General features: G+C 45.5%; 1 protein-coding gene across 3 annotated transcripts; it reads right to left on the bottom strand.

Moving 5' to 3' along the window:
* Window positions 1-4,187: 4,187 nt before the first annotated feature.
* Mrap2 (melanocortin 2 receptor accessory protein 2) lies at window positions 4,188-42,432 on the bottom strand. 3 transcript variants are annotated; one of them, XM_048435805.3, is made up of 5 exons: window positions 42,298-42,432; window positions 41,431-41,673; window positions 20,084-20,217; window positions 12,281-12,380; window positions 4,188-5,737 (listed from the first exon to the last, which is right to left on the bottom strand). In XM_048435805.3, the coding sequence occupies exons 3-5, from the start codon at window positions 20,208-20,210 to the stop codon at window positions 5,344-5,346; spliced, it is 621 nt and encodes a 206-aa protein (XP_048291762.1). In that variant the 5' UTR covers window positions 20,211-20,217; window positions 41,431-41,673; window positions 42,298-42,432; the 3' UTR covers window positions 4,188-5,343. The 3 variants fall into 3 exon arrangements, with proteins under 3 accessions (XP_048291762.1, XP_048291763.1, XP_085545622.2); XM_048435806.3 differs by lacking the exon at window positions 42,298-42,432 and adding an exon at window positions 41,990-42,226; XM_085689496.2 differs by lacking the exons at window positions 41,431-41,673; window positions 42,298-42,432 and adding an exon at window positions 41,290-41,409.
* Window positions 42,433-60,751: the final 18,319 nt, after the last annotated feature.

The following is a 60,751-nucleotide window of genomic DNA, read 5'->3' as shown; positions in this document are numbered from 1 at the left end:
GTTGACTGAGCTGCACGCCCCCACCCTGGTGAACTCCATTCAAAGTGGCCATAGCAGCTTTTCACCACCAGAGGGCATTAGCCCTGCATTGACTGAAATATTAATGTCCTATCCTAAGTCAGGTGCTAAGAAAGCCATCTAAAGCTGGTTTACCTGGAGGCAAAGAGTCACCAACCCTGGTTGCTTCTACACCTGTAAGTGGACCTGAGTCCCAACAAGCTCCCAACGGTGAGATATGAACTGTAACCCACAAGGACTTGTGGGGTTTCTTATTCAAGTAGAATTTAAGGGATTGATATAAAAATTCATATGAAGGAACATTAAAGTCAGATCAGACCAAACATACAAATACATACCCACAAAGCAGAGATTCTGAATAAAGAGCTCATCAGATTGGGGATGTGATTAGGGATGTAGCTCCGTCAACAGAGTACTTATCTGGTATGCACAAAACCTGGATTCGAATCCCAGCGCTGGACTAGATGAGATCCTGTCTCAAAACTGAACTTTGCATTTCAAGGAGTTACAGAGGGCTCCTAACAGCTTGGATGAAACAGGATCGAAAATGACTGATAGAAAATTAGAGAAGTTTAGGGATAGAATGTTACCATGTAATTGTCACGTAAATATTAGAACACTCAAGGGTCCCGGAGGACACTGTGCCAGCCTATATATTTAGGCGGACTTTCTATTTACTATTTACTTAAGTTTTTGTAACAAACAGCTTCTTGCCGGACATTTTTTTCCATCTTGATTTGAATTAATCCCAAAGGAAGGGACAGTGACATCTTTGCCCTTTACCAGAAAACTTCCTGGTCAACAGTGTTATGATAATCTCCCTAGCAGTTCAGAAAGCCGTATCTCCATTCAGGGTCTGAGGAACAATTCAAATCCCTTTCTTCTAACCAAAAGCAACGCTAGCAGGGTGTGTTAGAAAGAAAAAAAGAATATGTATGAAGGTATGAGAACAGCGATGCTTTGCCAGGAGGAAAGGGGCTTCCGATGGGCCTCGGCAAAGCCCTTGTTGCCTCTACCTTCCTTCTGCGTGTGTTTAAGAAGTGACTTTGACAGATCTCTGTCTGTCCTTTGGTATTGCAAATTATAAGAAGATGCAAGTATAATAGGTGGCCCATCACTTGCAAAGTTGGCATTACCAGGACATGAGACAGGACTCTGGCTCTGATCAGACACTTGCCTAGGTTATGTGGAATGACTTTCAAGCCTCCTAATCCCTGATAGTGCCGTGACTCTTAGGAGAAACCCCGCTAGCAAAGTGCCACAGCAATAGCGGTTCAAAGGCAATAGCTATGCTGCTGTGCTGCTGTAGTGGTTTATAAAATAAAGTTTACTAAGTTTTCTGAGAATTTTTTTTAACAGCGCTTGCTGTGTGATTCAGGATGGCTTTGAACTCCTGGCATTCCTCTTGTCTCAGCCTCCTAAGTGCTGGGGATTATAGGCATGCCGTTCTGGACTTAAAATCAAAATGCTCTGGATTTCCCAAATCATTATCTGAAAGTCTACTTAGGACAAAATTCTGGGAGCACTTTTCTATTTATAAAGCAGCCTTTAAAATCATGATACTTTTCTAAGGATTAATGGGTGCTGCAAATAAATAGGATTTCCATAATATCACCAGAAGTAGTGAGAGTAAAAGGACGGAAACCAAATGAGAAGCCTTCGTAAGTGACCTCAGCTTCACATTGCTCACGGGAGAAATCATCCCCCCTCCCCCGGTGAGAGTCACCTGGCACACTGAGTATGGTGGGAAGGCCAATTGTCTCATGCAGCGACACTGAGTTCCTGCAGTTGGTTCCATTCAGACATAGTTGAAGCTACACAAAGGGCAGCTGACGCACATCACTGAGAAAGGTAGGACAAAAATTCCAGACAGCAGCAGGCATCTACGAGCAGGGGTACATGTGCCTCCCAAGGAGGGCCCGAACAGGGCTGAGAATACAGGAGCTCAGAGGCCAGATGCTGTTGATACTGTTAAGGATCTGATTCCTCCAAGAGTACAGGGATGAGAGGAGATGTCCCTGAGATACAGCCACACATTGTCATCACAAGCCATTTAGAGTTTGGGTACTTTGGCAAATAATTATCCCATTATTCCTGAAAGTGAAGCAGCAGCAACAAAGACAGAAAAGCTGGAGAAGTTGAATAATGAATTAAATAATTCCAAATATGTTTTAAGTGCCCCTTGCATTATGTAGGAAATTGACTGTCTAATACGCTAAAGTGGAAAAGAGAGAGCAAGGTAAAATTATTCATGAAGAAGCAGGCTGGTAAATACTCAGTTAATGCCACATTCTCCCATTGAAGGACAAAGGACCATTCCGTAACAGTCTTGTTGCTGTACCACCGTGATTGTGCCCCATCTCATCTTATCTGGGAAGCTCAGCATCAGGCTAGGTCGGTTCTTAGGTGAGAGGATGTAGTCACAAGCTACGTTGAAAGCTAGTGGGGTTGTCTCCCTTGAGTTTTGAAATTTAACGGGACCTATGACCCATGAACAGGAATTTTATAATCTCCATCTTAGACTTTTCACAACAGGGGACCAAAAATATTTTCTAGTTCTGCAGGTCTGTAGATGGGGATGACTTTCTGCCCAGGACTGACACTGGCTGAAGTGGTTCAAATAATAACAATATGTAGCTTGAAGCTGATATGGATTGAAAGTAGCATTTTGAGATGTTTTACATGGAAGACAAACTGGGCAAAGAAGACAGGAAAGGCTACTGGCTACCAACACATCCACATCCTCATCTCTGGAAACTGGTCCATTGTTACTTCCCATGACAAAAAAGAGACTTGGAGTGGGTTATCTTCAGTATCCAATGGAAGTAAACCAGAGTCCTTGTCAGGGGAAAGCAGGACAGTCAGAGACATGGTGAAAGATGTCACAGTAACATGAGATCATGATCCAAAGATTGAGCCACTTGTAGAAACTGATAAAGGCAAGATGGTAAATTCTTCCCAGAGCCTCCTATGTTAGTCTCTTTCCCTTCCTGTGCAAAATACCTAAAAGAAATGTGGAGAATGTATTTTGGCTCATGGTTTCAGAGGCCTCAATCCATGGTCTTTTGGTTTCACCCTTCTGGATACATCAAGACAGCAAGAACATATGGTGGTCAGGGAACAAGGACCAGCAGCTTCCCAAAGTATACTAACAACAAGGTTCTCTACCTCCTAAGTTTCTGACGCCTCCATTAGTTCATTAAACTAGGAACTCACTATCTATTAATGAGCTGATAGCCCCCATGATCCAATCACCTCCCAGAATCCCATCCTGGCCATTGCTGTGCTGTGGACCAAGTACTCAACTCATGAGCCCTTGGAGGACATTCCAAGTCCAAACCACAACTTTTCTAGATGAAACACAGCACTGTTAATACTTTATTTTTAGCTGTCTGGGGCTGATTTTAGACTTGTATACTATGATGGTAAGAAAATACACAAGCCACTGTCTGCCCTAATTTACTATAACAGCCATGGAAAATTAACTCAGAAACCCAACATCTACATGATTTACCTGCAGCCTGCTGGGCTGGAATGAAGTTCTTAGTCTTGCTCAGAAATCTTGTATCTTCAGGAAGCATCCATAAGGCTGAGAGAGCCTAGCCTGCTAACTTTTTAGGGGTTGTAAAGTTTTAGGATTTTCATGATCCTTAACATTTATTACTTAAAATTAAGATGCACTCGGGAACATTCCTCCTCCTTGTTAGTACTCCAAGTTCTCTTCTGGCTAATCAACTTCACAATATGATCTCAAATACCTTTCAACCACTGTTATAAAGCAGCCCATGATTTGTATTAAATTGAATAAATTGTCACTACTCATGCAAGTTAGTAAGATGAATCTTCTTGTGTTGTATAGAAACATACATGAAGGTACCCTGTATCTGTAAGGATTAAAGTGTTTTTAGTTGTATTATACTAAATAGTCCATGCTTTGTTCTGCTATTCTTTGTTAGTCTCTTAAAGAATCGAACTTCCCTTCAAAGTCATTTTGAGAGAGAATTTACTTGGGTGACGTCATTCCCAACCACAGTCCTGTATGACTTAGTCTAGGATCCCTGAGATGACATTGCCAGCACACACTCTCAGAAATCAAGAGACATTGCAGACATGGGCTAGCTTTTCAGAGAAATGAAAACTTGCCTGTGTAAAAATCAAACCAGAGAAAGTTCCTGCGCAATAAATGCATTTATTTTGCAACTGAAGCGAGACAAATGGTGGGCAGAATCATAAAGACGATGCCACCCAAAGATTAGCAGCTGGCCATGCATACAACTCACTGTGCAGAACTGAGTTGTTTTCAAAACCAGCAAAGTAGGGTGGATTCCTTTGTGAAATGAACATCATGTTGCTCCCCAACCCTGAACAGCTGTGAATGTACACACAACCCACTGGCCAGGCAGTCAACACCTACACACCTGCCAAGCAGACAGACAACATGGCATACAGTATCTTGTTTTGAAGCCAAATGGTTCAGCAGCATGGCCAGAGGGACACCCAGAAGGGACTCACATCAGTCAGATGACAATCTGCTCTACCATTTTTTGGGAACTGAAATGCTTGTGAACTACTTTAGGCTGGCATCCATGGGGCCAGAGCTGTCCCAGGTTTAAAGCACAGACAGATGGAGTTCCTCGGGTAAGCTGCCTCAGCATAACTCAGCAGAGACACAGTCACAGTGTGTGTGAGTCTCCTGGCATCCTGGTAAATGTTCCCCAACTAAAATATGACTTAGTGAAGGACCAAATGGAGGGAGGGTACCAAGACCTGGAGAGCCTTCCATCAGAGCCAGGATGCCATGTTCTATTTTCTACTGCTTATATATACATTAGCTCGTGTTGGATGCTAAGTCTGAAAGTCTCGGAATACTAGAGCTGGGATGGGTCATCGACCGCAGACATGCCACCTGACCTTTAAAGCCACGGCAGTCCAGAGAGGTAAAGCAGCTTGTCACAGGCAAAGGGCTAGATGAGAATGCAGTGACCTAACATTCACCTAGGGGAGCTCGGCTGCATGTGTGGCCAATATTTTCAATAAGGAAACTTTAATACTGTGTGTCTTTAATCCAAAAAGAAAAACACAAAAGTCACTGCCATCCCCCAAAAACCAAAACGGTGTCTTCCATCTCCAAATTCTACATCACTATCACTAAGTCCCAGCCCTAGCCTAAGCCTTAAACTTTAAACATCATCCTCTCTCCCCTCTACACACACACACACACACACACACACACACACACATGGGTAGGTGGGTGGGCAGGGTGTAGGGGCGCGGAGGGTTTTTGCTATACAGAGACAGAACACATTCTTAGGAAAGCGTCATTTCTCAGCCCAGGTCTATACGTGAGGTCTGGGAAACCGGCTTATTTTCTAGAAGAACAGATGGTTCCGAAATCAGAAGATCATCCTCCCCAAACGAGGAGTTCTGGTCCGTGTTTACGAAGTTGGGGATGTCAAACTTCATAAACCTGCTCAGCTGCTCCTCAGGGCCCCCACTGCTTCGGATGGCTTCCTGGAGATGGACATCACTGTCGATGGCTGTTGTCTGGTGGCAGACTTTGACCCTGTCCAAGTGCTCCACTTCGTTGATATAACAGTGGAAGAGAGACCGGGACTCCTCGTTGCCCTGACGAGAGAACACCTTATCTGACTCCGGTGGCTTTCCAAAGTCTGACACAAAGCTGTTCATTCTGAACCTCTTCTCTGATGACTCTGCATTGCTGTAAAGACAAGAAGGGGGGCGGGGGCGCAGATCCTCAGCTCACTGGCCTGCTGGCTCATGGAAGAGATTCCCATGAAGCACCTCCTGGGTGTCCCCTAAGGGCATGTGGACCACCACCAGCAGTGAGATACATCGCTCCTAAGCATAGGACTCCAAGGTAAAAGCCTCCAGAGGACAGCTGCTGGATTTTCCTGAGGGCAGATACAGTGCAGGACCCCACCCCATAGCACCCTGTAAGCACTCCAAGGATTCTTAGATCTCCTGAGTTGAAATCAATTCCTAATCTTGATTTTGTGCCTATGTATACATGGTGTTTATGTGTATATAGGTGTTTGTGTGTGTGCACCTGTGGAGACCAAAAGTCGATATCCTGTTTCTGCACTTTCTGCTTCTTGTTTTTTTGTTTTGTTTTGTTTTGTTTTTCTTTTATGAGGCAGGGTCTCTCACTGAACCTGTGGCTCACTGATTCAGCTTTGGCTGGCTGGCCAACAAGAACCAGGGAATCTTCCTGCCTCCACCTTCCCAGTGCTGGGAATACAGTCACACACCACACACTGGTTTTCATGTGGGTTCTGGGGATCCAAAATCAGGGCCTGAAACTTGCATGGCTATCACTTAAGCAACTAGGTTGTCTCCCAGCCTTGCATCAAAGGCAATTCAGGTGCTTCTGAAGAAACAAAGTCCTGCCTTGCAAACCTTCAGGACTTCTGGAGATATCAGTGATCAGCACTGTCATAGAACCCCAATGATCATTGCTAGAGTGATGATCAAATTCATAGGCCTACAGCATACAGCATGGGCCTCTAGCAGATAGCACAAGCCTACAGCACTTCCTGGTTGGAGCCCTGACAGTATCTGTCAAGTTGCCTCCTTCCTCTAAGCCCCTTCTTAGGCATATAGTAGCCATCTCTGCAAGAAACCTTTTCCGGTCCTTATGACCTGGGGTAGCTGCCCTGCAGGGACACCGGGTGCTTCTCCTCATTCATCTTCCTCTGTGTTGTGCCTATTTCTTCACTTCTCTGTCACCTCCTTTACGTTGTAAGTGATCCAGGGTGGCATTGTGTGCTTCTTGCCTACCACATCCCCACTTCCAAGAACAGCAGTAGGTAAATAGATACTAATTGTGTAGCATATTTTTGTTGGATGAGTGAATGAATGAACACATCGGTTATGAAGATATCTGAAATTAAAGCAAATCTTGGCTTGGCAAGATACCTCTTCTACAGATTCTACAGGCTGGAAAAAAGTCAAAGGCATGCTCAGCTAAGGCCTAAAACCAGAAGCGGATGAACCTGAATGGAGAGATGATTGGTACTGAGTGTAGATTCCAGAGACAGTGATATGGAAAGTCCATCAATCAGTCCCATGCGGATCTCTCCTCTATCTGTATCTGGCTACAGGAAATCACCTCGTCTTTGCTCCCTGCATCTCCAAGAGCTGCTCAAGAATCTGCCATGAGGCACTTCCCCAGGGTACTTGGCAAGCACAGACCATCTGGTACTTCCACAACTGACTGGCCTGGGTGGTTTCACAGGCTGAGATACCATGGGAGCAGGCTATCTTCCAGCTGTTTACTGCAAATGCCCCTCAAGGATGCTCAGTGTTATAACACAGCATTGCTGTTTACAAAGTTCACATTCAAGGACCTTGGGTTACAGGTCAGAGAGATGGTACAGCAGCCAAGAGTACGCGCTGACTGTTCTTCCAGAGAACCTAAGTGTTTAGGACCACTTATTGCTCCAGATCCCAGGGTCTGATACCCCCTCCTGGCCTCAGTGGGCACCTGCACACATAAGGCATACAGACGCGCGCACACACACACACACACACACACACACACACACACACACACACACAAATTCTTCACTAAAAAACCTCAAGTTACAAAAACTATGTTTTAAGTTTATGATCATGTGAGCCATATACATAGCTATCCTTGGCAATATATAGCTACAGGCCTCAGTTCACACAGGCCTCAGTTCACACAGGCATGCTAGAGGGGAGTCATCTTAAAGCAGCTTGCTCCTTGTTGAGTCATACCTGTGAATACTCTTAGGCAAGTGATGCAGTGACTATCGAAAGATGCTCTCTAGTAGGCAGTGGGGAGCCTGCAGCTGTACCCTGCCTTCCGTAGTCAAGAATGAAACGCACACATTATTGCTAGATTCATAAAATGTGTGCCTATGGTGGCCTGGGTGCCACTCCTCTCATGACCGAGGAGGGCTAGCTGCAACTTCAACCTGTCACACTTGGGAGGTCCTGGGAGAAAAACTAAAGCTTACAACATCAATAATAACAGCTTAAAAGAAGTTTAAGACCAGCCAACCCTTCCACCGTTCTGGCTATACCCGTGAAAATAGAAAATTACAAGATCCAAACATCTTGAATTCCCCCTTAGCTAAAATGATATCTGAAATCAGAAACCTCAAGATTCAAGAACCATAACTTTGAAAGAGTGGGCTAATGTCTGGTACCATCATGATAAGAGAGTGCCCAAAGAATCTTGCAGGAAATATTATGCCCTGAAATCCCAGGTCAGTTGTGACAGTTCACACCCAATCTACACTGCTGTTCTGAAGCCAGAATCTGGCTAGACATCTTCCTACACCATCCTAAGGGCTGAGAAATAAACACTCTTTTATTTTGCTAGAAACCTGAACCCATTTTCTCATTGTTTTGAGAATGTGTATTCTTTATTTGTAATTTGAATTTCACTAATCATCTCCAACATCCTGCTTCCCTGGCTAGACCTCACTGTCCTGAACCTTGGCTTTTCCTCCTATAGTCTCCAGGCCTGTGGTGTTATCTGAATAGGCGGCACCTCCCAGAAGGGCCCAGCTAGTTCTCTAACCCATGCAGCAACTTCCTCACTTGACATGCCTCCCCAGTTCTACTCACCTCAACTCCCACACCCTCTGCCTGATATTCTTAACCTGCCCCTCACCTTTGTCCCTTCCCATGTCCCCTCACTCCACAGTAGAGCCACAATGGACCTGATTGCCCCTCTTCATGCATGCATCTGTGATGTCCGGCAGGCCTCCTCTGGCCTGATGTGGTCATTGCCTCCATGGCAAGACTCAACAGGAAGCCATCTGTCCACCCACCCCTGTCCTGATGTCTTTTTTCTGGTTTCTCACAGGCTGTGGTTTTCTGCCTTCCATAGGAGGCATTGGCTCAGAAGCCAATGTTCTTTTGTTCCTATACACAGATGAGCACATTGGCAAATATCTGTGTCATTCAAAGGGCTTTGCAAGACATGGCCTCGGCGGCTGCTATATGAAACACTGAATCAAAACTGTCTCTATAGGCTTCTCCCACACCCTAACTGCTATAAGACATACAACCATCCCCAGATGTATCTTCTTGTGATAGAAACCCAAAGAAAGTCAAACACACCTCTAACTGCAGAAGACGACACAGGTTATGCCCTGAGTTAGCCCCGAAGAATTTCCCCGATTCCCTACAAATGAAATGCTTGTTGCTGGGCTGAGTCACCACAAACCAGGGGGCACCTGCCATTTCCAGCAGCCACTTCCACGGGGCTCTTACAAGGCGAGAAACATCCTCCCAAGAATGAAACTCTGTGAGAAAATAGCCATCGCCACTCAGGGAGACACAGCCTATGCCAGGAGTTTATACACGCTATAAATCAGCCTGACAGGGGTGTCGAGCACGCACTCCCGTGAAAGCCCTTCTGTGTACACCTTCTGCTGATTAGCAGGGCGATGTCGGGCTGTGTGGGCAGAGAAAGGTCTACCCTTAGAATTCTTCTCAGCAGGACCCTGGACAAGCAGTTGCACACACGTAGTAAAACCTCCTAATTGATGGGAAAACAAAGGCAACTCAGCAAAGGTTTCTGGGGTTGGACCCAACGCGGCTTTTCTTCCTATTGACAGTGGTCACTGGCATCTCGAGATCCAGGGTTCCTTAGCAACCGCTCTCCATGTCTGCTCCCTACCAGCTGCTCCAAGGCTGCGGTCAGCACCAATGACTCCCTGCGCTGACATTTTCATGCTGTCTGCTCTTGTTACACACTCCCATCCTGGAGTGAGTGCCATGTTCTGCTAAATTACAACCTGAGACAAGATGTCATTCCTAGTCTTATAAGATCACGAGCAAGCCCGTATCCCCCTTAAATAAAAGCTACCTCAGGAGGCCATTTACAATAGATGTCTGAGGCTTGGAATTTTTTTTAAGAAGTCTAAAATATCTAACGTAAAAATGGATCTAAGACCTCTCTAACCCACCCATCTCTCTGTCAGATGTGTGCTAATAGGATATAATGCTCCAAGAAACCACTCGGGCTACCCGCTGACAAACAGGACAAAATGGCTTTTCCCTGTCTCCACAACGTCCAGATAAGAGCTTCCCCGCTACACGCAAAAAAAAAAAAAATACTCCATGGGAAAATTATCACCATCAAAGCTGCTTCTGCGGCCTAAAAGGTTTTAATAAAGAGGAGACCATCTGGATCCCTCCCTCCAAACCTTTCTTCTTTCTTTCCTCATGACCATAGGCACCTGGCTCTCCTCTCCTAGACAGGAAGCCCACAGTTCGCGGCCCCGAGTCGGCACGTGGGCACACAGCTGGTTCTGATCAATGATTAGCTGGAGAGAAGGATGTGTACCTACTCCTAGCTAAAGGACAGGAAGGTCAGAATCCCCGTGTATGCTGTCCCAACCGAGGATGCTGAGGGGTGGAGACTGTGATGCTCTAGAGCAGTGGTCCTCAGCCTTCCTAAGGCTGTGCCCTGTTAGTACAGTTCCTGTAGTGGCCTTCTCAACCATAAAATTTCATTGCTACTTCGTAACTGTAATTTTATTACTGTTGTGCATCCTAATGTAAACCTCTGATACACAACCTCTATGAAGGGGGGTCGTGACCCACAGGTTGAGAACCACTGCTCTAATAGACGCCACCTCTGCCAGTCACTTGAAAGCTCAGCCTCTGGCTTCCTTCTTACATCCCATAACCCAGATTAGCCCAATGAGTCCCTACCAGTGCCACATCATAACGTGGCCTCAGACCTTGTGAACAAGTATTTAAACTGTAGCTCTGGGTTGATCCAGTTTCCTAAGAGTGAAGGGTATTCCCATTCAATTTGTTAGGAGCTTGTAGGGTCCCAGTGAGTTCTGGTCTATGGCTGGGCACACTTCAGGATGACTCCTTAAGGAAGTAGACTAGACAGAGTTCTCCAGAGAAACAACAGAAAGCAAACCTACCCTTCTCCCTCTCTCCTTTCCTCCTCCTTCTTCCCCTCCCCCTCTCCCCCTTCCCTCCACTGTGTGTGTGCGCGTGTGCGTAGAGAAATTTCACTCCAGAATTGACTCATTCGTACTCTGTAAGCCCCAATGGCTGTAGACTCAAGGAAGAATTCTTGTCTTGGGTGTCAGTATCATTCCTGAAAGGCGCTCGGCTGAGTGAATGAAGCCCACCCACCTTCCAGAAAGCAATCAGCCTAGCCCTCGCTTAAAGTACGCAGATTTAAGTATTAACTTCATCTTTAAAAAAAAAAAGTACATGTACAGAAATACCTAGCGTAGTGTTTGGTCAAATAGCTAGAGACCATGGCCTAGTTAGGTATATGTGCAATGTTCTGCCTGCTTCTATGTATGCCACCTGCATGCCTGGTACCAGATGAAGTCAGAAGAGGGCATCAGATCCCCTGGAACTGGAGTTACAGATGGTTGTGAGCTGCCATGTGAGTGCTGGGAATCAAACCAGGGTCTTCTGAAAGAGCAGTCAATGCTCTTAACCACTGATCCATCTCTCTGATCTATTTTGTGTTTGTGTGTTGTTTGTTTGTTTTGTTTGTTTGCTTCATCCTTCCCTTTTCTTCATATTACAAATGTCACCGTAAGTTTGGATTTCCTAGAAAAAGTCTATGAAAAGCAAAGGTGTGTGGGATTTTTTTTTTTTTGAGAGGAAAGAGGATGAAGAAAAGGGAGAGGGGGAAAAAGGAGAGAGGGAAAAGGAGAGTATTTCTGGTGACATTTAAAGGGGTCTCCAGCATATGTCAGCTTATACTTTAACATAACAGCATTTCCCACCCTTTGGAATGTTTGTATTTAGAGGATTTCTCTAGCTCCTGACGTCTCCAGCAAACCGAGGAATGGGCTGAACAGTTCCCCTTCACTGGGATCTCCATTACAGTTGAAGTCTAGATATAAGAACTCACAACAGGCAGGAGAGACCGCCAGGCTCAACTCTGTAAATACATCAGCATGAGCAGCCAATGTCTTCCATAGAGACCCTTTCCAGGAAAGGGAGAAAATGCATCCTAACGTCAACATAAAAAATCAGATCTGGGATCAGCATGAAGAAGGCAAGGAAAGATCAAGAAGCCTGAATTGATAAGGGCGGCAAGAGGCAAGAAGTCAGGGAGAAAGGGTGATCTCTCCTAGATAGCACTCAGATCTGGGTAGGTAGCAATCCATGCCCGGCTCACCTCCCCATCCCTGTATCGGCCCAGCTCTGGTCCTCCCTCCGCCCCCAACACCCCATCTAGTCCTATGTGAAGCAGAGAGCTGCCCAGACTTACTCTTGGTGTGGGGCACCTGTCTTCGTCAGCAAAGTCAGCACAAAAAACATGAAAATCACAAAAACGGCGAGACCAACCCAGAATCCGATCACAATGGAATCTGCAAGACAGGGAAGGTGAAATTAGTGTTTGGCGGGATTTGAATCAGCTTAGATGCTGAGCTTCCTGGAGATTCCAGGGTGCACAGAATATAACAAGAAGTCAGTCAACCATCACAATTGGGCTATGAAGACAGGTCACAGGTTGTCCCAATCTTCTACTTTGTGCCTTGGATTAGATTGTTTTCTTTCAGAGATATTTAAAATGAGTTGACTCCACTTCAGCTCACTCATGTTCATATTGATGCAATTCAGGTCTTGACCACTTTCTGGAAAGGACATATAGCCTAGCCTCCTGACCAGTACAAAGGAGTGAATCCCTCCTACTTTCCCTCCCTTGGTCCTTTTCTGCACAAGCTGCTTTATCCTGGCTCTGACACTGAGACTGGCCCACACTGGCAGGTTGAAAGTGACTCTCACCATAGAGCCTTCATCCTGCAACTGATGGAAACCGAGGCAAAGACGCACAGTGGAGCACTGGGCTGAGCTCCCAAAGTCCAGTTGAGGAGTGGGAGGAGTGAGAATATGAGCAAAGAGATCAAGACCATGATGGGTTCACCCACTGAAACAGTTTACCTGAGCTCACCAACTCCAGCAGGACAGGGAAGAAGCCAGCACAGGACCAAACTAGTCCCTCTGAATGTGGGTGACAGCGGCATGGCTGGGGCAGACTGAGGGGCCACTGGCAGTGGCACCAGGATTTAGCCCTACTGTTCGTACTGGCTTTTGGGGAACCTGTTCTCTTTGGATGGATACCTTGTTCAGCCTAGATATAGTAGGGACGGCCTTGGGCCTTCCCCAAAGCTATGTGTTTTACCCTCTCTGAGGAGTGGATGGGGGTGGGGTGAGGGGGTAAGTGGAGGGAATGGGAACTGGGATTGGTATGTAAAATGAAAAAAAGGTAGTTTGTTTTCTTTTAAAAAAATATAACAGAATTTTTTTAAAGAAGTGTTTCTTAGAACACTTTCACCTTGCAGTCAGGAAGATACCCCACAGGGCTGGCTTTTATTGTCTCCTAATTTACTCCTACTTGAAATCCCATTTGGACGAGGGGCCACTGTATCCCTGTGTTTGTGTTAGCTCCTGGCTACCACTCCCTCACACCTACACTTGAGCAGAAGTTTTCACCCGTCTGGAGCTGATCTAAGTCTGCCCTGCAGGGTCCACCCTGTATAGTTAGCAATCTGGATAAAAATTAACGTCTTATTCCTAGTTCATTCCAGGTGCTAAAAAAAACAGCGATTTCTTTAGCCATTGCCTTTTAATCTAATGGAAGTAAGGCATGAAGGTAAAGAGGGTGCGGGAGGTATCTTCAGGATGGTTCAGCAGGGCAAAGCACTTGTGGAGGAATCCTGGCACACTGAGCTTGCGTTCCGAACCCGCGAAAGCTGCCATGAGAGAACCAACCCCACCAAGCTTCTTCTACAGGACCCCCAGGGCAGGTGTGCGCCCAGCCACACATCATACACACACAATAATAAATGAAAACACATAAAGCAAATCACCAAAACCATTTGTACTCGAGTACAGTTGACTTGAAATTATAAATCTCAATACACCAGGGATGTGCTATGATAAAATGGTGTATGGTTATCTTCAATTCCACATATTGTATTTTAGCAACTGCTTCACCGAAAGAGCCAACCCTGAAACTGTAACAGGCTTTCTTCTGGGCCACCAACCAGCTCCCAAATCACGACATGGAGACTTGTTATTAGTAATGAATGTTCAGTCTTAGCTTAGCTCTTGTTTTAATCTGTTTCTCTTATCTACGTTTTAGCCTCAGGACTTTTTATCTCTCATTCTACGTATCTTCCTTTCCTCTGTGTCTGGCCCTGGCTTCTGGTCCCGGTGTCTCCCCCTCATTCTCCTTCATTCTGTCTTCTCTCTCATGCCTCTAACCTAGATTTCTCCACCTACTTATTCTCTCGGCCCACCAGGCTTGCCTATCCCTCTCCCGCCTACCTATTGGCTGTTCAGCTTTGTAACAGACCAACCAGGTGCCTTAGGCAGACACGGTGAAAGAGCAGCACATCTTTACATAACCAAACAGATGCAGCACAAGCGCATGTAGCACATCTTTACATGGTTAAAGTAATATTCCTTAACATTCCACAGCATAAACAAATGTAACACATCTTTGCTGACTTAAAGTAATATTCCACAACAAACCCTCAAACTACATGCCAGTGTCATGTGTAAGTCCTAGAGTTAGCATGCAGTCCCACTGTGATGAGTGGAATTTCCAAATCTGTTTACTGAGAGGGTCTCTCCTGAGGAGAGTGAAGTAGGGGTCCCTGAGAGCCAAGGAAAGAGAGAAAATAGTCTCGTGGGCTGAGCAATGTCCTGAACTACACAAAACTTGACCATGTCCTTCCTGTAACCCCCTTGTTGTCTAATAAGCCTTCCCAAAGACCTCAAAGGAAGAGCAGAGTGGCTGCCCGGGGGTTTCTTCTCTATTAAAATGTGTATGTGAGATACTAGTCCCTCTTGGAGCATTCCTCTCTTCTACACTCAGACCATTTTTAGACTCCCACCTTAAGGATTTAAAATGTTCAATAAAATTATATGTTTGCAAATATGACAGACAGAAAACAAAAGTTATATAAAAGGCCCCACTTTACTGTATTGCTTGCTCTGGGTTTTTGTTTGTGTTTGTTGTTTGTTTGTCTGACCCAGGATTGCCATGGTGATTAAAAGCTGCTTTCCCAGGGAAGCCTCAGTATCCAGTCTCTTTGTTCAGAGCCCACAGCTGCAGCTTCCATAGGGATCAGTGGACTGGTTCACAGCACACTTCCACTTTCCTAAGCAGGGACCGGGTGGAGGAGAAGGGAAGGGATGCTGAGAATGACGCTACAAGCCAGGAGCTGAAACTGCCATCGCCATCCATAGCCACTCCACGGTACCCGGCATCCCAAAAAACCCTGGAGTGGCCACTGCTTCTGAGGCCACACCTTCACCAGTGGCCTCTCCTCGGCTCTCTTCAGGACTCAAACTCTGCCTCATGCTGTCAAGTGTGAGTTTCTCTCCATGACCCCTTCGCCCCTGGGGTTTCCACAGCACCTGCATCCATGGCCTCTCCTGGGCTCCTCAGCCCTTTTCCTTGATTCCTTCATGCCTTTAAAACCAGTACCATGTGGGAGACTTACACAAGTTCAGCTGCCAACTTGGAACTCAGCCTGGGGCCCTCCGGACCAGATTTTACCTCGACGAAGCCAGTCTCAATCACAACTGATTTCTCAGCTGCAGCTCACCTTCACCCATTTCCCCAGGAAAACAAAAGGTTCCGCTTCTCTAGTCCTAATTGAGATATATCTCACAAAGAGCCCAACAGAGTTTGTACGTCCCTCTGAAACCTCGCAGTCCAGACTTGTGTCATCTGCGCTGTGCGCAGCAGCTTTACCTTCCGGGTTCTCACAAGAGCTCACTGAGCTCTGAGCACTCAGCCCAAAGCTCCAGATTCCTCCTCCACAGCCAGGTACAAAGCAGTAGTGTTCCATCCCTGGTACCAGCTGCCTTGCTGGCTTCCTCCCCACCCCCAACCCCATGATAAACACTGACCGAAACCACCTTGGGGAAGGAAGGGCTTATCTCACCTAACTGTCCACCTTCCTGTCCACCTGACTAGAGTCAAGGCAGGAATTCAAGGTCTAAACCTGGATAGAAACTGAGGCAGAAGCCACAGAGGAGAAACATTCCTGACTGACTTGGACTTGCTCAACCAGCTTTCTTATACAACTCAAGACCACCTGCAGGGGGCGGAACCACCCACAGTGACCTGGCCCCTCCCACATCAATCCCTAGTCAAGAAAATGCCTTCAGACTTGTACAAGGGCTAAATCTGATGACTGAGAGTCTCGTCTTCTCAGGTGACTCCAGTGCGTGACAACTTAACAGACACTAAGTTACACGATGTCCACCTTCTGATGTTAGCTGTATCTTGGGGTTCAGTCCCAGGACACCCCCCCATTTCCTAATCACACCCCGTCACCAGCCTCTTTGCCTTGAAAGGCATTTAAATGCCGACAACTCTCAGATTTATGCCTTCATCATCCCCCCCCCACCACCACCACCTTGTCTTCCTGGATGTATGGTAAATTCTACAGGTGCAAAACTGAGCTCCAATGCTCCTCTCTGACACCGCTCTCTCCCTTACTTCCTCATCCCAGTTAATGGCGATTCCATTCTGCCCATTACTCTCTCTGGTCACAAAACTTCAAAGCAACCTTACCTGATCTCTTAAGCCATGTCAAGCATGACAAATCTGGAGAGACCCCGCATTTCTAAACATCTGAAATGCATGTACTTCTTGCTGGCTTACTTTAGCCTGCACCTCGGCACAACAATGGCTATGGTCCTTGCTTCTAAGCTCTCTCACTTCACCCTGAGGCACAGTAACCCCAGTAGAACCTAAAGCAGAGGCTTTTCCTCTGTTTCAAAGCCTTATCTGACTCCTTAGAGAAAAGCCAATGGTTTTAGCAGGGTCTCTATGCTCCACCCCCACCCTGTCCTCTTCTCCTTGACACTTGGCTTCTGCCACTCTGTATGGCATCTACTCCCCTGGCACTGGGATGACCTCCTTTTTCCTTGCATGTTCCAGTTCATTCCGGCCATGGAGCATTTTCTGGCCCGTTCTTCCCTGAGACATGGCTCAATCTCACAGTTCCTTCGATCTCTCTTTCAGATCTCTCCCCTTCACCAAAGCCTTCACGGCATGACAGAAGCCAAGCTGTGAGAGGAGGGGCTTTGGATTTTCAGCTCACTGCTGTCTCTCCAGTGCATAACGTGATTCCATTCATAATAGGTGCTCAGAAAATATGCTGAAATCACAAATGAATAATTTCCACACTGAACAGCAACCATGATTTTTGTAGACTGAAGAAGGTCATTTTAGGATGCACCTGCTCTTGCCAAACGTGGTCCACGTAAAGGGAGTTGACCATGATGGCCACTCTTGCCCACAATATACACTCCTTCTGGAAATGTTCTGTCGTCATTCTATTTGCCAGACTACCTTTCTGTGTCACCCAGTAAAACAGCATGTCATTAAGGGTTACTGCTTCTTTTGAATGGAAGTTCAGGAGTCGGATAGATGGCCATATGATGGCTCACGATTGACGATTGTCTGGAACCCCAGTTCCTCTTCTGGGCTCTGCAGGCACTAGGCACACATAGTGTACAGACATACATGCAGACAAAACACTAATACATGTAAAATAAATAAAACTAATAAAATGGAAGAATGTACAGATGGTCACAGTCCCATGGTGGTCATTCCTGTGGAGTTCCTGTGTATCAAGGGGACAGGCCCAGCTGTTGATGTTCCATTCCCTCTTGGCCTCATATTGTCAGGTTCCTGTACCAAGAACCCTTTTCTTCGGTCAGCAAATGCCTGAACATTTTTGTATTTTCATGGCATTAGTGTTTAAACAAAAGAATTGCTATTAATAATATGCAATGTGCCACATCTTGTCTTGGTTTTTAAAGGAATTTTTTTCAAACAATAATCATTTCTATAACAAAAAAAGAAATGCTCAAAGCAGAGCTGCATTGGTTGTCTCTGGAAATGTGCCAATAGAAATTAGAGCAGCAGGGCTACCTGTGGAGTCCCTTAGACCAAGGAAAAGAGACAGGACCAGACGGGTATAACGCTGATGGAAAGGCTCACATGACAGGGAACATGGCACTCTGCCAGTCTTTCCGATTTCCACCAAAATTCATAATAGACAAGTGTCCTTCCCTAGAAGTTATTCCATTAAAAACAACAGATTAAAGGACTAGCGATTTTAGGAGGGTGATTTCATACTCAGACCACAAGACCCTTATTCATATGATTAACGACTGCATGTCCTAAGAGGTTCATGCGCTTCCTCTTCATCCCCATAAATACTGAGCAGATGTCAACAAAGGAACAAGAAAAGCACTTCATTATTACCGCAAGTATGAAAGACATGTGGTTTAGCGAGTGGCTTTGCTTAAGGAAGCAAAGTAGAGATCCGTTCTTGCAGTGAAAGAGGGAATGGGTGCTACTAGTGGGTACAAGGATCACTGCTGCCCACAGGGAAGGGAGGGAGAGAGAGGGAGGGAGGGAGGGAGGGAAAGAACATGCCTATGATTCTGATCTTTCACATTTCCCAATGTGCCACTTTGTCTGGATCAATTTAGAGCTTAAAATGGAGATCTGGAGAAATGGCTCAGCAGTTAAGAGCACGTTTTTGTCCTTGCATCAGATCCAAGTTCATTTCCAGAACCCAGATCGGGTGACTCACAACTACCTGTATCTCTAGCTACAGGAGAACTGACATCCTCTTGTGACTCTGAAGAAAACACACACACACACACACACACACACACACACATACACACACATATACACACATACGATAGATAGAGTAGACAGACAGACAGATAGATGATAGACAGATAAAATAAATCTTAACAATGAGTCTAAAATGTTTACAATATTTACGTATACATTTCAAAACAACTGGCCATCACAGGGACAGTTACAGCATGACCCTGAATGGCTGGCAGTGCCTATCTATAGTATCAGTTTTGTCTTCCAAAATAAGGATGCTTCGTGTAAGTCAGAAGCATTGAGACTGAGAGGAGTGCAACGGTGACCTCTTACAGAACTGCACTGCTCTGTGGCAGATCACTAACCACGCCAATTCCCTGAAGTGTAATTCCCTGATGCCTACACCTCCTCAGTATATGTGGGGAGGCTGCTCTCATCTGTCTCTGTGAACACCGCTCTTCAGGAATTCAGCAGTCCAATGGGATTTTTGAAATTTTTTTAAATATTGATTTATTTTTATTTTATGTGTTTTAGTGCTTAGCCTGTAAGTATATGTGTGCCATTTTTGTACAATGCTCATGAAGTCCAGATGTGACCACTGTACCCCTTCAAACTGGAGTTACAGGTGGCTGTGGGCAGCCCTGTGTGGGTGTTGGGAATAAAACCTGAGTTTGTCTGAAGAGCAGCCAGTGCTCTAAACTGCTGAGCCATCTCTTCATCATTCTAATAGGTTTGTAAATGATACTACTGGCTATTACCAAAAAAAAAGAGTCTTCATGCAATCATTCTAGATTCTAATTCTATACATATTTTTGTTGTTGCTCTTCAAACACTGAGGCTTTGAGGGAGTAGTTTTTTGAAGTAGTTAATGTATTCTTTTTTTTTTTTTTTTAAAAAAAGCTTTTTCTAAGGCTAAAACATGAATCCACACTCTTCCACCAAGGGGATGTTGTTTCAGGTTCCTTGAAAATTAGAATTATCAATTCCCCCATATCATACCATTCCAGAACAATCAGCCTATGTGAAAGGGGTACTTGGTATTTAGAGATAGAAGACCTGATGCCACAGGGCGATTGATTGGTAATGAAAAATCCCCAGACTATCTTAATACAAAATATACAGCTTTAATAAACAGAAGTAAGACTTACAACAGCTTACACCAGAATTCAAACGAAGCGTCCTGGCGCAGGAGCCAGGCGAAAAAGAGAGCTAGCAGAGCGCACTTGCTAGGTTTATAGGCAGGCTTTAGCCTGAGGGCGGCACGCCCCAAAAACAAAATGTGATTGGCTGAACTCCCCTATCAAAGACCATTCTGTAAGATAGGATATTAGGGAAAGGCAGCCACAGGGATTTCACAGGTTAACAGAGATGTACGACGGTGACCCCAGGGAGCAGAACAAGACTTACATTTATGGGCCTTCAGTCCTTCAAAGGAAACTGGTCCAATCTCATAGTACTCATACTCCCAGGTGTAGTCAGAATTAGAAGCCGACTGCAGGGATGTTCTGTTAGAAGTCAACCTCTGGGCAGACATCTCCACCCTGCACACGTGGAGAAAATCAAATGCAGAACTCATCAGTCTATTCACAGTTACCCCAATTGCTCTCGGATGCATGCAAGAGGGTGGGGCCAAAAGTCACTGGGTCAGCAGCTGTCTAGACCTCACACCATGTAGCCACTATTTCCTTTCATTTCCATGAGCCGAGAATAAATATGAAGTCAGACATGCTGTCTTTGTGAGTGTGTGAACTGTACAGAATGCCTGGCATGCAGTCAGTGGGAACTTCTGGGAGACGGAAGCAGGGAGGGAAAGAAGAGACCGTGTCAGCCCCTCTGAGATTTTGCATCGGCCTCATCACCTAGACCTGTGTGCAGTAACATCAGTGTCAGGACCGAACTGCCAGCACATTTGTCTTCAGCATCTGTGGTCTGCAGACGTACATCCAGTGCAGACACACAGCAGGGACATGGACTACAGCAACTGCACAGGGTGGGAAGATCTTCAGTTGACGCCCACACCTCACCTTCGCTTATTCCTAAAGTAGGCCGTACTTCCAGGATTCCACAAATACCTTTGTTGTCGTTGTTTGGGATTATTTTAAATATTTTCTTTGGAGGATGTTAGAATATGTATCTGGGAAGAACACGGTCATTGCAGCTCATGTGTAAGTACTGTGAAGTGTCTCATGCAAGTAAGACTGCCTGCTGGGGACAGAGTCACAGGACCCCACAGACAAATGGACACACAGTAGTCATTTAGGGGAACTGGATAAAACACCAATCCAAATTGGGATTCCCTGAGCAATCCCCACCATTGCATGTCGGTCTATAAAAGAATTTTCTCAAACTTGCCTTCTTCTGCCTGCCAGGGGCTCAGAGTCACCCACAACTAACGTTAGGGTACAGCCACAGGGCTAGCCAAGCCAAATCATCACCACCACTCTGTCCCAAGGCACACAGCTCTCCTTTCATACTCCTTCCGCCCTGTGAGCTGGGACCCGGAGTATCCTATGCCACAATGTCCAAAGTGTAAGGCCCTGGGGCCCACAAATGCCGGCTAGAGCTAGGAATTAAGTCACGCCCCTAAAGGCAGACAGGCAGAAACAATGATGTCAACCATTACGTGGGGAAGAAAGCTCGGTAAACTAAAAGAAAAGCTGGACTTTACCTAAGTTAAGCATTCAATTACCCATCCCAGGTCAGTTCAAAACCATTACATGTGCTGGTGAATCTTATCCACTTGCCTGGATTTAGAATCACCATGGAAACACTGCTCTGAGTATATCAGTGAAGATTTTTCAGACAGGCTTAACTGAGGAGGGAAAACCAATCCATGATGTAGGTGATGCCAGGCCATCGGTGGGGTCCCGGACTGAAAAAGAAGGAGACAGAACCGAGCCCCAGCCTGGATCTGCCTCTGCTCGCTGACTCACGCTCCCGCCGCTGTGTCTGTCCCCCTTCCGCTCTTGTTCTTGTCAGGCGTTTCCACGACGCCAAGAGAAGTAACTGATGCTGAAAGCTGGTGCTGCAGAACAGGCCCTGTTTCACTACACCCTCTGGTTGTTTCTACCTCGTCTGCCCATTACAGTTTTGCACCTTTCTGCTGACGACTCCAAACGGGGACCAGACTTTCAGGGGGGTCTTCCCCACTGTTTCCTGCCTCAGGAGCTGTGTGCTGCCCTGACTGGCCCAGGCTCCAGAGTTCCCAGTAACCATGTGTGTTTGTAAACAGACATTTCAAACTTTCCAAACTGCCACTAACAATAACTTGGGTTTTTTTATAACATACTTTACATATTTTTGTGCCTCACAACCAGCATTCTGTGTTTTGATTTTAATGTAACATTTTTATTCAAAAAATTCATTTTCAGGAAATATGACCAATCCGTTTTTCTGCCTTTCCTCATAACAGTAATCTATGATTCAAGGCTGATTAACACAGCTCATGCAGTTCTTGCTAAAAGCCTAATGTGGGGGGAAAACCTTTTTTATCAGGTTGACAAATTAAGTTGTTAATGCTATTACGTCTCATGATATTAACAAACAAAATAAACTGAAAAAAATAGTTAGAAAACAAATGTTCCAAGGATGTGCCAAGGTGTTTTTTAAAGGTCTTCATGAGCTATGACTCTGCCCTAAGATAAGGCTGGAGACAAAGTCAGAGAGCCCTCAGGCTCCCGCCAGCCAGCTCCACACTCCCCAGTCCCCAAGCCAACAATGTATGCTTAGGCACAGACATTTCAAACTTCCCATTTCTCCAAAGATCTGAGTCAGTCCCATGCGGAACATGAAAGATGAATCAGAACAGATGTGTTCAAAGATGGACAGCTGTCGTGATGGCTCTTGGGAGCAACATTTACAAACACTGACCTAAAGGATTGTTTCCAACCAAGATGACCTGGGAAACTCACACACAGGTGATGTGGGATTCCCCTCTGTATGTTGTGAATACCATTGGTGAACAGAGAAACTGCCTTGGTCTGTTGATAGGGCAGAACTTAGGTAGGCAGGGAAAACTAAACTGAATGCTGGGAGAAAGGAAGCAGAGTCAGAGAGAAGCCATGGAGCCCTGTGGGAGTCAGACTGAACTTTACCCAGTAAGCCACAGTCACGTGGCGATACACAGATTACTAGAAATGTGGTGTAGGACGGTTAAATTAAGATGTAAGAGTTAGCCAGTAAGAAGCTAGAGCTAATGGGTCAAGCAGTGTTTTAAATAATACAATTTCTGTGTGGTTATTTCAGGGCTGAGCAGCAGAGAACCAACAAGCAGCCTCCTTCAACAGACTGGGATGTGTTTAAAACTGTTTGGGCTTTGTGCCTATGCTGTATCTAAATGTCAAAAAAAGTTATTGATTTTGCCGGGTGGTGGTGGCTCATGCCTTTAATCGCAGTGTACCAAAAGGGGTGACAGGCTGTGTTCCCACCAGGATCCTGGCTCCCTGGCTGCCTGATCCTGAAATAATTACACGGAAACTGTATTCTTTTAAACACCGCCTGGCCCATTGTCTCCAGCCCCTTATTGGCTAACTCTCACATATTAATTAACCTATTTCTAATAATTTGTATATCACCATGAGGTCGTGGCTTACCAGGAAGATTCTAACCCACGTCCATCTTGGGCTGGAGCTTCATCGTCTGCCTGACTCTGTTTCTTTCTCCCAGTATCCTGTTCTGTCTACTCTGCCTATCTAAGCTGTGGTCCTATCAAAAGCCAAGTCAGTTTCTTTATTAACCAATGAAAGTAACACATAGACAGATGACCCTCCTACATCATCCCCGGCACTCTGGAGGCAGAGGCAGGCGGATCTCTGTGAGTTCGAGGCCAACCTGGTCTACAAGAGCTAGTGCCAGGACAGGCTCTGAAAGAGAAACCCTGTCTTGAAAAAAAAGTTATTGATTTTTATAAATACTGACCTTCTCGTCCTAATATTTATAACATATATTTTCTCTGTTTCCTACTAGGTAGAACCAGATGTTAGATAGCCACTGACTCAACCACACTCTTTAAACACCAAGTACCCATTTCCTCCAGCCACCACCTTTACTTCTTTAAAATGTTATTAATTATTTCCATTTCCAAAGGTCACACATGGAGGTGTTACTTTAAATACATAGAACAAAACCAAAAGATTTGGACTGGATTATAGTGGCTAATAGATCCATACAACCCAGAAATTTCTTTCTTGAGTCTTCTGGTAGTTATTTCTCTCTCATGAAGGCCTGCCTTCCTGATTATCCAACCTCATCATCAGACAAGAAGTTAAATTTAATTTACTTTTAAAAAAATGTTTATTTATTATGTAGCAGTTTTCATCCCTGCACTCCAGCAGAGGGCACCAGATCTCATTACAGATGGTTGTGAGCCACCATGTGGTTGCTGAGAATTGAGCTCAGGTCCTCTGGAAGAGCAGCCAGGGATCTTAACCTCTGAGTCATCTCTCCAGCCCCCTTGCATACATTTTTATTTTTGTAACTATAGCCTCTCCTCCTGCTCTCCATGGTGATTCATCCAGAACCCTGTCAGGCATGCTACTTGGACTGGTGAACACAGACACTGGACTATAACTCAGAGATGGACAACCAAATGAACATGGGAGGAAACCTGGGGAGAGTCCAACCTAAGCTCCCATCTCTCTGTTCTTGTTCAGCTCAGAAAAACTCAGACTTGAGTCAGCCCCTATCCATTCACTTAATATATCTAAACAAAAAAGCTGGAAATGTTAGATCATGGCGCATTCCTTGATCTATGACATCAGTCATTCTAGGAAACCAGATCTGGTAAAGAAATCAATGTGCCTTGCCCTTTCTGGGGAGTGGATGCGGGGTTGGGTGGGGGGAAGGTGGAGGAAGCGAGGGAGTAGGAACTGGGATTGGTATGTAAAATGAAAAAAAGATAAATTGTTTTTTTAAAAAAATAAAATAAAGGGCTGGAGAGATGGCTCAGAGGTTAAGAGCATTGCCTGATCTTCCAAAGGTCCTGAGCTCAATTCCCAGCAACCACATGGTGGCTCATAACCATACAAAAAATGAGGTCTGGTGCTCTCTTCTGGCCTGCAGGCATACACAGAGACAGAATATTGTATACATAATAAATAGATAAATATCTAAAAAAAGAAAATAAAAAAGAAAATAAAAAAGAAATCAGGCACTGCCCGTCCCCTGCTGGGAGCATTGAAGCATACAGGTGTCAGCAGGAGAAAGCAAACCTGAGGAGGAGAACATACCTCCCCTGGAACCCTGGCCCCTTATAGACTGTAGCAACTACGGGGAGGTATAAACACACACTTCTCCCCATCTCTGCAGTCCTTGGCTCTGAGTTAGGTCAGGTTCCTGATGTTTTCAAGCCATGTATTCCCCTGTGAAACGTTACAAAAGTGAGTAATCCTCTTAGTCCCAAGGATGTTCCTCCCTGATGTCTTAATTCCCCAGGATGTGGGCCTCCCTGGTGGCTCACTCTAAGCGGGATGCCTTTCTAGAGACACAAGGAAAAGAAGAACCTCTATTTTCTCAGACACTCGACTTGGAACATAGCTAGTAAAGCAGCTCTCCCCCGCCCCCTCACTGCTTCTGCCATGATCACTCCTTCCCATTTAACAAGGGAGATACAAAAATGTGCAGTTTGGTTGGGGAAGGCCAGGGGAGGCAGATAAAATGGTGAGCGGACAGCGTGGGCGCATTATTATTAAGCAGGCTATTGCAACGAAAGAGAAGTCCAACAACACCTGGAGCTGGCAGGACACGGCAGCAGCACCCACATGATGGTTTGACAGGCATGCAAAATGTAAGAGTCATGGAGGCTCGCACCAAGGTCCCTGGCTCACTGAGCCAGGCAGGAGATAGCAGGATCAGGGTCCTGGTAAAGTGGTCGTTGAGAGGCTACAGTATGAAGCAAAGGAGACTCTCACACATACACAATGTTGAGATGCTGCGACTTTAGGACATCTATGGCATAAAGCCATCTATGGCACAAAATTCAGCTGGCCCAAGAGAGAGGGTATATGTGTTATAGGTGACAGAAATGGGAATCTGGAGCTACCCAAGGCTGCTGGAGCCCACCAGATTCCATCGAGAGCCCCAGATAGTGGGCATGGAGCTGAAGGTTTGGTGTTTGCCTTGCTGGATTTCAGTCCTTTGGTCTAATCTTTCCTTCCTGTGTCCTTATTCCTCCTTTCTGGAGTGAGACTGTTTGTCTCACTCCTTTGTTATACTGTAAAAAAGGTAACTTGGATTTGGGTTTCCAGAAGCTCATAGTTAGATTGCCTTGAGTCTCACAAGACACTCTGAACTTAGCTTCTCAACAATGTTAGAACTTTTAAGACTGAGTAAGCCCTTGAAGATAGACCACCAGCTTTTAGGAAGCAAACTTAGTAGAAGAGCAGTCACGGGGGCTTGTGTGTAAGTATGCCAAGGAGATCTCGGCCTCTCTTCTTTTTTCACTTCTGGGTCACCATGAGCGAAGCAGTTTTGCTCTGCTGTTTGCTCCTCGTTAAGATGCCATGTCGTCTCAGTAGCCCAGAACAACGGGTAAAGAAACTGTACTGAAACCCTGAATGAGAGCCTTTCACCCTCATAAATAGATTGAGACAAAAAGCCACTGCAAAGGGCATGGCACGACCGCACCACCTCCTCTCACTTTGAGTTACTTTGTCTCATAATTTGTCAGTTTGGAAACTGTACTTTTTAAACAGTCCCTCCAATACGTTATGCCCTCTGCCCCCTGCACACAGGACATTCCCTATGACGTGACGGGTCTTCACCCTCTCTGCACCTCCATCCACTTCCTTCCAACTCATGAGTTAGCAAACCCAATGGCCCTGTTCTTACACAGCTTGCCAGGGAAGAATGCGTATATTTCTAAATGATTGAAAAAAATCTAATGAGCTATCCATAAACAATATGAAACTCAAAAGCAAGTACCAATTTTTAAAGTTTTATTGTCATTTAGCTGTCTGCTTGCTTTGTGTTTTCTCTGGCTTCCTCGGCATTCGAACTGCACTAGAGATAGCCCAAAAGCCTACATTATTTATTTTCTGATCTTTCGTAGAAAACATCTGTGCACTGTGCTACAGAGACACAGGTATAATTAGGGAATTATCTGGGCCTCGGCTTTCCCCCTAGATAACTAAAGATGATGACAATACTTACTTTGCAGAGTGGCCATAAAGAACACAATGGCTTATGGGAGATGAACAGGCGAGGAGCTAGAGAGATGGCTCAGCTGGTAAAGTACTTGATGTGCAAGCATGAGGACCAGAGTTCAGATCTCCAGTATCCATGTAAAAAGCCATGAACAAGGGCTCTTGTCAGTAACCACTGGGATGGGGAGATGGGAGGAAACATGAAGCTTGCTGAACTAGTGAGAGCCAAGTTTTGAGACCATGTCTCAAAAATTAAGGTAGAGAGCAATTGAGTAAGACACGGATGTGAACCCCTAGTCTCCACATGCACAGACATATACATACACACACACATAAACGTACACATACAGAAACACACAAAGATGAACAGTGAGATAAGATTCAAGGTAAGATTCAAGGTATGCCTACACTGTTACTATTAGCTAAGAACTGTTCAGGGAAAAAAATCCTGTTTTTATTCTTCAGACATCTCCAACTCCTTGGCCAGCAGGTTCCTATCAAACCAACCTGTGGTTAATAGATCTAGGTAAATGAAGAAAATTAAAAATAATATATATGGGATGCCACTCAGTGCTTGTTTGTCATGTGTGGTAAGCCTGGACTCGATCCCCAGAACTACAAAGATAAAAAGAGGGAAGAAGAAATAGAGAGAAATTATTCATACAAAGAACTCAAATGACAGCCATTCGGATGTTTAAAAGGTGCGGTTATCAGCGTTTATGTCTCAGGGTTCCTGTGACCGGCTGACTTACCAACTTAGAAATACAATAATAGCTGTTTCTTTTTAAGGAAACTAAGATGACGTCTCCTTGGATCATTGCAAATCGACATTCCAGCCACCGAAATAAACAGAGCAGAGGGAGACAAGAAGAAAATGGTAAAAACATGAAACAAAGGAAATAACAGTAGACAATGTTGTTTTCCCTAAGCGGTATGCCGCAAGGACCCAGCTACCCTCCCCATAGCTCCACAGCAGTACACAGCGGAGACCACCAGGACCCGAAGCAGCTGTCTGGCATCCTTACAGTGCTCCATGCTGTAAACACGACCTGTGCTAGTCTGGAGACAGCAAACATGAACGAATGCTCCTCCTCTCCCGCACACGATTCCCCTCCACCCTTCTTATCCATGTGCCATGATCCCAAAAGAAAGAATTCATGATAGGAGGATTCAGAGCAGAAACTGACAAACGTGGCAGTGAAGGATACTGGGAGCAGCCCCGTGGTCCTGCAGCGAGACAAAAAGAAGAGCCAGATGCATCTTCCTTTCCAGGTGCAGTTTCAGTAGCCTTCAGGGAAAAAAAAATGAGGGTCTTGTTCTCACGGCCTATCTCCTCTCTGCCTGAGGTAAGCCTGAGGATAGAACCTGTGTCTGTCATTTAAATCTCCTTTAAATGCCCAGCAGGTGCCCTTGGAAAGGTCCTGTAGGCAACGCTTTTCCATTCAAGCCCCGGGCAGATGCTTGGGATTTGGAGCTGAGAACAAACAGGAAGAAGGCCGTGGGAAGAAGCACCTTCTTACCCCTTCACGTTACAGACACACAGGGCTGTCTCTGAGCTTGGCTGAAAAGGAGGCTGAGATTGTTGGCTGTTTAGAAATTGCCATCCCTTCTGTCTGGGAAGCCTGCCCTAGAGACTGTCCACCACGATCCTGGCTGGCTCAGAGGCAGTGACACTCTACACTAGGACTCACACCAGGGAGCTAAAAGCTGATAGTGTCTCTCTACTACACAGACAGGGAACAGGGGGTGCTCCCCCTCAGCGCCCTGCTGCTCTAAGTATCTAATGTAGGTCAGATTGCCCCAGACCATCCTTAAAAATAACCTCGCTGACAGGAAACACACCCTAAACCAGCTCTCTGGAGTGGCAGAAAGAGAAATTATTCGTTTGAGCAACTGAAAGTGCTGTTGCCAACAAATACAATAACAAAAATTAGGACCACAGCTTAAAACTATGTGGGCGAAGGGGTTACCTGTTTCAGGTGAGCAGAGGTAGTTTCAGAAGAACCCAGGGTGGGAAAGTGTGATTAGCAGGCTCCGGACATAGTTCCCTGTAGTTAAACCACCAATCACCTCTGCTCCCGCCCACTTTCCAACACTTCCATTAGCTCCCTGGCTCTTTATCCTTTAAGCCAGCTCCCCTTGAAGGGACAGGAGCCCACTCAAGCTTGTGGCTCTGGCAGGTCTTGCCCTTTCCCCCATTCCCTCTGCCTTGCTAAAAACCATTAGATTCCATTCCTAAAGCTAGGCACCAAGTTCTGTTCCCTTAATTGGCCACTTCCTCCTCCTGAGGCTATCAAAAGCTCCCTTTGGGTCACATAATTAACATGCCCAAGAAAAATTTAACACCTCATTCTACCACAAGGCTTCCCCCACCCCATATCTTTATTAAACCACCATTTGCCTATGGGCCAAGTCTCCCCTCTATCTAGTCCTTTGTTTCTCCAAGACAAACACCCCTTCCCCTTTCCCTTGTCCCCTTCCTGTTGTGGAATATTATTTGAACTGGGCAAAGATGTGTTACATTTGTTGATGCTGCATTTGTTGCTATTTCTCCTTGCCTGCCTAAGGCACCTGACTGGTCTAATAAAAAGCAATTCAGCCAATAGCTACCCCAAAAATGATAGGTGGGGCTGGCAAGCGAAGAGAATAAATAGGAAGAGAAATCCAGGCTCGAAACAAATGAGGAGAAGAAGAAGAGGGAGGAGGAGGAGGAGGAGGAGGAGGAAGAGAAGGAGGAGGAGAAGAAAGAGAAGGAGGAGGAGGAGATAGAGGAGGAGGAGGAGAAGGAGAAGGAGAAGGAGAAGGAGAAGGAGAAGGAGAAGGAGAAGGAGAAGAAGAAGAAGAAGAAGAAGAAGAAGAAGAAGAAGAAGAAGAAGAAGAAGAAGAAGAAGAAGGAAGAAGAAAGAAAGAAAGAAAGAAGAGAATGAGGGAGAAAGAGAGGGAGGCACCTGGGGCCAGCCAGGCAGCCACCAGCCAACAAATACTAAGTAAGACATACTAAAAGAAAGGTAAATAACCCTGAAGTAAAACACAGATAAAGAGAAACAAATCAAAATAAGATTAAAATAAGACCAAGCATTCATAATTAATAACAAGCCTCTGTCATGATTTGGGAGCTGGCTGGTAACCCAGAAGAAAAAGCCTGAAACACCTTCCCCTTCTCCTTCACCCCCTATCACCACACCATAGCCCATTCTAACACAGACCTCCCTTTTCCTCTTATTACACCTGCAAAGTTATTTGCTGCGCTTTTCTCCATGAGTCAGAAAGCAGCCACTTTCACTTTTCTTCCCCTCTTAAGGAAGGATCTCTCTGTGAAAACAGGTTTTTGGGTGAGTTTTGTGCCTAATCCAGGTTCCAGGAGGAAGCGCTCACTGCCCAGGGGTCCCCTTCACTCCTGGGCATTTCTCTTTCTTAAGAACATGCATTTCTCCCCATCTCCTGAACACGCAACTGTCCTGATGGACCAGAAATCCCCCCTCCCAAAAAAAGGCTCCTTATCTCCACCCTTCTGCCATGAAGATGTTCATGCCAGAAAGCCAGTTAGAAACCTTCATTCCATTGTTAAAGGGAAACACAACTACAGACCTTTGCCAAGTGAGTGCCAACAAGCACGACACAGAATTTCATACGAAGGCATCCTCAAGGCAAGAAGCAATCTAATTCACTACTGTGAATGTCATCTCTTTCGATGTCTGAGTTTTTCTCCAATTCTGAGTCATGTTTCAGGGACCACAAGGTCTTTGGCTCTGATCTGTGCAAGCCTCACTTTTGAAGTCACACTGGCACTAGCGATATTACATATCTGTATATGCCTGTACACATACTAGGCTCTTTCTCCTTTCTCAAGGACACCCCCCCACACACACACACATTTATCTACACCGTCAAGCTTTATGCCAACTCCTGCTGTTTCATAGGAAATACTCTATGATGTGATTGACAGCCAACAGAATTTCAGGAAGCATCTTCAGCGCTGTCCCTATTTGCCCAGGGTACAGCTACAACTTGTTTCAGAGCACACTATAGAATAAAAATCATGTCCCCCAAGACTGGTGATGCCCCCTTAAAATCAACCTTAGGACCAATATAATAACTTGCAAATAACAAACAAAGCTGAAAATTGTACCCAGCCAGGTACTAAGTCACTGCATTAAATAGACTCAATCAGTTAACACAAGGGCATCCTTTCTCTAACCCCTGGCACCTCAAAAAGAATTCCCTCCACTCATTACGCTTGATGCACCTTAATAGTAGCAAACAGGCCAGATAGTGATGTTTAAGTTAGGGTCTCCTGGCTCTATAGTTCTTAGTTAAGTACAGAAAAATGCTTCTCAACTAAACTCTACATGCTGAAACATGACAGTTGTCCCTGACCTTTGGATGGTGACAGACCTTTCCAGAATACCCCAGGAAAGGTTAGGACGCCACTAATCTAACCAGTCCTCCGCTGGCCTTCTCTCTCCCCGTCTCCTTAAGCCATAAGACAAGGGTCTCCTACTTTGCCCTCTGCTGGAGTTCCAGTCACTTACGAGTCATGTTCTCAATTTTCATCCCCCCCCCCTTTAGTCACAAGTGCTCAGTCCTCATGAATGGGAGTTGCACCCAAGAGAAGCAGTACCCAGTGCACTGCCTGCCCATACTGTACGAACACACAGCAGCAATACCAGGCTGTGAGGCTCAGAGCCCCTGCCAGACACCTAGGGTGATGATACCTTCACATTGGACTTTCCACCCTCCAGAATTGTGAGCAGTAAATGCTTATTGTTTATAAACCTAAGGAACTTCTTCCTGAAACCAAGAATGGACTAAGTGCACATAGGTGAGATGGCTCAGTGGGTAAAACACTTGGTGTACAAGCCCAATGACCAAAGCCCAATGGTCAATTCTCGGACCCATGTAAAGGTGAAAGGAGAGAACCAACTCCACCAAGTTGTCCTCTGACCCCCTCATACACAAATACACACTGTGCTCACACAATAATAATAAAGTTAAAAACAAAACAGATGAACATAGTCCCTAGGCCAAGATCATAACAGAATGTTCTATGCGTTGTGGAATCTCATGATGTCAGTGCATTATGGAGTTAATCTTTGCTCCTTTCAACCCTGAACACAAGAGTAAATAAGAAGTACTTCTCAATCAGGGATCTGTGGGAGGGAGCCCAGAGCTCTCCAAGCAAGAGGAGCCCAGGGAATGGCGGACAGTGCTGAGCCAAACAGGAACCTGAATATCCTGTCAGCCACAAGCACACAGCCTTGCTTCTTTCCAGAGCTTGGGCTTCCAGAGTCTCTTTGGGGATTCTCCATCTGGGAGTCTTGGACAGTTGGGAAGTATCTGTGCCCGGCCTAAAACAGTTCTGGAAACACATATAGAATTTTAAATTCATTTTAAAGCTTCTACTGTGTTTGTGTGAAAGCCTCTTATGGCTTAAGTAATCACCTCCAAATGCAAAGGGCTTAAAGGGATTTGGTGAAATTCCTTCTAGGAATTTCTGTGACAAGATACTAACTTGCTTTTTACTTATGTCAGTAACTCTGCATGTGTGCCTACTATCAAAAGTTATAGGTGTTATAAAACGGCACAGGGTGAACCTGGCAGCTGAGAGTCAGAGATCTCAAAGTGGGCGGGAGACAAATATGTCATGCAGACAGAGCTTGAATGTGGTGTTTATTGAGATAAAAGGAATGGGGAGGGCAGAGAGAGAGAGGGAGGGAGAGAGATAGAAAGAGAGAGAGAGAGAGAGAGAGAGAGAGAGAGAGAGAGAGAGAGCGGCTTGCCTCTCTATAAGAACAGTGGGAAGAGAGCCGGAGTAGGAGGGGCTTTGTCTATTAAAGGAACCTTTGCACCTGCATAGTCAGGGAACTGCTTGCCATGGGTAGAAGGGTGCCGCATTATGCCTGGTTCCCAAGGGACAGGGCCAAGGTGTGCCTGGATACTAACAATGGGTATGTATGTGAGCACATACACATGATTGTTTATGTGTATCTAGATACATAATAGATGGTGATAAGTAGTAAATTGATAGATGGCGATAGTGGAATTTGACTGATGGATGATCAACAGACAGAAGAAAGGGATACACATGGACAGACATGGGCACATAGATGAATAATAATCAGATATGACACTTTTAGAATGAATTTTGAACACCTTATAATTTGAAGGTCTAAGCCCTGACACTTCAGAATGTAACTCTATTTGGAAACAGGGCTTCTAAAGGGGTTAACTGAATAGAAGCAATCTGATAGACATCCTGAGAGAGATGGGGGCACACAGAGGGACTAAATGAGAACAGGTGGCAAAAGGACAACCATCAGTGAGCCTAGGACAAAGACTGACGACAGGGCCTTTCCTTATGGTCCTCAGTGTCTGTTGAAGTTTCTTTGCCTGCAGTATCTTGTAGTTCAAGCAAACTTCTATAAGTGCTGAATAAATCTGAGGAAAACTGTTCTCTTTAATGAATTAAACTGTCATTAGAAAGCAAGCTGTCATTCATCTTTAACCTTAACTTGAAAGCTCTTTACATCTGACTTACTTTATCCCAACCATTCTTGCAGTCGTGAAACAATAAATATACCTTTGAAAAGAAAGCTATTTCTGAACTGTCATTAATCCACCCACTCCTGTGCCACCTTCAACAGGTACATGAAGAGTTCCCACAAGAATGCTCTGTGAGAAGGAAGAGTGATTGTTCTAAACAAGGTAAATTAGGAGGAGAAAGTTCAGATCAAACACTGTGAGTAGAATCATGAGAAACTTAGTGGAGACAAAAAACAAAAATTGTCCAGGCCTACAGACTCTAGATTCAGGCTTATATTGAGAATCATTCTCACTCCTGATGACCCCCAGGTCCCAGCGCGCGCGCATACACACACACAAACACACACACACACACACACACACACACACACACACACGGGCTGCATGACAGCATGGTGACATAGACAGCATCTTGAAGAGTCTCAGTTTAGCACAGGAACTCCGGCTTGGCACAAACAAAGACAGTCCTCAAAGTTTCCACCCATTCTCTTCCATCCTCCAAGCTGGACTTGGATCTTCCTCTTTCCAGACTCCCACTTTTCCTTCCCTTGAGGGCGGGCTTCATGAAACAGTCTTCTCCTCTCAGATTGAAACAAGCAAGGAAGCTCCTTAAATAGGAAGGTAAACAACTCAAAACTGCTCCAGGAAGTCCCTGAAACCAACCAGATTCATTAGGCCCCTCCCTGCCAGAGTAAACAATAAAAGCTGGGAGTCACCCTCAGACAGACCCTAGAGAGCCAAGCTGGAAAGACTGAAATAAGACAAGCTCCCCGGAAGAAGCAAAAGGCACTGAGCTGTCTGGAAGAGGTCTAGACCAGTCACTGCAGTGGTACTCTCCAACCTGTTGAGCTGTGTGCAGGCTGTGCAGTATGTCCCAGGATTCCTAGCTTTTATGAGCTGTCACTCATGCTGGGGTAGGCCTTGGTGATGTAGCTGTCTTGGAGTCATTCTGTTCCTGGAAGTAACCCCTCACCCATAATCCCGTAAGTATCCCTAATAAAACTCATTGGCTCACCAAGCTAGACTTGTGGTATCTGTACTTTGGGTTGCTATGGGTTTCCTACCTACAGTGAGTAGATGTGTGTTTTGCATCTCCCCAGAAGAGCTTTGTCACATGATAGGGGTTCAGCACCACCTCTACTCTACTGTGGTACCTTGTCCAACTACTCTAGCACATGAAGACTCTTTTCTTCTCTCAAATTCCATGGCATGAATTACTTGAATTTCTTACTTAAGAGAGTGGTAATTTGAATGAGGAATGGCCACCATAGAGTCAGGTATTTGAGCACTTGGTCTCCAGTTCGCTGTCGCATTGGGAGATTTAGGAGGTGTGGACTTGGTGGAAGAAGTTTGTCACTTGAGCTATGCTACCTCACTCAATTTTCCAGTTTGTTCTCTCTACTTTGTGTCTCCCGCCAATGATGGAACTCCGGCCACCATGTCTGCCACTTGCTGCCAGGTCCCTGTGCCATTATGGACTCTTAGCCCTCTGGAACTGTAAGCCTAAACAAACTCTTCCTTAAGTGGTATTTTATTACAGCAACATCAAAGTAGCTAACACAAACAGCGTGACTCCAGCTCCCAAGAGATCAGCCTGCCGCTCACAGGGTATTCATGCTGATTTATGTAGCCGTAGTTCTAAAACATTGGGGCCAGGTGAAATAAAACCGTAAACTTCAGGCATTTGTGTCGCCCTAGGGAACCACTCTGTAAGTTTTAATTACCAGAGTTTATAAAACATTTGGCACAGACTACAGTAAGTGGAATAGGCTGTATCTTAAATCATTTGGGATGATTTGTCAAAACCGGATTGCTTTACTTCTCTCCAGTGGTATCCAGCCTCAAGCAGCACAAACCCTTCCTACAGCCCTGAGCTAAATCATTCTGTGGACAGGCAAGAACAAGGGGAAGGGGTCAATGGGATCTTGTAGTTACAGGAGGTTGAGACAACGCATCAGGAAACCTCAAACACAAGGATCATCTTCTCAGTCTGGAGTTTTGACACAGGGGCAGCCATTGTTCACTCTGTCCATTCGTCTAGCCCTCAGCCACCCTAGAGGATCTGCCAATAAGAAGCAAGCCAGAGCCTGGTGGAGCAAGGGCACTAATGGCTCCCAGCAACCTACAACTTCACCTCACACAAACAGCCTGGTGAGAACAGAGCAAGGAGGGGCCTTGCAAAAGGATGAGTGGATAGCAGAGCCTGCCCCTTGCCTGAGGATTCCCAAGCATCTAAAAGTACCTAGCTCACCTTCCTTTGGTGGCGGGCTGCTAGGGCGAATAGCTAACTGCAGACAGTAAGGATAACTACAACCATGAAGTGATTGTCCGTGGTAGCCATAATCTCAGAATCTCACTTCTGGCACTCTTTGCTCAGTCTCAGACTCAAAGGAATACAGGGTGACTCTCCCTGCACCATTAGGCTGGGGAGAAATTTCAAAACACTGCCGTGAATAGGACACAGGCTTCTGTAACGCTGTCCAGGGCCTCATCTGGAATGTCTGCTTCTTCCGTGGAATTGTGTTACCATGGACGGGGCGGGGAGACAGTAGAGGTGTAGCGTCATATCCGCTCACTTGCCTCCTTACGTCTCTTTCTGGGCCTCCCAGACAATGCGAGTCCCCTGTGGGAAGCAGGTCCTCAGCCCACCCCACCTCCCCTGGCGGTTGTTTTGCCGCCACAAGGCCATGTGTGGGGAAAGCAACTGCACTATTTGAAGGCCAATTTTCTGAAGCTTGTAAATCATTTTCACCTGAAGGGCTGTGGCATTTTAGTAATGTTCTCTAGTCAGGGAAGTAATTATATAGGTCTCGGCAGAAGCAGAAGCGACAATTAAACCCACATGCTACCTTCAGTGTTAGCATCTCATAGAGAGATTTTTCAGCCTCTGCTTTTTTTTTCTTCACATCTAAGCAAAATTATCATAGGCTGAACAAGCATGTTCACAAGGCAGGAGAAGCAAAAAAATTAATGTCTCACATGCTTTCTCCATCTTTCTAACAGAAATAAATGCTTTTCATACTACAGTATAAAAAGAAAAAAAATCACTTTGTACCTTTGCCCAAAATAACAGTTAAGGAGAGCCTAGGAGTTAGACACACCCCCTTGTTAGGCAAACAGACAGGGAGTAGGGCTATGGCTAGGTAATGAAGGTGGTGGTATTTAACCTCCTGGACCTGAGACAAAAGCTGTCAGGCCCCTGCCAGCAGGCCCCCTGATGATGGACTGGCCATCAAAAACCTGTCACGCAACAGTTGGGGGCTGTCAACTACCCTATCTGTCTTTAGACTGATCAACCCAAAAGGAAAGGAAGGTACTGACTCTTCAAAGGTTTTTAAACTCCCAGCCCCAGAGAAGAGAATGGGTTTTTGACCTCCCCCTGCTTTGCAGGTCTTTTTCTCTGTATGTTTGTGGCATGTTTGTGGCATGTATTACTGTGGGGCAATGGTCTGTACCCTGTCACTTGTATCTTAAATAAACGCTGATTGGCCAGTAGCCAGGCAGGAAATATAGGTGGGGCGACCAGGCAGGAAGTAGAGGTGGGGCAACAAGAATTCTGGGAAGAGGGAAATTTAGAAGAAGCCAGACACAGAGCAAGCAAGATGTGATGGCCTCGCCGAAAAAGGTGCCAAGACACATGGCTAACACAAACAAGTATTGTGGGCTAATATAAGTTATAAGAGTTAATAAGAAGCCTGAGCTAATAGGCCGATCAGTTTATAATCAATGTAGACCTCTGTGTGATTTCTTGGGACTAAACAGATATGGGACTTAGTGGGACAGAAAACCTCAATCGACAATGTATGTGTGTCCTAACCCCTAAATAAACACCTTCCTTCAACTGCTGATTCTGACTGTGGTATCTGAGCTTTCTCTGCTGCCACCTGATATGCCTCAGGTTTTGCCTGGCAGAGAAAACGAATTTAATCCCCAGGCCCCAAGACTGTATTAGCATCATCTTAGATGGACCCTAATTCTCCCTAAACATTGAAACCTTAACTATGTTCCACATCCTAAGGAAAATACATCTCCCCCTGCCCCACCCCAATTGTTTGCTATGCTGAGGTCTGAAGAAAATCACAATTTTAGGAAAATGAAATGCATGTGAAAGTCATTTTCAACCACAAACAACAGACAAATCAGACAAATTTGTCAACTTGCACCTTGGGAGATACTCATCGGTGCGGACTGCTCTTGCGTAGGAGTTCAGTTCCCAACACACAACTAAAGGTTGTGGTATTGTCAGTACTTTTTCTGGGTACTTCTCTTCATATGTTCTCTCTCTGTGTGTCTCTGTCTCTGTCTCTCTCTCATTCTGATGAACCCCTCTTTCCAAGTGGGAGTCTCCGAATGCCGACTAAGTAAGCATTTTCTTGTCTAAATGCTCCTACATCTAAATCTTCCTCTAATTCAGAAATAAATATAGAATCAAGCAGACAGATTGCTACTCTTTCCTATTTTAATCTAAGCATAAAAAGCCCATACTCTGAGAAATACAATTTATGGGACCTCCTCATGTATTTGATTATTTTTGCTTTCCAAAGCCCCTTGAAATACATTAATCTTCCCTGCAGAGTCCATAACTCTTCTACTCGTACAAACACTTCAAGACCTCCCACCCCACAAAAAAAAAAAAAAAAAAAAAAAAGGAATGTCCAGCCCTTGACCACAAATCCAACTCTGACCTCTCACCATGCTCCTGACTGGGATTGGGGGAACTTTTTTTCTCTCTTTCTTTATTGTCTGCTGAGTTGCTCGCCAGTTTCTCTCCCATCCAAGTCCAAAGCCAGAAGATAGGACTGCCCTGTCCTTTCCTCTGGGCATGCTCAGTAATGGTGGCTTTTCATCACCTACTCTACTCAAAACTGCCCCTGTGTCCTCACTCTCCAGCTGGTTGTCTCTCCCAGGGGATCCCCCTTGGTCCCAGGAAATGTTCAAGCACCCCTTTCGCACCAAATTTGAACAAGGCAGGTTTATTCGTTACCCAGGACACCTCTGAATTGCATATGCTCAATTCGTGTTCCCTTGAAGGCCCAGTCACTAGGCTTAGCATAGAAGTAACAGATCTCCTAAGGCATCTCTTCTGCAGCCTTTTCTCTTAACCCTTATACTATTATTCATCTTCTGTGTCTTTGTGGTGCTGGGGATGTGACACAGGGTCCCACTTGTGGTGGGCAAGTGCACCATTGCTGAGCTACACCTCAATCCAGCACTTGTATTCATTGATTCTCTCTGTCTCTCCCTCCCTTCCTCTGTGTGTGTGTGTGTGTGTGTGTGTGCATATTCTGAAGATGCTTCTGCATATGTATACCTAGGTGTGTGGAGGCCAGAGATCAATGTAACATGTCTTCCTCTATTCCACTCCAACTTTATTTATTTATTTATTTATTTATTTATTTATTTATTTGAGGCAGGGTCTTTCATTGAAGCAGAATCGCTCTGATTGAGCTGGACTGAACTTCAGAGAGCCACCTGGCTCTACCGCTACCCTGACCCAGAGAACTAGGGCTACAGGCATGCACCATTGCACCTAACCTTTTTTATGGATTCTGGGGATCCAAACCCAGGTTCTCATGCTTGCAAGGCAGGAACCTTACCAGCTGAGCCATCTCCCCAGCTCAACCCTCACACTCTTGGAGTGGCTGGTAGGTACAGCCTTCAGATAGGGACCTTAGCCTTTCTACTTGGCAGCTCAGAACTTGAAAGTGTGTGCCCTAGGCAGAAAGCTTACCCTGGTGCCCTTACTTTACCTACAGGCACGTGTTTGTGACTGAGTGCTAACTTCCGATTCCTTCTCTTCTTTTTTTCTAAAAGAAATGAATGTGAGCATTGGAAAAGAAAATGCATCACCCTCTAATCCTGTGGGGACCGTCCCCAACAGTCCTGACCACTGACCTTAGGAATGAAGCCCCATCCTGCTGGTTAACTCTCTCAGGACTGGTTCAAATGCTGGCCACATCTCTTCTCTGCCAGGCTAACATTGTCACTGTCTGTTCCTCTCAATGACCTGGTCATCAGATCCTTGCCTCCAACCACCTTCCTCCAGATTCTTTGAAGTGGCCCCTATGCTCTAACTGGGTACTGCTCAGAATTGATCATGGAGTGCAGTGGACCCTGGGCTCCTCCAATCTTAACGCCTCATGGAGGGAAGAGGTGACAGTGGTTATGGGCCTGACTCTAATCCACTCTCCTGTCTATTGGCTATGTAACCATGGACAAGGACCTCGTTTCTTTGTGCTTCTGTCTCTGTTTTTAAAATGGGCACAGTGGTAAATTCCCAATGCATGGGTTTGCTACAGGTATCGCAGTAAAAGAAAACACTTTCATTATCCTGACACGTAACAAGCCCCACCCAAATGTGTGTGAGGAATGGAATGCCCTTACCAAGGAAATCCAAGTCTCTTCCCTAGGCCTCACTTAGACTACCGAAACTCTGGATATCTTTCACATGAATGTAGCTCATAATGGAGGCACTATCCCACCATCTCATCTCTTCTCTTCCTACTCCCCGCTACACACACACACACACACACACACACACACACGCACACCCCTCTTTGAGACAAGGTCTCACTAGCTGACCTCAAACATATCCTCTTCAGTTTCTCATACAATGGAATTTACAATCATGCAACTTTGGCCATTACGGGTGGCATACATGCGTGTGTGTGCATGCTTGTGTGGGGAAGCAAGATAATGTTGCCAGGCTCTCCACCTTGCTTTATTGACACAGGATCTTTCTCAAGTCTAAAGCTCATTGATTCAGAAAGACTAGCTGTCCAGCTAGTCCCAGCCCCCCCCCCCATCTCCACCTCTGTAACATCAGGATTACGGTCACTACATCTGACATTTGTAAATGTGGGTGCTGGGGATCCAAATTCAGTTCCCATAGCTATCTGTCAAGTATTCTACTAACCACTTGTGTGCAGTGCCTAGAGAGACCAGGAGAAGTGTTGGATCCCCTGGGACTGGTGTTACAGACAGTATGGGTGCCAGGAATTGAACCCAGGTCCTCTGGAAGAGCAGCCAGTATTCTTAAACACCTAACCATCTCTTTGGTCCCCTGTCCTCTATTTTAAAACTATCTTTGAACTTCAATGCAGAGATAGAGCTTGAACCTGACTGTGAGCCCAAAATTCTAGGGTTAGTATCTTTTTCAGATATGTTCCCCTCAGATCTGTAGCTATTGTAACTTTATCCACTCTCCCACGGCCGTACATCTCTGTCCCAGGAAGTGGCACCAATGAGAAGGCTCACAAACAGAACCCTGCTCATTTTAAATACCGCACCCTGTCCTTTGATATAGCAGGAGACTGCCTTCCATGCCTCGGCAAAGCCAGGCTTGCTTTATGTTGTCCAGAGCAGCCAGGGCTAAGATAGTGGCGGCAGGAGATACAACAGAAATACATGCACAGGAGTGCAGATCTCTCTCACAGTAAGTGCTGACATTTTCATGTTTTCAAGATGCTGGTTGCCACCTACTAGGTGGCATCATTACCCTCATGAATCATAACTCACATTTGTAGGAGCGTGGAGATGACACACCCCCATCCACAGCCCAACTTGCCATAAATGGCCTCTGGGTGGTCTTCAGCTGTCTTTTAGAAGAACCTGTTCTGGGAGGCGATGTTTCCATCGTTTGAAAAGTCTAGCTCTATTTTCAGGCCTCACGCCTGTCCAAAGGTGACGCCAAAACACTTTCAATGCTCCAGAGCGCGCCCGTCAGGCAAGCTTCAAACCCCGAGTCCCCTTTGGGCTTCAAAACCTCCCCACGTCTGTACTGGCCTCTGCCTTCCCGAAGCAGCTACTTATCCTTGCCCCCACCCCCACCCCGTCGATAGCACCTCGCTGCTATAAACACTGCAACAAAACCGGCAGACAGTGCCCCACCTTCCCCGGATCCCTGCAGCCCGGGCCATTCTCTTGTACCTGTTTTTGCTGCTGTACTCCAAGCCAGGAATCCCAGCTTTCATTTCCAGATCTCCCTCCGCTCCCCACTGTTAACCGGTGGAGTCAGGCTGGAAGATGATAGCTCATTTTCACCTGCACGCTGGAAATACAGACACTTACCTTGGGGAGAGGGCAGTGCGTAGGGATTAATGTGTGGGTGGCAGTTCCTCTGTCTTTCCTGGAGCTATAGGGGCACTTTCCTCCAAGCTTCTTTCCCTCTCAGAACAGTCCCGATTGCTTCATCGTTGCCAGGTTAAATCGAGTACAATATCCGGTGCTCCATGTCAGCTAAAGCGCTGTGGAAACCGAAGCTTCAGACCAGTTTTCTGTCGCACTTGTTCTCAGAAGGCCTTCCTCAGTCCCCTACCCAGAACAGGACAGAGAAGAACGCAGGAGGGAGTTGTAATTGCGGCCTCAACAGTAAGGTGGCACAAGACCCGCTCCCCAGTCTCAACAAACCTGTCAACCGCAGGGTTAGTCCAAAAAAAAAAAAAAAAAAAAAAAAAAAAAAAAAAAGAAAGACAGAAAGAAAGAAAAAAGAAAAAGAAAAAGGGACTCACTGCAGGGGGTGCGCATCTGGGGACCACGCCCTTGGTCTGGAGGCGCAGGTCCCCAACCTCTGGGCTCTGTGAATGCGCCACGGAGGCCCGCAGACCCTGATGGCGGGAAAGTTTCTCACCTGCTGGAGAGGGTGTGGTCTGGTCGAGATGCTCAATGAGCCCACTGAATGCTCATCCCAGCACTAAGAACTGTATCTAGGGTTTCCTGACTCCCTCGGGTCGGAAGATCTGATTTCAGCAGCAGGACAGGCTTCGAACTTGGGAACCCTTCAAAGGGCTCCCGCAAGCTGCCCTCGGTACCGTCCAAACCTGGACGCCCTCCCGATCTTCACCCCCACCGATCCTGATCCCGGGGCAGACTGAACGGCCCCCGGCCCCCGGCCCCCGGCCCCCGGGCTATCCCCACTCCCCATCCTGCCCCGGTTACCGCAGGCTCTACGGTGTCCAGCTCCTCCGGTGCCCAAGCCTCACCACCGCTGCTGGCTGGAGCTGTGTCAGTTGCTCCCTGCGCCGCGGTGCGGTGGAGACACGCGCCCGCGACCTAGTGGTGGAGGCGGGGAGGCGGCGTTGGGCAAGAAGGCTGGGGTTTAGCTCCCAAAAGCCTCCCAGTCCTGGGGTGCTAGAGGACTCGGTGAATGTGGGTAAAAACGTGCATTGAGCAAGGGAAAGATGCCCAGGGGTACTTTGCCCTCTCCCTCTCTGTGGTGGATCCCTTAGACCAGCTTTGGGTAGCAGGCTCTCCTGAGCTGAACAAAAAGAAATGGGACTGCATGAGCAGGATTGCCAGCTATTCTCAACCTCGGGTTCAAGTTCAGAGATGCTTGACCCCGCCATAAGGCACTGCTTAAATTACTATCCCGGATTTTGAGTGCCTCTTCCAACCTAACGGTACAGATAGATGCGATGCAAGGGGCATCAAACACCCTCCAGACAAATCCTGAAGAGTTACCAGTGGACTGGAAGCAGGCTCAAATTAGCAACCATGACTATTCTGCGCGCATTTGTATTTGTTCATCCAATCTGTATTGGGTGCCAAACGCCAACTTTGTAGAGCTAGTAAAGAGTCAGACAATAGAGATTACCAGTAAACACAACTCAGGGGGTGTGAATAAAGTGTTGTGGATGAAAATACAAAGCAGAAAATAGGACAGTGGGCTTTGTGTGGGGGATGGGGTCAGAGCTGGCCTTATTGGGTAACAAGGCGATGAGAGAACGACCAGGCTTTTATCTGGGGAAAGATGACCCTGGCTGTGAGCCAGGCACTAAGATGTCCCTTAGCATATACTTATTATTATTATTATTATTATTTTGCCAATCCCAAATATCATGTGAGAAAGGTTGTATGGCCATGTCTGTTTTACAGATAAGAAAGTTTAAGCTGGGCGGTGGTGCCACATGCGTTTAATTTCAGCACTCGTGACAGAGGCAGGTGGATCCCTGAGTTCAAAGCCAGCCTGGTCTACAGAGCAAGCTCCAGGACAGCCAGGGCTACACAGATAAACCCCATGAGGGAGGGAGGAAGGGAGGGAAGGAGAGGGAAGGAGAGAGAGGGAGAAAGAGGGAGGGAGAGAGAGCTACATAGGAAGACATGCACTATCACAGCTGGCAGGCTGGCAATGGTCTAAGTCAATACGATGGTTCCAGAAAATGATTCCTGGAAATGATATCTGATTCATGGATTTAGTTTCATTATCACATGTACAATGAAATGTTTTGAAAACCATTTTTATAGCATCTCTGTATGTTTCCCTGGCTCACTGGCAAGCAGCTTGATTCTAAATGATACATTTCAACATCTGTGGTGAGAATTGTCAGTGGTTCGCAAGACTGTAGGCTGACTCACTCCCTTTGTAGGATTCTGTTTGTGGGGTTGTGAGCCACCACCCATGTCATGGCACCTCCACCACTGTCAGGGCATGGTGACATTGCAAAGAGCAACAGCAGAACTGCCACTGCTGAGTAAAAGGGGCCAAGGTCCACCTTAGCTGGACCGCAGGGGCTCTTTTACCTAAAGGGCCAGGGGCTCACAAGGTAGACAGTCTAGAAACACTGTTCTTGGGAGCAACGACAGGAGAGGCTAACCATTAGTTTCAGAAGCTAAAACTGTAGGCTGTAGGCATCAGGGGGCTAATGAAGCTCCCATGTCCCTCTTAGGTACCTGTCCCTGGTGGCACACAACCCCTTCTTTCCCCCAGAGCCACCAACATTTCTACCTACCCTCTCAGTCCATCTCAAGCACCACTTCTCCTAGAGAATCTCCATTGCCTTGCTACGACCTCAGGCATTTGTCCTTACCTTCCACATTGTTTAAGGATCCCTCATTGCTCACTGGTCTAGGGGCCTGCACTGTGTCTTCCTGTCTGGCTGTAGGAACAGAATTACAGACACACGCTGCTGAATCCAAATTCAGATCCTCAAGCTGGCACAAGAACTTTATCCAGAGCCATCTCGCTAGCGCTACCAATGAACTCTTAACCTAAAATCTGAAACCTCTCTCCTCCCTTTCTACTTTAGAGTTCAATAGGTTTACCCCTCCCTCCTCTCCGACCTGTTTCAGTTTATTTACAAGATCACATTTTTGCATCCAGTGGGCATTTAAGAGGTTCACTTTTTAAAATATTTATTTTTATTTCATTTGCATTGGTGCTTTGCCTGCATGTATGTATGGATACCCTGGGACTAGAGTTACAGACAGTTGTGAGCTGTCATGTGGGTGCTGGGAATTGAACCTGGGTCCTCTGGCAGAGCAGTCAGTGCTGTTAACCACCGAGACATCTCTTCAACCCAAGGGGTATATTTTTATAACAGGTAATAAAAGAATGCAGATTCGCTGTCTTTTAATATTGTCATTTCAGTCCAAAAGTAACTAGCGACAAGACACAGTTGCATGTATCTATAGATGTTGTCCATCAGGAAACATTGACACCAGTTCATCTTGAGGAAGATTCTGTTTTTCATTCTGAGATTGGAAAACTAAGGCTTGAGGGTTATTTTCCTAAGGTCATGATTACAGTCAGTGGCACAGTCAGGATTCACACTCAAAATGCAGAAATTATTTTCATCAGAAACTCATATATCCTCTCCTCCAGTCATTCATTCATTTGTTCTGTCTACAGATACAACTGTTTGTCTCAGCTTTGTAACAGCTGCTAGGAAAACTGCAATGATTAATGCATAAATCTTACCCTCAAAAATCTAATAAAAGAGAAAAATGAGCACAGAAGTAGTCAAAACCCAGGACTGCGAACTTCACCAAAGAGGCTTGTGGAGAGCCATCCTAAAGGAACGCTTTGTTTCCTGCCCAAGGCTTGGAGAGGGGACCTGGCAGTAGAGAAGACAGCACCATAGAAGTCTGCTGCGATAACACGGAAGGAAACTGCACAGGAGCCAGAGGAGGAGCATATGCAAAACAACAGAGCCCGGATGAGCGAGAGGTGGGAGGCTGGATTGATTACTGGGATGGTGTAGGGTGGGAGATGGCGTGGAGGGCTGGGGGGTGTAAAGTTCTTCAGATAAACAGCAGATGAGCCCAGCAAGGCCAGCAGGGCCAGATCACAGGGGTCTATACAATACTTTTGGGGACTGTGTTGTGTCCTTGAATATGTATGACAGGTTGTTACATCTGTGTGTCTTAGTCAGTGTTCTAGTGCTATGAACAGACACATGACCACAGCAGTTCTTAAAAAGAAAAGCGTTTCGCTGGGACTGGCTTACAATTCACAGGTTTAGTCCATTATCTTTATGGTAGAATAGTGAAGGAGGGTCTTCTTTCTATCTGTTGCTTTCATTGGTCAAATAAAGAAACTGCCTTGGCCTTTTGATAGGGCAGAACTTAGATAGACGAGGAAGACAGAACTGGATGCTGGGAGGAAGAAGGCAGTGTGGCAGACGCCATGGCTCTCCTCTCCGAGACGGATGCTGGTTAGACTCATGCCGGTAAGCCACAGTCAAGTGGCAATACACATTAATGGAGATGGGTTAAACTAATATGTGAGAGTTATCCAGTAAGAGGCTAGAGTTAATGGGCCAGGCAGTGTTTAAATGAATACAATTTCCATGTGGTTATTTTGGGGGTTAAGCTAGCCGGGTGGCCAGAAGCCAGGTGGGACACAGCCCACCACTCCTTTTACTACAGCAGAAAGCATGGCAGCATGTAAGCAGATATGGTCCTGGATATGTAGTTGAGAGTTCTACATCTGGATCAGCAGGCGGCAGGAAGAAGATTGCCACACCAAGCCTGGTTTGAACATCTGAGACCTCAAAACCTACCCCCAGTGACACAGAGTCACACCTACTCCAACAAGGCCACACCTTCTAATAGTGTCACTTCCCTATGGGCCTATGAGGGTCATTTCCATTCAAACCAAACTCTGTGCATGTCATCTTCTCAGAGGAGAAGTTCCCATGACTTTAGTCAAATTTTCAAAAGGGGACATCAGCTTCTTTTCTCGAAGCCTGATCGGTGGACCGAAGAATTGCACCATCAGTCAGAATAGACAGGACACTGTTAAGTTTCAAACCTAGGACAAGTGGCCGAGGTGCATATTTAATATATTCCTCAGTCACACCTATCACAGGGTACGGCTGGCATACCCCACCCTCTACCCTGACTTTGCAGTCCCAGGGCTGGGCCACCCTTTCCCCAGAGGTTCTTCCCTATATAATCTGGACATTTTGGTTACCTGCCCTCTTTTCCTTTGACCTCCCGGTGGCTGCACCCGTTTCCCCTCTCCCCTTCCTCCTCTCTCTCTTTCCCTCCCTCCTATCCCAGCATGGCCCAGCTCAGTCTGGTCATGTCCACTCTGGACTCTCCCGGATGTCCCTGCCTCTGACTATTCTCTCCTTCACCTACAACGAACTTTCTCCTCTAGCACACCTAGGAGCAATCATGGCCTTTCCTTTTTATTTTATTTTTATCCTCACATACCTAGAGTTTAGAAGGATGCAAGGCTCAGTCCTGCCAGATGCCTCCAAACATGAAGTGGTCCTGCCAACTTTGGACAAGAATGATCAGTCCCTCCAGCACCTGACCAGTACCTCCTAAGTGGGGTGAATGGTGATGCTAGCTGACTGACAGGCCTAGAATTATGGAACTGATAGCCAAGAACATGTCCCTGGAGGACACGAAAGGGAGCAGGAAGTAGGACCGCAGTTTGCGGAGACACCGAGTCTCCATTGACTCCACTAAGCGCTAAGTTATGTATCCCCAGAGTCATATGCCCCGGTCCCTAGTACTTCAGAATATTTGGGAATGGGGTATTTAAAGAGGCTGTTAAGTTAAATGAGGTCGTATTAGGTAAGTCTTCATCTATGTGACCAGTGTTCTCATGGGAAGAGCAAATTAATATACAGAGAAACAGTGGGTACAAATGAGCTAGAAGGGTGACCAAGTGACAGGAAGAGAGTGGCTGTCTACAAGTCAAAAAGAGAGATCTGAAACATGTCTGTGGCCCTCTGAGGGAACTTCCAGTCTCTAGGAGGAGACACATTTCTACTCTTAAAGTTATCCAGAATGTGGTATGTTGTTATGGTCAGATCCAGTAGACCAATGGACAGAGCACCAATTCAAAACGCAAAGATAATATCTTTATGAAACTTAAGATGTCAGCCAAATAGCTTTAAATCTCAAGGAACTGACCTGTGTGGGTGTGGGGTCCTATACCACTGCACTGCTCATATGCCCCTGAAAGCCAGCTACAGGAATACAGGAATGGAAATCTGAATACAACTTGGGATGCAGGAGTAGAATGATGGAGTAGTTAAGGCATTAGTGATAAAAGGGCTCATATCAGAGAGCAGTTGGGGAAACTGGAGGTGAACGAGAGGGTGTAGAACATAGGGGAGGTGGGTGATAATGTCCAAAGCCAAGAATGTGTGATGATCAGAGCCTGTGGTCCTTAACAGGATTGTCATGGCATGGAAACTGGGTCCAGACTGCGGCTGGCGCCCTTACAAGGAAGCTGAGAAGAAAGAAGAGGAAGGAACCATAGGCCCAAGGAAAGCCATGGGATAAGAAAAGCCAGACACTAAGGCTGAGTCATCTTACTTGAGGGACCAGTGACAGGTCTTCCAACAAAGACACCATTGGCCTAGCCTTGGTATACGGCCATACCTAGAGCTCTTTGTGTTTGCTGGTTCACTAATTCGACAGCTGCTCTTTCTGAACTTGATAGGAAATACGCAGTAGGTACGTCCCACAAGATAAGAAATTAATGGGGTACACAGTGCCAGGCTGCATTGCTCTTATTTAGTCTTTTCTTAATTTTTTTCATTTCAGATAGACTCTCTATCTTCCTAATGCTGCAACCCTTTAATACAGTTCCTTATGTTGTAGTGACCCTCAACCATAAAATTCTTATCGTTGCTACTTCATGCCTATAATTTTTTATTGAACAGTGTCCCAGTCCCTAAGTCCATTAGAAATGTGTTTTCTTATGATTGTGCCCCACAGCTCAAGAACCACCGGATTAGAGACAAACATTTTTAAAGATAGAGTACAACTCTTCCCAAAGAAAGAAAAAACTCGATGCCAGAGTCAAGGGAGAAAACAGAGGATAGAATAAGGCACTAGACAAAATAAGACGATAAATCAAGAGAATGTTGTAGGAAGGACTGAGCATCTACTTATTAATTCATTTAATGGTGGGTATTATATACTGCCCTTCTGAAGATAAGGATTTTTCGAAGAGATGAGGGAGATATGAAAGAAAGCATCCAGTTTGTTCCTTTCTGCTTGCTTAAGATGATACCGTCTATTAAGAAGTTTTTCATGAAAAGAATAAGAATAAAACCAGCAAGGAAACACATCATGGGTGCATGCCGTCATCTAAGTAAACAAGAAAGATTTGGAGACAGATGAACCTGGAGACCACCCAAAGGCAGCACTGCAGAGCTGGAGGGAAGATAAGGAAAGAGAGCAAATGGGATGAAATGTCCCTGGCCTGCTGGCAGGGGACAGCTGGCTGCTCTCAGGATGTCAGGAGCAGAGGCTCATTGTTGGCTGGGGACTTGAAGTGGCACGGTTTATTTTCCAGTTGATTAGGACCTATGTCAGCCAGCCCAAGAGGAAGCGGTAAAACCAGAACTGTCTCTGAGGATCCACCACAAATATTTAATGTGTCTGGCCTGAGGATCCTGGCTGCATCCCAATGTGTTCAACAGTAAGGCAAGAACCAGCAGGCAAGACAAAGTGCAGTGGGGCTCAGACCTTAGAATGCATAAAATGATGTATTTGCTGCTCTAACTTGGTTGTTTTCTTTCCAAAATAGGATAATCTATCACCTAGCTAAACCAAAGGCAAAAGCACACCTCTAATATGCTGCCAGCAAAAGTCCCCTAAGGAAACAATGTACCATTCCTCAACGACAGTGTCCTCCTCTACCACTGGGGCTTCAGGAGCCAAGGAAGAGTGAAGCACAATCAATATAAACTCAGAGACAGAAATTGGGGTTCAGCCTAAAGGTCAGAAAAGCAAAGCAGCCAGCCGCGGGCTCTTACCTCTGCCTCAGCTTGAAATGGCGATCCTGCCTCCAGGAATCTCAGAATGAGGCTGAGCCTGAGAGCTGTCTCCTCCAGTTTTATCATCCTCTCTAGGGCTGGAGTTAAATGCGTGCACCACTACTGCCTGGTTTCCGTGGCAAACTAGTGTGGCTACTGGGATTAAAGGTGTGTGTTATTAATACCTGGTCAATAAGGCTGGCCAGGGTGACTCTTTTACTTTTCTGGTCTTCAGGCAAGCTTTATTTATTAACATAGAAGTGAAATGCTGTTACACAAGAGGGTGAACATTCTAGAAGGCCGAGCTAGACTATGAGAAGTCCGGGCTCAGTGCCCTCCTGCCAATCAGGACCCTCTACCCTCTTCCTGCTGTAGCTCCCAGGTTTCCCTAGCTAATTTGAAAGTTACTGATTACTATATTTTTTCTTATTTTTTTTGTCCTAAATTTGGTTTAATTTGCTTTGTCTTAATTTTCTGTGGCTTTTTTTTTTCAAATTAGCACAATTGTTCCCAAGTCTGTGCTCTTCGCTTTCACTGGCAAGCTGCTGCCTTTCATGCTGTGGATCACATACCAGGCATAACCCAGCAGGAGCTTCCACACAGGCCCTGTGTATCCCAGCTCTCCCCTTAACGTCTAGGGCCACTGTCCCTCCACTAGAACCTTACAGACAGCCAACCACAGAGTGCGGCACCAGCCAGTAAAACCGCTAACATCTTTCCATCCATGCTTGACATTCAGTCTGGAAGATGGAGCTTTGGCAAATGAAATACATTAATATACGTGTGTGTGTGTGTGTGTGTGTGTGCGCGCGCACACACACACACACACACACACACACACACACATGGGACAGTGGGAGGAGGGAAGAGTTTTTTGGGGGAGGGTGAGTGAGTTTCTCTGACGGTCTTTGAATGTTTACTATCACACAGTGATGAGGAAGTTGATTGGCTCTGGGCTCCTCTACTTTCTGACAGCAGATGGCAAGCAGGCTGTCTTGGCCTGGCTCTTTGCTTCCTGTTAGTCTCTCAATCGCATCACAGCCAATGACAAGGTACACCAGAACAATTCCAAACTGGAATTTTGGTTGATTCTAGCTGACATCGTTGGCTAGTCGGATGGTGTTGTATCATGTGTGTTTAAGCCACTGTTCTTCCCTGCTTACCAGCGGACCGTCCCGGTGAACACAGCTGTGAGGTAAATAAGGCCTTTAGTCTCAGCAGGCTTTGTCTTACACTCGAAGCCCACCTGCCCTCCCTTGTACTCACTACCCTGACTGGAAGACTTCTGTCTTAGGGTTTCCATTGCTGTGAAGAGACACCAGGACCACAGCAACTCATAAAGAAAACATTTCACTGGTGGGGGAGCTCATTTATAGTTTCAGAGGTTCAGTCCATTATTATAGGCGTAAGCATGACAGCGTGCAGCAGACCTGGTGCTGGGAAGCAGCTGAGAGTCCTACATCTTGCAGGCAACAGGAAATGGTATCTGACTCTAGGAGTAGCTTCAGCGTAGGAGACCTCAAAACCTACTCCCGCAGTGACACACTTCCTCTAACGAAGTCACACCTACTCCAACAAAGTCACACCTCTTAATAGTGCCACTCCCTTTGGGGACAATTTTCTTTCAAACCACCACATTCAACTCCCTGGCTGGTAGTCATATCATATGCAAAAATGCATTCAGTCCAACTTCAAAAATCCCCATAGTCAGTCACAGTCTCAAGCTTATTTAAAAGTCTAAAGTTCAAAGTCTCTTCTGAGATTCACACAATCTCTTATCTATAATCACCTGTAAAATCAAAGTCAAAAAGCAGATCGCATACTTCCAACATATAAATGGCACAGGATATACATTACCATTTCAAAACACAGAGCAAAGAGCATAGTGAGGAAATACTGGACGAAAGCAAGACTGAAAGCCAGTCAGGCAAACTCCATACTGCATCTCCATGTCTGATGTAAAAACGCTCTTCAGATCTCCACCTCCATTCAGCTTTGGTGACTACAGCACACTTCTTTCTCTCGGGTTGGTTCCACTCCCTGTTAGCAACTTTCCTCAGCAGGTATCCCATGGCTCTTTGATCCAACATTTTGAGGTCTCCAAGGCAATCCAAGCTTCACGGCTTCATGCAATGGCCTCTCTAGGCTTCCATGTAGGGACACCGCCTGTCCTCAGTGGCTTTCCTTAATCTCAAGGGCAAATTCCATAACCTGTTTCTTCTATCCTTAACTCTAAAGTCAGAACCATGTGGCTGAAGCTGCCAAGTTCTGCTGTTTGCTGGGGCTAAAACATGATCCCCTCATTCAATTACATCCTTACCAGCTTTCTGTTCTTCACTGCCTAAGATTGATATATTGGCTGTCCTGAAATTTGTTCTATAGACCAGGCTGGCCTTAAACTCAGAGATCTGCCAGCCTCTGCCTTCCTATTGCTGGGTTTAAAGGCGTGTACCACCATACCAGCTCTAAGCTTTTTTTTTTTTTTAAAGTTTCTTTCCACAAATGAAAATTTGCCCTGAGGTCTCCACTTCCTTTATTCCATGTCTTAATCTGTTTATCTCCTTGAACACAGGATTTAGTTCCATTTCACTTTTTGGTGCTCCTTTTCTCCTTAATTTTTACATTTTGTAATTTAACCTTCTCAGCTTGCTCCTTTTCATTTGAAATCTTCATTAGAGTTATCGCTAATAAGCACACAATGGAGTCTATACTAGGCTGTTTTGAGATTTCCTCTGCCAACAGAATTAATCCAAAACTCTTCTCTCTAGCCTCAAGCAAAGTCTTCGGACAAGGGCAAAGGCAGCCACTTTCTTCAAAGAATCACAAGAATGATCTCTAGGCAACATACTAAAATTATTCTCCTCTGTAACTTCTTGATCAACCTCTCCCAACCCCACCACAGTTCACCGAATTACATTCAATACCACTATTTTCCACACTTCTGTTAGTATGGCCCTTACAGCATTCAGCTGTTTTTCTAATCCACAGTACAAATGCCCATATTCCTTCAAACAAAAACATGAACAGGCCCATTACAATAACAGTCTAGCTGATACCACCTTCTGTCTTAGTTAGGGTTTCTATTGCTGTGAAGGGATACCATGTCCATGATAATTTTTATAAAGGAAAACATATAGTTTTGGGAGCTCAGTTATTGTTTCAGAGATTCAGTCCATTATCATCATGGTGGGGAGCATGGGGGCATGCAGGCAGACATGGTGCTTGAGAAGTGGCTGAGAGTTCTACACCTTGCAGGCAGCAGGAAGTGGTCTCTGACACTGAGAATAGCTTCAGCATAGGAGTCCCCAAAGCCCACTCCTACAGTGACACACTTCCTCCAACAAAGCCACACCTCCCAACAATTCCACTCCCTTTGGGGGTCTTTTTCTTTCAAATAACCACTATGTGTGTGTGTGTGTGTGTGTGTGTGTGTGTGTGTGTGTGTGTGTGTGGAGGGGGTTTGTGATGACTTTGGAGGGGGTTTGTGATGACGGCCGTCTGGGAGATACAGGATGTGTTTGAACTTCAGAGTCCTGACCTATCACCCTTAGAGAAACAAAGGCCATCTCTACTCTCCCCTCTCCATGGCACCTCATCAAACCCTGCTGTGAGCGTCTCATCACAGGATCCAGCCTGCTGTTAGCACAGCTTCTTCTTCATTTCTGGTTTTCAGCTTCTGAACTTTTCTGGGTGCCTCTGCTGCCATCTTAAATATGCACCAATTCAACTGCTGTCCCCAAATGCCTACCACAAAGCTACATCAGGAGACACCACCAAACACCTGAAGGTGCCTTAGCACAGCCCATCCAGCAAAGTCCATATTGTCCTCGTCTAGCCCACAGCAGCAGGGAGCCAGCTCCAGAGTACTCTCACCTTGGGGAAGTTGCCTGATTCCTCTGCATAGTCATCATCTTTGGTGCGGTTTTACAATGAACTTGGAGTAGAAGACATTTACACTCTGCACTGCTCCACGCTATGCTGGATGCTTGGCAAACAAACAGTAGTTATTCGGAGAACTGTTATCATCTTCCCCTTTATACAAAGGCCTGCAGGCAGAAGTTTCTGTCCCACCCGATCCCACAGTCATTCAGTCCCAAATAAATGCACAGAGGCTTGTATTAATTATACACTGTTTGCCCCATTATTCAGGCTTTTTACCAACTACCTCTTACAATGTAAATTAACCCAAAATTCTTATCTACGTTTAGCCATGTGGCTTGGTACCGTTTCTCAGTAAGGCCTTCTCATCTTGCTTCCTCTGCTTCTGGATGAAGACTGTGCCTCTGCCTAGTCTGGTCGCCCTGCCCTGCCTATACTTCCCGCCTGGCTACTGGGCAATCAGCATTTTATTAAAGCAGTACTAGTGACAAATCTTTATGGTGTACAAGAACATTATCCCACAGCAGGGGCCAATACTTACAAGGACAGGAGCATCAGTAATGTGGTAAAAGCAGTGAGCATACTTCTGCCTCTCCCCAGATTATCTCTAAGAAAGATGACTCTTCACACTTTTGGATATACTAGAGTGGACATCTTTCTCTGTGAAACCAAATGTGAAGAAGAAGGAAAAATGGATAGCAATGAGATGACACATTCTCTCTCTCTCTCTCTCTCTCTCTCTCTCTCTCTCTCTCTCTCTCAGTGGTTTGGGTTTTTTGTTTTGGTTTTTGGTTTTTGTTTGTTTGTTTGCTTTGTTTGTTTTTGTTTTGTTTTGCTTTGTTTTTTCAAGACATGGTTTCACTGTAGCTTTGGAGCCTGTCCTGGAACCAGCTCTTGTAGACCAGGCTAGCCTCGAACTCACAGAGATCCACCTGCTTTTGATTCCTGAGTGTTAGGATTAAAGATGTGTGCCACCACCACGCAGCAAGAGTCATGAGGCACTCATCTACTCATCTCTCTCCTCTCTCTCTCTCTCTCTCTCTCTCTCTCTCTCTCCCTTGTGTGATTATGTGCAAGAAATCTCAGAAATAGTAAATATACTGACATTGAATCTTTTACTTCAAGGATAACACAAACATTTTACAGGAGAAAAGACCATTTATTCCTCACTGCCACAAGATCATGAGTGACAGGCAGCATCTCATTAGTCCTATCTAACTGTAAGACAGGACCATTTCCATAGTGCCTAAACAGTGCAGATGTGGTAGCCATAATTTGGAATATTAATTTTTTCATGTAATTTCATTTTATTATATTTTATGTTTTATATTATAATGTGAAATTACACTGGTAATATTTCCCTGAGTGTGTCCCATGGTTTACTTAACTCATCTTTGGTAGAGCTTTAAGCAGATGCTAGACTTTTTTTTCCTTCACAGCATTGCTAAAATGACATTTGTCTTAAGTCACTCTGGACATGACAAAATACAAAGCAGCTGTTTTCTCTGTTCCTTTATGTTTATTTTATGCTTGTCAGTGTTTTTCAGGCTTCTACCAATAAGTGGGGTCAGTCTTGTCCATGTTTGCTAGAGGCTACTGCATAGAAACAGACACGCGTAGTCAAAGTTTTTTTTTTTAATCTATTTAACAGTAAGAAATCTAAGGAGGAGGAAAAAAGGTGATGACTGCATTCAAACACTGGAAGACTAAGGACTGGGGAGAATTGTTCGGTGACTTTAGGTCGGGATGGGTCTCATATGAATAAAAGAAAATTCTACTAGGTGGCCCAAAGAACACCTCCCCAGTGACCATGATCTGGAACACGATAGACATGTAAGCACATAGCAAGGACAGAGTCAAGGGCATTCAAGTCACCCTGCAAGGATGAACATTGTGCTTTTGCAGATCATTTTCACCCCTGTGGCACAATAATTCTATAACACACACACACACACACACACACACACACACACACACGCACGCACGCACGCATGCACGGACACAGACTCACGTGTAAAATAGCAAAGAATGAATTTGCCATAGTTCTGAGTTGTCTAAAGTGAAAGGGCAGTTACTTTTGCTACCCTGTGCATTCATTCAGTGAATATGTACCACGAGTATTGTATCAAGATCCAGGAATTCCTATAGATGTCAGGGAGCCAAAGAAAAGAGACCAGATTTCTTGCTTTTGTGGAAATTCCTGGCATGTCCTTCAGACTCCTTTCCAGGGCTTTTCTCATTTGACTCCATGATGAGTGTGTGAGGCCAGCAGGTCATCCGTGCTGTGGATGAAGAAGTCAAAGCTTCAGGAAGGTCACTGACTTGCACAAAAGCACACCATGGGTGTGAGAGGGAATAGAAAATCCCCCAGTGTTTTGGCTTGCCTCATGGCCTGGCCAGCACCCCATGCATGTGGGAGAGCTCTATTCCCATAGCCCCAGACTTCCAGAGTGAATAGCAAGCCCTGTTTTTTCTAAACACAACCACATTTTTGTTTTGTTTTGTTTTTCGAGACAGGGTTTCTCTGTAGGTTTTGGAGCCTATCCTGAAACTAGCACTTGTAGACCAGGCTGGCCTCGAACTCACAGAGATCTGCCTGCCTCTGCCTCCTAAGTGCTGGGATTAAAGGCGTGCATCACCACCGCCCAGTTAACACTACCACATTTTTATGTTACAAATAACTTAAACCTCAGATCCCACTCTTGCTACAAACCTAACAGATTTTAATTACTAAATCATGAAGTGGTTTGAGTTTTTTTGTTTTGTTTTTTGGTTTTTGTTTGTTTGTTTGTTTGTTTGTTTTTGTTTTGTTTTGTTTTTTCAAAACAAAACAAACAGACAGGGTTTCACTGTAGCTTTGGAGCCTGTCCTGGAACCAGCTCTTGTAGACTAGGCTAGCCTCGAACTCACAGAGATCCGCCTGCTTTTGATTCCTGAGTGTTAGGATTAAAGATGTGTGCCACCACCACGCAGCAAGAGTCATGAGGTTCTTGAAGACAGATTCTATATCCTGTTCATTTTTGAAAACACCATGTCTTGTGCATGACATGTGCCAGATAATGGGTGTTGTATGCGTTTGTTAATAGGTAAGCATAAAAGTATAAAATGCAGATGTGATGTGTAGTTCTGTGGTGGGTTCTGGCAGGTGTCTGTTTAAAGAGAGAAAGAAGTTAATGAGAAGACAACAGCATGCTGTCTTCAAGCTCTCTTTGCCTGAGAGAATGCCTCATATCTTTGGAAGCAGAAGAGATATATGCGATCTTCTCACAAGAAATATTGACTGTGTGGAGACCTTGGATCGACTCCATAGGCTCATAGATTTGAATACTTGGTCCCCAGTTGGTGGAATTGCCTGGTTGGGAAGGATTAGGAGGTGCGGCCTTCTTGGAGAAGTCATATCACTGGGGTTGGGCTTTGTTGTTTCAAAAGACTCAAGCCATTTCAGAACCTCTTTCTCTGCCTTGTGTGTAGTTGTGTCCTAAGATGTGAGCTTTCAGGTACTGCTCCAGCGTCATGCCTGCCTGCTTGCCTGCTGCCATGCTCCCCACCATGATGCTCATGGGCTCTAACCCTCTGGACCAGTAAATCCCAAATTAAACACTTGGTTTTATAAGGTGCCTTGGTCACGGTGCTTTATCACAGCAATAGAAATGTAACTAAGACCGAGGATGGTCTGCTTTAATCTCTGTGTCAAGATGCCAGTGACAGATCTCCAGCTGAACACAGCATGGCATTGCTGTTGGGAGATTCCCAGAAAACCTGAGCTGTGCTCAACAGACCACATGGATTGTTTCTAGTGGGCAAACCTGGGACCTGTGAATTCTAGGAGTTCTAGGAGGATTCTTCTTATCACAGTCCCTGCAGCTAGCCCAGTCAAAAACTGAAACATTTTGTCAGGAGGTAGTGGTACAAGCCCTTAATTCCAGCACTCAGGAGGCAGAATCAGGAACATCTCTGAAGTCAAGGCCAGCTTGGTCTAAAGAGTAAGTCCAGGATAGCCAAGTCTACACAGAGAAATCCTGTCTCAAAAAAAAAAAAAAAAAACAAAAACAGATAAAAAACTAAAGCAAACAAACAAACAAACAAAACAGTTTAAGACTCACACTGCCCACTGAGCTGCACACATGGTCTGATGCCTTCTATGTTCCTCCGAGCCTGCGAGCATCAGACCCTTTGAAAGGGGGCTGTGGACACCTGAGCTGTCTGGGTCATCTTTTTGGTTTCTCTCTATTTCCTCATGCCTCTCGAGCACACTGTCTCTTGGAAATCATGTGTAGAACTTACCCCGGGATGGATTTCTGATTTGTTCTGTGGTGATTTGTCAGCTGTTCTCTGGTGAAGCATGGAGGCAGGCATTCAAGTGTCGCTGTCACACAAGTTCCAGGCTGGGGGAACCACAGACTGAAGACCATACCCACTGAAGTCCCATGTGTCCCGTGTCTACCATATGTGTGTGGGAGGACTCGGAGCTTGATCCTCAAAGATGAAATAATCTAGGTGGTGTTAAGGGGCCAAAGGAATGGACTTCGGAAACCTGTCTAGTGTAACTCTACTTAGATTATCCTCAAATTCAAAATGAAAGTCTTGACTGCAAACTGCTCTATGGATCTCTGAAGGTTGCAAACAATGCCTGTATCATCAGAGAACACGGAGCAGGGGTTGCACTAATGATAATAGCAGAATGGAAGGCTTGAGGAGAGCCAGGCAAGCAGGACACCAAGTAGGAATTCTGCTTTCTGGGTGCTGTATGGATCAGCATCCCACAAGCAGCCTATTTCCACCCCGACTCTTACCAACTCCAATAACTTTGATTTTCTGCTCATTTCCTCTTGTGTTATCTTAATTCCCTCTTGGTTCATCCTCAGCAAGATACCCACTTTATCAGGAAAAAAGAGAAAATATTTTCTTCCAGCCCCCAATGGTCCTTCCACCACTGCTGTGCTGAAGTAAATTGCCCATGAGTGATGAACTACAGGCTTCTTTTCAGATGTCTCACTAGACAAGGGAAGGCTGATTCTCTACCAGACATGAGGTTCAGACAAATAAGTCATGCTTCTGTAAATCTCAGATGGGGACAGTAGACGTCTGCATACCCCAAAGAAGTAATGAAATATAGCATGTTGTTTTGCAAAAAAATCAGAGGCCTTGGTGACTGACACACATCATAACATCTTTACTCTCATTCCCCCAAAGACAACTGTTTAAATTTGATGTACATTTATATGGCACATACAAATATTAGTTTGTCCTGTCTCCATAACTACTATTTGAAGTTAGTCCAGTGATTAGATACTATCATTAACATCATCTCCATTTTGCAGGAAACTGAGCAGAGTTTGAATTTGCCTGAAGTCACCCAACCTGCCTGATTCAACTCCAGTACAGGCCTGTGCTCTTTGATTCACTCTGCTATCCTACCATGTTCCCCCCATGGATATGCATGTGGTGTCTCTGTGTGTAAACGGGTGCTTGCGTGTTTGCAGGTACATGTGTGTGTGTGTGCAAGAGTGCATGAGGAGGCCCAAGACTGATGTTGGCAGTCTTCCTCAGCTGCTTACCTCATTCATGGAGCAAGGGATTTCATTTGAATTCAGAGCTTGCTGATATGGCTGTGAGCTGGTCCTTGTCATTCCCTGTCTCCATCTTTCCAGGGCTAGAATTATAAGCATGTCACCAGACACACTTGACATTCACATGTGTTCTGGGGATTCAGATTCTGATCACATTTGTGTGGCAAATAACCACTGAGTCATGTCCCCAATTCAATGTTTTTCTTCACAAGGTTTAAATGCATTCAACTCCTGTGTTTTAAAATATTACTCCTCAAACAACAACAAAAATGTGCATACATTATATTCTCATTGTATGTGTTGGGGACTCTGCAGGAAAAATAGACAGAGATCATGCACAAGGTAGTGGGAAGTGTCCTACTATTCTACACTGGCTTACAACAGCCACCCCCCCACACCCCAGTCCTCCCATCATGGGCTGGGTCTGACAGGAGGATCTGACCTGGTTCTTTGTTCATTTTTTCTATGCTTAAGTTCCTGAATTCATATTACCCACTGAATACTAAATAATCTTCCTGAGACTGATGATTCATTAATCCATCTCATGAACGCCTTCTGTGTGTCAGGCTTACACTGGTGTGAAGAACACTGGAGTCTCTTCTAGTAAGTGAAGAATGGGACTAGAATATGATAAAGCAGAACATGGCAAACCCTGAAGTTAATGTCAGTCCCAAGTACCTCAGACAGATCCAAGAAGAGTGATGTATCCCATATGTATTGAACATCCATCCATACTGTATTAGTCAAGTTTCTCTAGAGTCACAGAACTTAAGGAATTAATCTCTCTCTCTCTCTCTCTCTCTCTCTCTCTCTCTCTCTCTCTCTCTCTGTGGTGTGTGTGTGTGTGTGTGTGAGTGTGTGTGTGTGTGTGTGTTTGCATGGTTATGTGGAAATTTATTGGAATGGCTTACAGGCTGCAGTCCAACAAAGGCTAGCTGTGAATGGAAAGCCCAAGAATCTAGCCGTTGTTCAGTCACACGAAGCTGGGGGTCTCAACTAGTCTCCTGGAATCCCAAAGAAGTAGACTCCAATGCCAGTGAAGGAATGGATGTGCTGATGAGGTGGGGAAGGACAGCAGGTGAAGAATGAACAAACCCTTTCTTCTTCTACTGTCTTTATATAGGCTTCCAGCAGAAAGTGTGGCCTGGATTAGAGGTATGCCTTCCAGTGTCAAAATCTGGATTAAAGGCGTGTTGTCTTCTTGCCTCAAGATCTGAATCACAAGTGTGCCCTCCATTTCTGAATTGTAATTCATTTCCGATACAGTTAGGTTGACAACCAAGAATAGCCATCACATAAACTAAATGGTGACATTATGAGTCATAGTGGGTGTTATTATCTGTCTTTATGTCCCTGGATGGTTGCGTCAGTAAATAAGTTCAATGTTCATATCACCAAGCTTTTGAAGGAAGACTTCCAATAAAAGGGGATGTGGGATTCCCCTCTGTATGCTGTGAATATGATTGGATAATTAATAAAGAAAACTGGCTTGGCCTGATAGGGTAGAGTAGAGTTAGGTGGGGAAACCTAAACTGAATGCTGGGAGAAAGGAGACAGAGTTAGAGAGAAGCCATGGAACCACCACTGGGGACAGACATAGGGGAACTTTGCTGGTAGGCCATAACCTCGTGGTGATGCACAGATTAATGGATTAAATTAAGATGTAAGAGTTAGCAAATAAGAAGTTAGAGCTAACGGGCCAAGCAGTGATTTAAATAATATGGTTTCTGTGTGATTGTTTCAGGAGTCTGGGTGACTGGGACATGAACGAGCGGCCTCCCTACAACAAAAAGGTAATTACAAATATAATAAAAAGTGACCCGATATTGTACATTATACCCTAGGGCAGATGGTATTGAACACCAGGATGCCCTGATACAGCAGTAACTTTTTACAGTAGCTCCTTATCCAGTCTGACTGTTCCTCATTTTAGAA

This window comes from Myodes glareolus, chromosome 4 (assembly GCF_982192425.1).
Source record: "Myodes glareolus chromosome 4, mMyoGla1.1, whole genome shotgun sequence".
Taxonomy (NCBI): Eukaryota; Metazoa; Chordata; class Mammalia; order Rodentia; family Cricetidae; genus Myodes; species Myodes glareolus.
The sequence above is the reverse complement of the archived record's forward strand: the minus strand, read 5'-3'. Positions and strand labels throughout refer to the sequence as shown.

Excerpts from the sequence above, each read along its gene's own strand:
- Mrap2 (XM_085689496.2), bottom strand. The coding sequence starts at position 41,333 with ATGAAAGCTGGGATTCCTGGCTTGGAGTACAGCAGCAAAAACAG. Across the intron at positions 20,218-41,289 it reads GAGTACAGCAGCAAAAACAG|GGTGGAGATGTCTGCCCAGA; the intron begins GTACAAGAGAAT and ends CCACGTGTGCAG. Across the intron at positions 5,738-12,280 it reads ACAGGTGCCCCACACCAAGA|CAATGCAGAGTCATCAGAGA; the intron begins GTAAGTCTGGGC and ends TTGTCTTTACAG.